General features: G+C 33.5%; 4 protein-coding genes and 1 pseudogene across 5 annotated transcripts; 3 read left to right on the top strand and 2 right to left on the bottom strand.

Moving 5' to 3' along the window:
- LOC125588596 overlaps window positions 1-1,926 on the bottom strand; it is a 3,064-nt pseudogene extending 1,138 nt beyond the window's left edge.
- A 45,585-nt stretch (window positions 1,927-47,511) lies between these two features.
- Window positions 47,512-49,999, top strand: LOC125575286 (sucrose transport protein SUC1-like). The gene is made up of 4 exons (XM_013873135.3): window positions 47,512-48,238; window positions 48,355-49,013; window positions 49,102-49,165; window positions 49,583-49,999. The coding sequence occupies exons 1-4, from the start codon at window positions 47,638-47,640 to the stop codon at window positions 49,801-49,803; spliced, it is 1,545 nt and encodes a 514-aa protein (XP_013728589.1). The 5' UTR covers window positions 47,512-47,637; the 3' UTR covers window positions 49,804-49,999.
- A 4,799-nt stretch (window positions 50,000-54,798) lies between these two features.
- LOC106432274 lies at window positions 54,799-58,266 on the top strand. 2 transcript variants are annotated; one of them, XM_048760093.1, is made up of 5 exons: window positions 54,799-55,254; window positions 55,342-55,469; window positions 55,548-55,631; window positions 55,727-55,771; window positions 56,175-58,266. In XM_048760093.1, the coding sequence occupies exon 5, from the start codon at window positions 57,588-57,590 to the stop codon at window positions 58,080-58,082; it is 495 nt and encodes a 164-aa protein (XP_048616050.1). In that variant the 5' UTR covers window positions 54,799-55,254; window positions 55,342-55,469; window positions 55,548-55,631; window positions 55,727-55,771; window positions 56,175-57,587; the 3' UTR covers window positions 58,083-58,266. The 2 variants fall into 2 exon arrangements, with proteins under 2 accessions (XP_048616050.1, XP_048616049.1); XM_048760092.1 differs by having other exon boundaries at window positions 54,799-55,469.
- Window positions 58,267-58,706: 440 nt separating this feature from the next.
- LOC106432268 (uncharacterized membrane protein At4g09580) lies at window positions 58,707-60,456 on the top strand. The gene is made up of 4 exons (XM_013873112.3): window positions 58,707-59,249; window positions 59,507-59,777; window positions 59,855-60,025; window positions 60,106-60,456. Exons 1-4 carry the CDS (start codon window positions 58,906-58,908, stop codon window positions 60,235-60,237), a joined length of 918 nt encoding a protein of 305 aa, XP_013728566.1. The 5' UTR covers window positions 58,707-58,905; the 3' UTR covers window positions 60,238-60,456.
- A 237-nt stretch (window positions 60,457-60,693) lies between these two features.
- Window positions 60,694-71,796, bottom strand: LOC106432284 (ABC transporter G family member 25-like). The gene is made up of 4 exons (XM_048760091.1): window positions 69,859-71,796; window positions 68,956-69,784; window positions 61,957-62,291; window positions 60,694-61,860 (listed from the first exon to the last, which is right to left on the bottom strand). The coding sequence occupies exons 1-4, from the start codon at window positions 69,952-69,954 to the stop codon at window positions 61,180-61,182; spliced, it is 1,941 nt and encodes a 646-aa protein (XP_048616048.1). The 5' UTR covers window positions 69,955-71,796; the 3' UTR covers window positions 60,694-61,179.
- Window positions 71,797-72,089: the final 293 nt, after the last annotated feature.

Genomic DNA, 72,089 nt, shown 5'->3' with positions numbered 1-72,089 from the left:
CTCTAATAGCAACACAGAGACTTAAGTAGACGAGTTTAAACATTGAGCTAAACTAGTTGCATTTAAGGCCAATAAAAACGAGCAGTTAGTAAGGTAGAAAGCTAACTAAAGGCGTAAAACATTTAAAACAATCAATTCAAAGTAACACCCATTTGCAAAGTACTAAAACATTTAAAACAATCATATCAGAGGCGGTAGGAAGGTAGAAACGAAAAAAATTGCATTTATGCGCAAGCACAATCAATACTAACAGTAATATTATAAAGCAATGAACTTGCATTCATTACTAAAGCAAATCAATACTAAAGCATTTCAATACAAAGCATTTCATACAAAAGAGAGTAGGAATCGTACCTTAATTATACAGACACTCTTGAGCTTTACTAGTTGATCTAGTTTACTTCTTCGAAGCTCTTCCTGCATAAACATTAAATCAAACAGTCAAAAGTTATAAAAAAATGTCATGAAGAAACAAGCAAATAGCACAAGAGAGATACTTACCACTCAGGTACATAGCAGCCAAACCTATGAATACTATTGCAGACACCATTACACAAACTGCCAATGCAAACACATTTGTATTCTCTGATTTCTTCTTCACCTCACACACCGTCTTCTATAGCTTAAGCAGCTTCTGGTCACACTCAAAAGCTTGATCCTTGAGCTGTCTGACATCTCTCTAAACCTCACCGAGCTCCTCCGTTAAAGCCACATCCCACCATTTCCATATGTGGCAGCCCCCATCATCGACATTGGGGCACGAGAAGTATCTTCGGTATGGATCCTTAGGTGTGTAAGAGCATTTGACAACAGGCTGAGCACCACAGTAGCAAGCCGTAGGGATTCCATCATCAGCCTCGGGTTGAGGTGGGAACTGATCCGGCTCTGCATTGCAGTAGGGACTCTCAGCTTCATCCGCGTACATCTTAGCTTCAGCTTCAAGAAGGGAGCTCATGTCTATAGAGTTTGATGATGAAGAAGGCTGAGAATAGCTGTAATCTTGTCCCATTTGGTTAACCTGAGACAAATGATTAACGAACAGAGTTAAATACAACAATAACTTTTGGAATTTAAAACAACATAGTTAGAGCAACGAAATCAAAAAAAGCTCAAGGATCTTGTGGAATTTAAAATATTACGAACCCAATGAAAGCGAACACATATCAAACCTAAAAGGTTGAGAAACCCTTGAGAAAAAAGAGAAAATCCTCTTCCGTTGAAAACATATTTCATTTCGAAACCGTTTAAGAAATAAGATACAAATCCGCTTCAGATTGAAACCGAAATCTTGTCAAAACCCTTTATACAAACCCCCATACTGGATCTAAATCCCAAATCGATTTAACCCCAAATTTTTTTTAAACCCCAATTTGAATCGAAACCCAAATCGATTCAAACCCATCCCCGAAACACTAAAATGAGACGAATCTACATGAAAACTAAGCTAAAATGAACAAAAATACAGGTTTACGCTTCGATTTACCTTCGTGAAGACGATCGATTTCAAACGCAAAATATCGTCTTTCCTCGAGCCCTCCTTTTTTTTGTTTGCGGTCTCCGTCGAGAATGACCATTTTTTTTAACCAAACCCAAAATCAAACCGACCCCGTCCCACTCAGGAGTTGACACGTTGCTAAGGATCAATCTCTTAAAAGCCTTGGCTACGGACCAATCCTTACGTCGATTAACCTAAGTAATATTATTATATTCGGTTTTACCTAAGTTTTCGTGCTAAGGATTCGTCGTGTACTCCCGTTGTGCATGGTCTAAAAACTGCCGACTCTTGGATTCCTTGAAACATATATTTTATTTTATTTCAAATGAGAGATAAAAAAGAATAGATTTTTAGTTCTTCTTTTCTTTTCTACTTACGTTTCAAAATAATACACGTTTTATAATTTTTACACTTTTTAATAAAACATATTAAAATATAGTTATAAATACATAGTTTTTGTAATTTTTTATTTCTTATAATTTTAAACTAATAAAAATTTAAAATACAATTAATATTTTTGAGCCTCACAAATTTTTATTATTAATTGATAAAAGTTGCATTGAAAATATAAAAAAAAATATTTTTTTAAAACAAAATATATCTCCAGAACATACATATTTTTTAACGGACGGAATATATGAACTCATTCCAATGATGTTTAGTTTTTATGGAATCGGATGTCTGAAACTAAGAATTTAATGATGTCACTGTAATATGCTAAAAGTTTTTTTATTGCCTTCTCTCATAAAAAATGTTGTTAGTTTATACATACCCTGACTGGTTGCTCAAAAGAAAACAGACTCCAACTCGATAGCTAATGTATGTGATTTAGGCTTTGAATGTTACGATCCGCACCATAGTTAATAGTAACAAAAATCTTTATATATACCATATATCTATACGTTTTTATAACTGGTAGAACCGCACCGCAGTTGTACCGCTTGTCACGCACCGCTCAATCCGATGTTACCATTCAGAACCTTAATATGACGTTGGAGAAACTATTCTCCAAGCTAATCGTGACCGTCAGTTTTCCTCGTTTTCTTCTAAAAGTTACACCATTCGTCTCTTCTAAAAATTACATCACTTTAAATTTTAATATAACATTCTGATTTATAGCATATATTGAAAGGTTTAAAAATTGATGTAGTTATTTATATCCATAAATTACACTTATTTGTTGGATACACATACAAAAAATTAGAGTTAAATGTGATTGATATTGAGTAGTTAAAGGATGGCTGATCTCAAAGTGGTTCACGATACCGTGTGAATGAAACTAAATCATGGAGAAAAATCATATAATGATCAGAAGGTCACTAAACAAATCTTTCAGACCTTCAAAAATTATTGCACCTACCGATATATATGATGGGGATCACATGCCAAGTGAGCGTGCTTGGGGTTCATACTAACATGGGTACGGTTTTTATACACAATGAGAACGTTGTGTTTGCGAGAGAGCATGATCACAATATCACAATTTGTTGTATATGGTAGTGTATGTTGAAAGATTTTAAAAATGATTTGGCTACTTATATACATAAGTGCACTTATTTTTTTGATACTTTTAGAAAAAACTCTAAAATCAAATGTGTTAGGTAGGCGACATATCACGGCCTAAACACAAAAGGTCATATAGTAATTTGAAAAGTTAATAAACAAATTTTTAAAACTTCTAGAAAATGACTGCACCGACCGTCATATAGGGTAAGCAGCCCACATGTCTAATAAACGGACGTGGAAGACTTATTAGCCATAAACAGCAGGGTTGTTACATTTACAGTTAAGCATTGTTTTCTGTTTCAATATACATTTGGTTTTAAAAATATTTTTCTGTTATAAAATAAGTGTTATTTCATTTTTGGTGTAAACTTTTTATATGAACAGATAGTTAGTCTCAAATTTAAATCAATGAAAACTATATAAGAGACCATCAGATGTTCCACTATTTTTTTGTATGCTCTTATTTAGTAAGTTTAGTAAAATTAATTAATTATGCACTAGATAAGTTTTGTATGCTCTTATTTTGTAAAAAAAACTGCAATTGTTGTTATTTACGAGGACGGGCAACGAAGGGTAATACCAGCTACTTCAAGTCCAACACAAACGAGGGAAAATGGTCCACGAATGATCTTCCTCTCAGTTCGTAGTTTCGTACTGAACTTTTGTTGTTTCACATCATAAAAGCAAATGTTCTCTTCCAATCGCTCTTATAATCTGCAACTTCAATACCACTTGAGTCTTGAAATAAGTGCCTTTCTCACTTTTATTTCTCCTCTTTTTTGGAGTATCGTTTTTGGATTAGATTCCTCGTGGAAAGGTCAACGAATTTTGTCCATTAAGTAAAGAGAGTAAATTAATAACTGTACTTAATATTGAAAAAGTTTGGATAAGTTTATGCCAAAAAGTTTGGATAAGTTTTTAAACTATTCTTGACTATTTGTACACCCATATTAACACATAACTTTAGTGATTCTATCCCATTTGTCTAATTTCCTGTCTGAATTTTGTTGTTTCTCAAAAGAGACTAAATGGTCTATTGTTTTATTATTAAATACTCAAGTAAAGCTTTGATTGGTGACATGAGTCAGATTTGATTAAGTTTGAGTTATGAGCATAACTCATAAATGTTACCAATCATGAATTACTTTTAATTTTTTGAATTAATGTTTGAATTAGAATGTGTAATGTTTGGATTACAATTTTGAGTTAGCCCTTTTTTGAATTAATGTTTGAATTAGAATGTGTTATGTTTGGATTACAATTTTGAGTTAGCCCTTTATTAAATTGTATAAATCAAATCATAGCTCAACATCAAACAAAATCTCATGTATTAGAAGTTGAGTTAGTATCTTTTTTGGGGAAATCGGTCAATTCATACATTAACAGAAGGTCACGGTCCCGATCAGTACATAAACACGTATCAAGTGCTAAAACATACATCAACACATAATATATTCAAATTTCATACGTGAACAAATATATTTAGGTATTTTCATACATTGACCGTCTCTCTATTAGTTAAATGATAATGGATGCTGATGTGATTTTAACGGATGTTGAAATGATTTTTACATTTTAATTAATTAATAAAAAATAATACAAATCATATGTCGTTAGGTGGAGTCAAACCTGGGTTCGAATGATATTGAATAAAACGCTGAACTAGTGTGCCAAACCAGATTATTGGTTATGTAATCTATTGTGTCTTCTTTATTTCTAATATGTTCTGTATATATTTCTAATTATCTAAAATTAGTTCTACAAATAAATATAAATTCTAAGTAATTGTGTTTAATTACCTTAATTATTGTTATTGTGTTCTATAAAATCAAAATTTCAAAATAAAAATTTTAAAAATCAAAAAGCCTTTTCGAAATTTAAAAAGAAAATATGAAAAAAACATTTTTTGAAAAATTGAAAGAACATTTTTTGAAAAATTGAAAAACAAAATTCAAAAAAAATTATTATAAAAGGTTTGAATTTGAAAAAATATATTCAAAAATACTTTTTAGTTTTAATTTATATTTTTACTTATTTAAATAATTTTCAACAATTATTTAAATATAAATAAATATTTAAATAAATATAGTTCTATAAATATAAATAATTATTTAAATAGTTAAAATAAAATAATTTTTTTTTTAAAGTTTTTTTGAATTATATGTTTTCAAATTCAAAATTTTTATAATAATTTTTTTAGAAATTGTTTTTCAATTTTTTTTTCATATTTTCTTTAAAATTTTTTAAATGATTTTTTTTTATTTTCAAAATTTATTTTTATTTTAAAATTTTAATTTTTTTTAGAACACGATAAAAATAATTTAGGTAAATAAACACAATTTTTTAGAATTTATATATGTTTTGTGGAACTAATTCTAGATAATTAGAAATATATAAACACAATATATTAGATATAAGTAAGACACAATAGATAACCCAACTAATAACCTGGTGTGGTATAATGGTTGAGTGTATGGTTAAGTATTGGCTGAACTCAGGTTCGATCCCGCAGCGACAGTTTAAAATTATTTGTATTATTTTTTTAATTATTAAATAAAATGTAAAAACCACATCAACATCCGTTAAAGCCACGTCAGCATCCGTCACCATTTATTTAACAGAGACACGATCAATGAATGGGTAAACCTAAATATCTTTGTCCATGTATGAAATTTGAATATATTTTGTGTTGATATATTTTTTAGCACATGGTCCATGTTTATGTACTGATTGGGACCGCGGTCCTCTGTTAATGTATGAATTGGCCGATTTCCCATCTTTTTTGCATCATGTTAGTTAAATTACTGTTTGTTTTGATTTCTAATAAATTTAAATTTGTTAATACACTACACCATTTTTTCACGTCACTTTCCATTAGTTAATAAACCATTTTCAAAAAAAATTGTATAGTTACTAACTACTTAGTCAAATATTTTATAAGCTTTCTTATTTTTATTTAAATTATTTCTATAAATTTTAATTGTTAATTCTGTTTAGTAGCTAAAAATTGACATACATAAAATTCTGTGTAAACACATATATACATATTGATGTCAAAAATATATACATATTGTTATAGTATATAAAAACTTAATATATTTTCTTAACTTTAAATTTATATATTTAAATGATTTATCAAATATATAATAAATTTTATTATTATTTTTTAAAATTATACATACTGCAACATATACATCAAAAATATTACCAATCAACTATATCCAAAAAGTATTAACTTATATTTATAAAGCAAATTCACTACATAAATCTACAGTTTCTACCACATAATTTTTACTGTGAATTACATCGAATTATAACTTTTATTGTAACTCAAAGATAATACTACATGTCACCAGTCGAAGCCTAAACAAACTTACAAAAGATATATATCTTGAAATAGAAGTAATATTAGTTGATATATTCAAAATGTAAATACCGTATAGCCAAATTGAAAGGTATACCAGATGAATATAAAGGTACGACTATAAACAAAAGAATCCGGATTCCAGCCGGAGCTTCCTCATTGGATTCGATTTCCTTTGGCCACCTATAAATGTTTTAAGTGGCAAAAAAACCTAGATTTCTATGGACTTCTTGGTGATTAGTCTTTGGGCCTACAAAGTTTTTGGCATCATGCCAAGATTATAAAAAAAAAAAAAAAAACAGAAGAATGGCATAGTGAGCATTGAGCACTGAGCAGAATTATGTTTTGGCGTTATTTACCTCACGCATTAATTTAAAATACATCACTAGTGAGCTGAGATGGTGTGAACGAGAAAATATGGTGTGTGCATATAGTCTTTTTTAGCAATCGCCATTTTTCTTCTTCGTTCTTTTTATGAGGACAATAATTGAGAACAAAAGGTGGAACTAAAATTCCACAACAGATATTATTACATAACTTTGTTTTATTACAGAAAGTGGAACTAAAATTCAAACATGGCATCCCTCAGGATCTCCACACGGCCAACTTTGTATAGGCCCTGTATACGTCTGATGTTGGTTCCATGCTCTTTGAGACTATGATCATGCCATTGGGCCTTCCCTAATTGCCTAATTTCACCACCTACTCTAGTATGCAAGTAATATGCTTGCGGAAAATTATATCTACACATACACTCATAGTCATCGTAAGTGGAAATTTACTGTAGTATACATGATAGTAAAGTTATTCAATCGCTATCATGCATTATCTGAGATTGGATCAAAATAATGACGCAACGATAACATTTTTTTCCCCACAACGATAACATGCTCTGTTCGTTTGTCTGTTGTTGGAATATGAGATCTGCTACTGCGATCAAATACTTGTTGTTTTAATGTTTTTTTCGTTTTTATGTCAAGTATTAAGTATTTTGCAATCAGTTACAGACTTACAGTGATCATTCGTAGATTGGAGCAGCTGAAAATTTAATTGTTGTTTTTTAGTGACATGATCTAAATATTTAATTTCTTGTTGTGTGCGTGATACCAAAACGAATAACTAGACTGCAATTTGTGGTTACAGTTTCAGATCTCAAATCACATCAACAGATAAATTAAACAAACAGCGTTACAAACGTTTATATTATTTACAAGTTTGCATATGTACATGCATGTGATGATACCATGTTGGTCATTCTCTCAAACGTCATTTGCAAAATTCTTCACGGCATCAATCTTGTTGTGACGTAGGCTACGCACATCCTTTTTACGCACACAAGCACCCGTATAAGTACGAAGAGTAAAATCTGCTAGACAATAATTTTGATTAACATATTGGAAGTTTTGAATAGCTTACATATTTATTGAAAAATCTAAATCTAATGTATATTTTGTAACAAATGTCAATTACCTATAAACACGTCACTCTAAAGTAGCAGCTGTAAAATCCAGAGTCTTAAGGACAAGTTAACTTCCACAATGACAAAACAAAATTTGGTGTTTTAGTGTTTTATTTTAATTTATATCTTTAACCACAAAATCAAATGTACACCAAAATAATATTATATTTTTAAATCATTTAAATAATTTATTTTATTTTATCAATTTTATATTTATTTATTAAAATAATTTGGTTATGATAAATATTTTTTTGTTTTAGTCATTTATATATTTAATTTAGTTCTAAATTTAAATTTATTAATTATATTAACTTAAATATAATATATATTTTTGTAACAACATAATAAAATATATTATTAATCGTTTGGTGTGTTAATTGATGAATATGGTGTAACACTATTTATAATATACAAATTTTGATAAAACAGTTTGAATTCCATTGCAGATGAAATTATATCAAACTTGATGTTTTTGAGTTTCATTAGAGGTGGCCTAAATATCTGATTCGACTAATTCCTGTGAGTGGCAAAACAAATGTTTAAAAAGATATTAAATTTATGTATGTATCAGGTAGAAAAATTTATCTGTTTGTAATGGATAACTTAATTATAACTTTGATTCAAATATACCCCCCCCCCCCCCCCCCCCCCCCACCCCAAAAAAAAAAGTTGCAATTATATCTAGTTTAAATTCGTTTCAGGCATAATGATTTAAACTGGAAAACAATTCCAAGCTTAGAAGCTTGAAATTGAATACGCGACACGACTGGTTTAAACAAACTAGTGTTGCATTTTCTAATCTATAGTATTCCTATATCTTATCTTTTTTTTTTGTTGAAATCTTATCTTATTTTGTGTTAGAGTTAACTAAAATTTTAATTATTCATGGTTTAATTTTCTTTGATTTTGAAAAATTGTGTTTTTATTCTCTCTGATTATAAATAATTGGTATATACCAAAAAAAGTTTGGAATGTTTGGGCATTATTCGTATGATATTCCCAAACAGCACAAAAATAAAGAAGCATATTGAAAGAGACGAGACCTCTCTTTTTTTAATGCTGAAACATTCTTTATATTCATTGTGATATAAGTTCATGACCAAATTGGTCTTACACAAATGCAGGAAAACAAGTACTCCAGATAAACACCAATACAAAAGAGAAAGCAACCACTATTAGAAACTATGTTGCTGCCAGTAGGCAACATTCAAAAGTAAAATGTAACGAACTTCAATCATTCCTGATCTGGAAGATATTTGTAAAGATAAAATGCAGCTGAACTGAAAACTACCATGGTGCAAAACCTTGTAGCTTTTCCAATTCAAAGCTGAATTTGATTAGGATTTGAAAGACAGGACCTCAGAAGAAGTTGATGTCGATATTATCTACACTAAAATGTCAGAGCGCGTTATGTAAAGTTTTGTTCAATAAATATTTCATAGATTTACTAGCATTCAAGCGATCAAATTTTAACACAGAGTATTAATTCTGATATTCTTTTGTTTAAAGATTTAAAGATTCTGAAGTAAACAAGGATAACGATATTTGTATCGGGAAATTGTATACATGAACTTTACGAATTTAAGGATTCCCCGGAGAAGTATAGTGCATTTGAAGTCAATCAAACACGCTTTTCTTTTTTCTTTTATTTTAAACATGCTTTTCTCTACGCATTATTTTTTATTTACCTATCATATCCTTTAACCTTTTATTTGATTTTTTTGGTAGATAAAGGATTCATGATTGTGTTTGACAAAAAAAAAAAAAAAAAAGGATTCATGATTGTACATGGAAATACGTCATTTGAGCAAATGTTAATAAGCTATCAACCTGAAAGCACTACATTTCAGCGTTTTACAAAAAAAAAAACTTAATTCTAAATTAATGATCTTAGCTCAGACTTCTTAGCTTTTATAATGGAACACTATTAAATATTTGATACAATGCAGTATCAAATCTTATAGTTCCTAAATATTAGGAGTGTCAAAATGATCAATAGCTCATGATCTGGCTCAGTTCATATCGTTTTTTCATGAGCACGATCTCTATATTTTAAGCTCATTTAATAAATGAGTTTAATGATCGACTTTAAATTAGATCACGAGTTATATGAATGATCTTTAATGAACATGAGCTGACTCATGAGCTTGTTCATTTTTTTACTTACAATAATATATAATATATTTTATATATTATATTTGGATAATTTCTATTTTTAATGTAAAAAAGTGATAATTTCTATATTTATCATATTTATCTTCTAAAATTAAAATGTCAAACCAAATCTTCTTAAAATATAATATCTATATTAATCATATTTATCTTCTAAAATTAAAATGTAAAACATACATATAAGACATTGAAGCTGAATTGGCACAAGACTCTCACGAAGAATAGAGATTTGGATCATTAGTTTTACTTTAATTTAATTTATATTAGGTGTTTTTTTTTGTCATGTGTTGGTTTTTATTTAGTATTTAATATTTATGCTTTGGATTTTTTAATATTTAAATTTTGAACAATATTATAGAAGTTATTCTATCACTATTTTATTTTATAATTATTATTTTTATTTAGATCACGAGTTAGTTCATTTAACTCATGATCTAGATAATCTGAGTTCGAGTTTACATATTGAAGCTCATATAGTAAATGAGCTGAGCTCACTATGAGCTGAGATGAGCGAGCTAGCTCATTTTGACACCCCTATTAAATATAAGATGTTTAGGAAAAAACACACATATTAAGAAAATTGTTTTTTTTTGTCTAAAAAGTATCATTAAAACTATAAAATAATTGTATTCAACCAATTACAAAATAGATTATTAAATATGATTGGTTACACAGTTTTTAATAAAGTAAAAGTTATCTAAAAAGTTAAAAACATCTTATATATTGGAACATCAATTTTTTTTTGAAACATCTTACATTTATAAACAGAGGGAGTACTACTCTTTACTAGTATATTCAATTAATATCTTTACTAGTATTCAATTAATATTTTATGACCACGATGAAACCGTGTTTACAAGTTTCTGACGTGTAAGTGAGTCATGTTAAACAATTAAATAGGTGAGTGGATTTCTTTTCAAGAAAAATATATGAAAAAGTGTTGGTATGTGATTTACAACATCCTCAAATCAAAAATTTTACTTTTTGAGGTAAAGGCAAAATAAAATATTGAGGAATAAAATACTTTTGATTTTGACAAATGAGACCAGCCCCAACTGATGACCCCCTGACGCTACGAAAAGGTTGGCCCGTATGCGTCGACGTCATATAAACGAATTCTTCCAGTCACAAAAGACACCAGCTGGCTTGGTTTTTTTTTGTTCTTTTTCATATGAAATATTCCTTCACTTACACATTATACAAAGTACTATATTTTTGCCTTTAGAAAAACATAAATATTAAAATAAAAACGTAAATATTTACTTAAAATCATGGAAATTTGTTTTTTTTTTCGTCGAAAAATTCGAGATAATTGTACAACCGAAATGTTCATATACACTTAAATAGTAGTAAATTCTAAAGAATGAACTTAATATTAGATTGTTATCATGATTCAAATAAAAGAAGGAACCTTCTGGATTTTTTGTGTTGGTTTAATTTTATAGATAAATATGAAATGCTATTGGTGTAAAATAATTAAAAACTTAATAAAAACAGTTAAAGATCCATGGGTTTAATACTTCATAGAATGAAATCATTTTTAAATCTTGTGATTTCTATTGTTCTCCTTTTTGTAAGAGGAGTTGGCTTTGATAACACATGAATAATCTCTAAAGATAAACTTAAGTTTTATATATGCATCCACACTACAAGAAAACAGCGACATACCGAGGGAAAAAATCGTCGGTATGTCGTCGGAATAACGTTATTCCGACGACATACCGACGAAACAAGTCCTCGGAAATAACTCTTCGAAAATTCATTTTTCTTTGAAAATTCCTCGGAAATTTCCGACGGAATTCCGAGGAAACGAATTTCCGAGGAAAATCCGAGGACCACCAGTTCGTCGGAAAGCTCCTCGGAATATACCGAGGGAGAACTTCCTCGGGATATTTCGATGGACTTTCCGATGGTCCAATCCTCGGAAGTTCCGACGGAAAATTCCAAGGAATGAGTCCCTCGGTATATTCCGAGGAAGAAGTCCCTCGGAAAATTCCGAGGAATGAGTCCCTCGGAAAATTACGAGGAATGAGTCCCTCGGAAAATTACGAGGAATGAGTCCCTCGGTATATTCCGAGGAAGAAGTCCCTCGGTATATTCAGAGAAAATGTTCCTCGGAAATTTCCGAGAGTTCATTTCCTCGGAATTTCAAAAAAAAAATTAATTTTTTTAAAAAAAATAAAATTTTTGAAATTTAAATTCGAAAATATAAAATTAAAATTAAAATTGAAAACATATTAGATAATATTCAAAGTTGTACAAATAAAAATAAAACATTCCGAGTTTTTGAAAAAAAAAAAACTACGGGTCTTGCACGTTCTGGAACACCTCGTTCGGGTACATCCTCTGCATCATCTCCATCATTTGCTGGTTCAGCCTCCTCTGTGCCTCATAGCCCGCCTGTTGAGCCGCCATCTGGGTCTCCAACAAAGATATGCGATCATCCTTGTCCTTCAACTGAGCCGTAAGTACTTCTGGATCAACAAAGGGCGGTGGTGCAGAAGAAGGAGGAACCGACCGGGTGCGACGACCCAAACCGACCAAACGTCCCTTCTTCTTTGGAACCGACTGAAATAGAAAATAGCCAAATTTAAATCAAGAAATAAATGAATTGAACTTTAAAAAAAAGAACTTACGGATTCAACGATTTCGTTGATTCGAAACCGGGACAAGTTGGTCGTAGCCGTCGAAGCGTCATCCTCGGTTTGAAGCTGAGACACTTCGTCTTGCACCTGAGTTTGGACCAGGGTGACCACTTACCTCACAAGACCGTCATCAATCTGGCCGGTCTTCTTGTTGGTATACGCCCTCTTCATTAGGGCGAGATCATCAACCGGCTCGCCATCATTTTCTTCCACCTTGAAAAAAACATAAATTAGAGAAACATTAGAAATTAGAAGAAATGGACAAAAAAAAAATTTCAAAACTTAAATAATTGAAGAAAAAACGGCTGAACTTACCATGCGATCCCCCAGAGAGGCAATAGATTGAGCACCCAAGTTATGCTTGAAGACGCCCTTCCCTTTACGGTCGCTCCTGCGGTTGGTGGAGTTGGTGGAAGAAGTTTCTTTCGTCTCTTCCTTATCCCAATGCGCATACAACTCCGTCCAGACCGTGTTGTTTATCGACTTTGGAACCTTTTAATAAAAAAAAAGAAAGAAAATAGTTTAATAAATAAAAAAATTGTTTAATAAATTAAAAACAACCTTGTTGATTTCTCACTTCTTCTTCCACTCGTGGATCTGCTTCCCATAGTTGTCCATAACTTTATGGACGAAGTGGTGATAGATAAAGAGTGTCTCATTGGAATTCCAGTTGAATTCTTGCTGAAAAAAAAACACAATTAGTAGAAAATATATTTTAAAGATTAAAAATATAAGTAAAAAATTAGAATACTTACCGCAAACTGACGAAACCACAGATGCTGCTTGTCAGTAGAGAAGTGAGTGAAAGTCGGATGTCCCTTGTCGAGGGCCGAGTACATCATACGGTTGATCCATGCGCTGATCCCGTTCCCGGATCGGTTGAACCTAATAAAAAGAACAAACGCTTAATAATGAATCAAATTTTAATGAAAAAAAAATATGTTTAATTACCATGTTTGACCCCGTCCATGTGGATACGGAGTGAGATAGGGAAGATGGTCACGACCGGGCTGTCGAACCAACTCCGCAACACTCATCACTCCCGGAAGACCCGGAGGAGCAGGAGCGGGTGCAGCAGCGGGAGCGAGAGGAGCAGGAGCGGGTGCAGCAGAGGGAGATGTATGGTACGAGCTGTGGGGCGAAGGTGAATCCTGAAAATGGCTGGAATCCTGAAAACCACGACGCTGTCGAGGCCGGGTCTGATCATCATTAGACCTGTAAATTAAAAAAAAAATATTTAATAAATATAGAAATAAATAAAATTTTTTTTTTTAAATCCCAAATAATAGTTTTTAATCACAAAAAAAAGTTTTATAGATATTAAAAAATGTTTAATAAATATATAAAAATAGTTCTAATAAACAAAAAATAGTTTTAATAAATAAACAATAGTTTAATAATTACAAAAAATGGTTTTAATAATATTAAAAAAGTTTAATAAATATAGAAATTTATATTATATATATATATTTTCTTTTTTTTTAAATCCCAAATAATAGTTTTTAATCACAAAAAAAGTTTTATATATATTAAAAATGTTTTGTAAAATCCAAAAAAATCGAATTTATATACAAAAAACGTTTTGTAAAATCCAAAATTCGAATTTATATACAAAAATCGTTTTGTAAAATACAAAAATCGAATTTATACACAAAAATCGATTTTATAAATACAAAAATAATAAAAAATTTATAAAAAATTCTAAATCAATTCAACAAAACAAATTATTCAACCAAATCACAATTCTAAACTTATTATACAACCAAATCACAATCCTAACCAATCACCCTAACAAAAATATATCAAATCTACACAAAAACCTAACAAATAGAACCTAAGAGAGTGGGATAGGGTCCTTACATGATTTGTGTAGGTTTAGAGAGGATTCGCCGGAAAGGAAGAAGAGAGAGAAGGGGGAGATCGCCGGAGAGGAGGGAGAGGAGCTGGAGAGGAAGAAGAGAGAAATGGGGAAGAAGAAGTGTCTCGGCGTTATAAAACCTAGGGTCCGACGGATAGTTTCCGTCGGAATTTCCTTGGTTTTTCAATTTCAATTTTCGCGAAATATTTCGCCGCTGGTTTGCCCGGTTAAATGAAATAATTCCGAGGAAATTCCGACGGACACTTAAATATCTGTCGGAATTTTCTCGGATATTTCATTAATTCGAGGAAAAAGAATATCCTATGCATGTATTTCTGTTGGTTTATATTGTTCCTCGGAATTTCCTCGGAATATTCCGAGGAAATTCTGAAGAACACATATTTGGGGTTTCAAAACATCAATTTTTTTTGGCCTATATCATTTCTTATACAAATGCAATGCATACCATTGAGGAATCTTTGTATAGATGATCATAAACTATGAAATAACAAAATTTCAAAACGAATTGTAAGTATTCCCTTTACCGTTCATTAAAGTGTATAAGTGTTTCTCTTATGTTGTGGGGATTTCGTTCATACAATCGGAAAAGTGTTTATTATAGGGTAAGGAACAAATTTTTGACTTCATAATCAGTCTAAGACACTTAATAAGGGTTATATAAGTGTTATTCAAACCGCAAAACGTTGTTTTCGGTTTAAAAACCCTACTTCCTCGGAATTTCCTCGGAATATTCCAAGGAAATTCCGAGGAAACCCTTATCTTCCTCGTAATTCCGTCGGAATATTCCAAAGAAATTCTGAGGAAAAGACTCTATACTCAAATCCCTAAATCGACAAGGTCTATTCTGAGGAAATGCTGAGGAAAACCTATCTTCCCTCGGAATTTCCTCGGTATTTCTATTAAAAAAAAAAAATCGATGCTAGTCTGTTTCTGAGTCATCATCACCAGATGAATCTGAATCTGGATCTTGGTGAAACTCTCCAATCACTGGTTCATCCTCTACATGAACGACGGCTTCCTCTCCGAAGTCGGTTAAATCGACTACAAGGCCAACTCCAACTAAATTTTCTGTTGCACTTAAGTTGCCAGATGTGCTTGGTTGTAATGGGTCTTCCAGCTCAGAACTTCCCTGAACTCGTCCTCTCGGGTTGACTCTTCTAACAATAACCCATGGATCATCTCTGTTCCTTACCCGGGGGTACTTGATATAACAAACCTGTAACATTTAAAAAATTATTAGTAAAATTATAAATTAATACACATGATGATGAATCATTCTGAATAATTAACATTTAACTACCTGATCGGCCTGAGAAGCAAGAATGAAAGGATCATAATATTGCAGCTTTCGCCTCGAATTTACTAATGTAACACCAAATGCATCTGTTCTCACACCTCGATCTAGAGTGTTGTCGTGCCAATCACAATAGAAAACAGTACAGCGCAATCCAACCATGCCCAAATACTTGATTTCCAAAATCTCATATATGTGTCCGTAGTATACATCATCTCCTGATGCAGAACAAACGCCAGCATCATAAGTCGTACTCGAACGTCTCCTCTTCTGAGTTGTGAATGCATATCCTCGAGTACAAAATCTCGGATATGACTTCACAACAAAGTTTGGTCCAACGACCATCTCGCGTATCCAATCGTCAAATGTTTCACCTCTGGCCAAACCAGCAGACACCTATTAATAGCACATATATATGTTATATCAATAAATGTGAATTAGTATAAATATGTGATATTTTAATTTGTTTAAAGCACTCACATAAGTAAACATCCATCCAGAAAATATTCTCTGCTTCATTTCTTCTAGTTCGTTCTCTGTGGCGTATCTATATTCGAACCGCTTTTCTGCCATGAAAATCCTGTACATATGATGACAATAATGTAATTAATTAAGATTTAAATTTCAACTTGTTAAAATAAAAATTTGTAAGCTAATTTATTTACCTCTCATATTGAAGAACTTCTTCGCAGTTGGTGAGCAAATATGTTTGCAAATTACTGCGCTCATGCTCAGTAAGTCGACGGTCCTTTGGTTTTCCGCTAAGTCGTCCAACGTCTGTGAAAATGTCTGGAACCGTAACATGATATGTTGACCGTTCGCCTCTATCATCATGCCGAGCAGGTCTTCTGTTTTTGGTCTGAACTTCTGCTGGAAAGTAGTACTCGGCAAAGTTTGAAGTTTCTTCATTGATCATCTGTGCGACTATAGAACCTTCCACCCTACTTAAATTTTTCGCCATCTTCTTCAAATGGAACATATACCGCTCATACAGATACATCCATCTATATTGCACAGGACCACCAAGTTCCAATTCTCTTGCCAGGTGAATAACAAGATGCTCCATAACATCAAAAAATGAGGGAGGAAATATCTTCTCAAGGTTGCACTGAATCACGGCTATGTTAGTCTTCAAATTTTCAATACCTTCAAGAGTCACTGATCTCGTGCATAAATCGCGGAAGAAACCACTTATCCCGGCAATTGCTTCATGAACATTTCGTGGTAATAGTTCCTTGAAGGCAAACGGAAGGAGGCGCTGCATCATTGCATGGCAATCGTGGCTTTTCAAGCCAGTAAACTTTCATTCCTTTCTTTCGATACAGTTACGCAAATTAGATGCGTAACCGTCTGGAAATTCTACATCGTTTGAAATCCAATCAAAGAACGCATCTTTTCCCTCTGCATCAAGTTGTTATATGGGAAAAGGAGCCCTACCATTCTCATCAACATGAAGTTCTGAACGAGCACATATATCGACTAAATCCAGTCTTGACTTCAAATTATCCTTTGTTTTACCTTGAACATTAAGGATCGTGTTCATGAGATTGTCAAAAAAGTTCTTCTCAATATGCATGACATCTAAATTATGCCTTAGCAGATGATCTTCCCAGTATGGCAGATCCCAGAAAATACATTTTTTTGTGCCAGTTATGTAGGTCTCCAACAGCATCTACCGGAAAACACTCATGTCCACCGACGTCTGGCGTCATTTCTGCACCAAAATCTCTTAGTTGTGTCTTCAAATCTTTCCCACAAATTTCCGGAGGTGGACTGTCAAACACCCTCTTGTTCTTCGTAAACAAATTCCTACTCCTACGATATGGATGATCAGGTGGTAGGAATCTCCTGTGACAGTCAAACCAACACGTTTTCCTTCCGTGTTTTAGTTGGAAAGCATCAGTGTTATCTTGACAATATGGACATGATAGCCTTCCATGCGTTGTCCATCCAGATAACATACTATATGCTAGAAAATCACTTATTATCCACATTAGTACTGCCCGCATTTGAAAGTTTTCTTTACACGAAACATCGTATGTTTCAGCACCTTGAGCCCATAGTTGTTGCAACTCATATATTAGTGGCTGAAGAAACACATCAAGTGATCTCTTAGGATGCTCTGGTCCGGGAACGAGAATCGAGAGAAAAAAAAACTCTCGTCGCAAGCACAAGTTTGGGGGTAGGTTGTATGGTGTAAGAATGACTGGCCATAGAGAATACTGTCTTCCACTCTTGCCAAACGGGCTAAAACCATCAGTACATGCACCAAGGTAGACATTTCTTCTCTCATACGCAAAGTCGGGATACTTTGATTGGAAATGCTTCCACGCTTTTGCATCTGAAGGATGTCTGATCTCACCAACTGTTGAGTGCTATGCATGCCATCTCATTGGTTGCGCTGTGCGTTAAGACAGATACAATCTCTGCAACCTTTCCGTCAAAGGCAAATACCACATCCTTTTATATGACACTGGAACTCTTCCACTCGTATCTTTATAACGAGGCTTTCCACAAAATTTGCATGTAACCTGCTGTTCATCCGCCCTCCAATAAATCATGCAGTTGTCGCTGCATACATTTATTACCTGATACGATAAACCAAGACCAGCTACGAGTTTCTGAACCTCGTAGTATGAACCAGGAGCTACATTATCCTCGGGTAGAATACCTTTTACAAAATCAGCAATCGCATCCACACAGTCTTCAGCCAAATTATAATATGTTTTAATGTCCATCAATCTTGTAGCAGATGATAAAGCTGAATGACCATCTTTGCAACCTTCGTACAATGGTTGCTTTCCAGCATCCAACATATCATAAAATCTCCTAGCTTGTGCATTGGGTAAATCTTCCCCTCTAAAATGATCATTTACCATTTGCTCAGTACCTACACCATAATCTACATCCGTTCTAATTGGTTCTTCTAATCTAACCGCTGGCTGAGGTTCGCTAGTACTACCATGTTCATAATCAGTTTCCCCATGATGATACCAAATTTCGTAACTTCGTGTAAACCCACTCAAATATAGATGAGTCCAAACATCCCACTCTTTAATAACCTTTCTATTTTTACAATTAGAGCAAGGACATCTTAACATACCTGTTTTTGCTTCCGGTTGTTGGTGAACTAACCCCATGAATTCGGTTATACCTCGTTGGTATTCTTCCGTAAGCAATCTCGTGTTCGGATCCAAATGAGGTCGATCGATCCAAGAACGAAAATAATTTGAAGAAGACATGTTTTTTATGAATCAAATTTGTGTGTAAAGAGAGTAAGAGAGAGGATGAAGATATGAAGTGAATGAAGAGGAAGAGGGGTGCTTGTATTTATAGTTGAAATCATGCCGACAGACCGAGGAAATTCTGACGGAATACCGACGGCAACGGCTCTTTCCTCAGAATTTCCTCGGAATTTTTAAAACCCCCCAATGGCTCTCTAACGGCTATAATATATCCTCGGAATTCATCGGTTTTTTCCGAGGAATACATTTTTCCTCGGTATTCCATAAGAATATTCCGACGGATTGATATTTCCTCGGAATTCCGTCGGTATATTCCGAGGAAATTCCGAGGAAACCAAATTTTGTGTTTCCTCGGAAATTTTTCGGGATATTCCAAAGATTTCATTTTCCGTCGAAATATCCGTCAGAATACCGCTGTTTTCTTGTAGTGCCATATGTGTGTTTTTATATTTATGAGTCAAATAAGGTTAGTTGTCTTTTTAAGTGTTTAATGTTTTCACGTTGGTTGATTATATTGGTATTAAATATCCAGAATTTTAAAATAATATTTTATATAACATGTTTGTCCTTGTATTTTTATATATATATAATTTAGTTTACTGCCAAAATTTAAATAACTTATTTACATTTTGAAGTTATATAGTATAACTCTATTAAATCATTTTCCTTGTATCTTATTCGATATTATTAATATAAAACAGTTTATGATTTTATACGTAATTTATTTTATTATCAATCGTTAATATATTCTTACAATATTTTACTAAACTAAAATCATCATTTCATATATTAAATTGTTTTTATTGATAATTATAATAGACTTATATATTATATTATGTCTATCTTTCCTTCTCAACCAATATATTATTGTTAAGTTCGGTTAGTCGTAATTTATTTGGAAATTATATTAAGTTTTATATTAAATCTATCTTTCCTTCCCAACCAAAAATATATTGCTAAGTTTTGTTAGTCGTAATATATTAAGAAATTATGGCTAAACTTTTGTAATATTAAGTATATTAATCAAGTAATAATATAGATTTTATGTAGTGTACAGTAAATCTGCTATATTTATGAGATTTTGTTAATATATTTCTGAAAGTTAATATGACAATTTAAAATTGGAAATTGTTGGGGAAATTCTAATAAGCTTATTTGTATTTTAATATATATTTTTAACAATTTAAATATATTTTATCACCAGTTTTGGAAATTAATATTACTTTTATTATAAATTATTTGATTTAGGAAATTGTGTAAATTCAGTTTTAAACAATTGTTAACACCTCACTTGATTTTGGCCTTGATTTTAACACCCGACTAATCTCTTAAGAATCTATATATGATCGCTGAGTTTAAAATTCGGTTAATTCTGAAGAATTCGATTAATTTGTTGTAACATTTTTATATATTTCATTTCAAAACTCATTAATATTTTATGGGGGAAGAATCTTTACGACTCCAATAAACTCTAGCCTATCTGTAACTTTTTCCTGGGAGTACAAAACTCCAAATTTGTTTTCTCATGTACTAAACTAAAAATACATTACGATCCTTTTTGTAGAATCACGTCATCCAACCAATTTATTTATGTACGTCTATGAATATTCGCAATATGTTGAATGTTTTGCTTTCTAGTATCATAATGTTTTGTTGTTATTATAAATGGTTTCTGTGTATAACCCTTAAAATCATTTTTGACTTAGAAGACAATTGCTAATTAATAGCTTAACATTTTAATCTCTTAACTTAAAAATCGTTAACATATGTCACTCTTCGTCTATTTTGGATGAAAATATTTTAGAAGTTATATAGTTAAGAGATTTTACCAAAAAAAACTTGTAAAATAATTTATAAGAGCTAGTAATATTAAATACGAGTTTATACATTCACTAAAAATGGATAAAGGTTTATAAATCATTTATAATCACTTATACAATGTTTTAAAAGTCTTATAAACTATTACAAATGACTAATAAGGCTTTAACAATGATTTTATAAGGCTTCACAATTCCTACTAAAAAGGTATATTTTTCTAAATATTTTATAATATTGTATAAATAATTAAAAGGTTTTATAAATAACATTATAAAATTTTGGAAAATATTTATTCTTTATTTTTAACTTTTACACTGATTTTACTATATTTTATAAGTGATTAATAAGGCTTTATCAATGATCTTACATACATTTATAATCTCCTATATACTGTTTATGAAATTTTATAAGAAATGTTATAATATTTTATAAACTTTTATCTACTTTAGTGATTTATAAACTATTATCAAACTTTTATAATTTATAAATTATTTTACAAGTCCTTAGTGATAAAACCTCTCAACTACAAATTTTAAATTATTTCTATCCAAAATAGTTGGAATTATGGATGAGGAATTTTCATGTTTACTTGGTACCATTATTTATGTTTACCATCACTAAATAAATATTTTCAAAAATACATTTTTTATTAAGAGCCAAAATACTCTTATACCGTTAATATATATAATAAATAATTATTTAAATAAATAAAAGATTAAAAAATAAAATAAATTTAAAAAATATTATTTTTTATGCTTTCGAATTATACTTTTTCAAATTCTAACTTTTTATAAAAAAAAATAAAAAAATTTGAAGCTATTTTAAAAAATTTTGTAAGTATTTATCTGTATATTATTTGAACTCTAAACTCCGCATTCCAAAAACCATATTCTATCCATCAACTTTAAACTCTAAGTATAGATAAATTAATCTTAGGGTTATAAATGTCTTTTCATTTTTAAAAGTGAGGGTAAATGTGGTTAACGTAAACATGAAAATTAGTGTTATGAATGTGGTATTTTTTGGAATTTCTCATTATAGATGGAGTATTTTAACTGTTTTTTTAGTTGAGAGTTTAAAACATTGAAAAATTAGTTGAATAGTTTTTTCGGATTCAAAAATAATTGAAGGATTTTATCACTAAAAACTTTTACTATAATTACAAGTTAGTTTAAAATTATGGACAATATTCTCTCCTAAGTCATAGCCTCTGTTTTTTTTATAAATGTTTTGGTTTTTAGTTTCGAATATTTTTTGTTATTATATACTGTATAGAGTTTTAGTTTTAACGTATTATACTACAAATACACAGTAACCAAAGAAGAACACGGTACAGTTAAAACCTAAGAAATAATTATACAACATGGTCTTAGTTTTTATAAACCTACGAAAGGATGTTGTTTAACTTGAATTACTCTTTCGTGACCAGTTAACTAGTTTTGAATTCTGTAGTTATTGAAAGAGTCGAATTATCTAAAAGAGTTAAGGCTAGCTTTTGTCGCACGTCACCTACTAATGGCTACACCGACCAATGTAACCTCCGAGATAGTTCCATTGTATTTACCAGATATCTTCTTTGACTTTGATAACTAGAAAACAATAGAATTTGGAATAAGTTAATGAATCAGCTAGAGAAGTTGGATATATGAAACTTAGATATATATATATGAACATTAGGCTATGTCACGCACTCACATTTGTCTTTAAAGACGGTATGAATTTGTTATTAACACCTCTTGCGCTCGTTTCCACAGATCTCTCAAACAATCAAACGTTCCTTAGTATAAATCACCCGACAGACGATCTTGCTTGACTCAGACATGATCGACCCAGCCAAATGTTTGATTTTCTTTGTTGATCAGATAGTTTCTCTCTGCTTTCTACCTTAGGATTTTCGTTAAAAGAAAATGAAGAAAGAAGCCAAGAAGACGATTAAATGAGTAGTTGGGCAGTTTAAGCCCGCAAAACTGTTCCAAAAACCACTCCCGCATTTTTCCTTCGGCCAAAAAATGAAAACTGTAACAAGTGCTATTTTCCCTTTTTCCAGTTTATTTTGTAATTGTTCCCGCCAATTTACTTATGCAGAAATTCGAACTCAAGTTTAATGTCCCAGCCGGCATGTCTAACTACTATGTTTAAAATGGACTGCTCTTGTCTGAATCGGACAACAACTGTCTGATACAGACCGTCACAGTCTGAATCGACTCATCCTAGTTTGACCAATATTAAATGTTTTGACTGATTTTTAGTCGTTGTCCAACCAACCGGCTTAACCGTCATGTCTGAATTCCAACTAATGTTGTCCAATAATTCTGCATTTTTTGAATCCTCATCCGAACACTTCTGAAATTCACAAACTGACTATTTCAGCATAATTCGAGCGTAAACTAACCGAGCTTTCACGGGATAAAAACAGTTCAATTCTAACTTTGTTCATATCACCGGTTTATCCAATCACACATCGATCCGGTTTTTCTTCTGTTTACAGTCAATCCATTAAACTTTGGCCAGCTCTTTGTAGTATCATCCAACTTGATAAGGATTAATCTCTAATCCTAAGTCAAATCAATGTAGTATTTAAGAGTCAGTCCAATTCTATGTGGTTTCAATGCAAAGATAATACATGTTCATACTTAATCTAAGTGCACTCAGTGCAATGAAGTGATATGGTTTAACTAACAAGACTCTAAGACAATAAATTAATAAACTTTCAAGCAATAGGATAAAAGAGAAATCATGGGGTATAGGAATTTGACTTCAAATGACTAAGATCCAATCTAGAATGACAAGGTATCAATCAACATATTTCTTTAAGTCTAGACTACAATCCTAAACAAGTTCTTTATCAAAATAAATGCTCATTTACTCTCATTGATCAAACATCAAATGTCTTTGGTTTGTGTCAATCAAACAATCATTAAGAACATGTCCATTAACTATCTAAGTTTTCCTAACATCAAATGTCTTTGGTTAAACAAACAAAGAGTATGGTTGAGTTGGCTCAGACATTTCATCAAACACCTTCCAGGTGTGAAATGTCTAGAGGCCAACTCTAGATTAGCATTAAGAACACTCAACATGCAAGGAAATAGATTAATCTAACTCTAAACACTCTAGATCATCACTTAATCATCCTAACCCATGAATCCAAAGATAACTACTCACTAATAGACATGATAAACCCAATAATCAATGATGATTGAAGGTTAATCATGATTAGTGATCAAGATAATCAAGCAAACACAAGATATCAAGATGAAAAGAAGCTAAAGATTGAATCTTTCACCAAAATAGGTTTTGTGTTTGGATAGAAAACAAGATAAATCCTAAGATTAGGTCTAAGAAACATTTATAGTAGCTTAAAATAAAACAAGGTCAACCCAACAAACCTGGGTTGACCCAAACACAAATGGGTAAATATCTGGTCAAACTCCGAAATGTTGACTTTTTGGACTCGCAGCGGCTGCACGAAACCGCTCCGCTAGGCCGTTGAACCTCTGCAGCGGCTTCTTGCAGTGTTCGTCATGCCGCTGTGGTATTCAACAAACCGCTGGGAGCTCAACAGCGGCTTCCTCACTTCGTCTTCAGGCCGCTGCAACAAGTATATATGCGGCAAGGAGTGAGGTATTTTCCCAGCGGCTTCAACACACTGCTGTGCAAGGCCGCTCCCACACTTAGTCTCTGTTCTTGAGCGCTTGCAGCGGCTTCTCGACGGGGTCACAAGCCGCTGCGATGTCACAAGGCCACTGGGATATTTTATCATCTCGTCTCATGCTCGAAAATCACCAATCTTAACTTCAAACCATCTCTAAATGCTCCAAAGTCACCATTTGACATTTTTATCGTAAGATAAGGATATATGTAGTACAATGCAACCTACACATGTCTAAATGTTATCATAAATGATCAAAATATGCAAAAATGAATGGTTAAAGATATGCATTAAGATATCACAACCTGGAGGTTTGACCGCACTGTCTAAACCAAACCATCTTCAAACTGTCTTTCACCAAAGAGAATACATGGAAAATAAAAAAAATAAAAAAAATAAAAAAATATTGTAATTTAGTAGATACTCACCGATAGTTGAAGTGCGATTTGATATGTGTCATAGATGCTAAATTTTTTTATTTTATAAATGAAATCAAATATGTCTAATTTTAATTTCTTGATTTATATAGACGTTGTTTTTAGTAAGATAATACGATTGTGGAACCCATTTGTACTTCTGCAATTTATTACTATGTACGTCATACTGAGATGAAATGAATCTAAAATAATTGCCCTGACATGTACGTTGTTTGTTATATAGACGCGACTTTGAATTTTAAAACGTGGTTATATTTGATGAGACCGTATATAATTTACGGAGAACTGAATATTGTAAAGAATAAAATTGATAAAAGTATACCAAAGATTAAAAAAAAAGATGATTCAACTGCAGAAGCGAGATAATATCTCTTTTCTTAACTCAAAATACGTCCCGTAGTGCGACGGTTTGATAACGTAATGAGTCCCAAGATACAACTGCAAAAAAATTTCTGATTTGCGTCACTCTATCAGAAACCTGGCGAAACAAGTTTTGTGTATACTCTCGGACTCAAAAAAAACTAAAGAGAAAGATAAAAGAAATATGGAGGATTGTATGTTTTTTCTATCTCCGAATAAGTTAACACAAGAGCTCCTTTTATAACTTCAAAAAAGATGAATACGTTATGTCATTTATGGAGTCGCTAACGTCATAATCCTAGCAATAAAGAAAATTTGATTTCCATGAGTAAAGATTCTAGACGTTAGCAAATTTAAGTCATAATGTTGTATTGACCAAATCAAAACCAACAATATACTTAATTGAGTTTATATTTTATATTTAACCAAATATCAAAATATTTTATGAATAAGATTTAAAATAGATTATTTGACATTAAGTCTAATTAACTTATTTAATCTAAATTCAAACCCCACATATCCAAAGCGAAATATTTGTTATATTTTATATTTAACCAAATATATAGCTTTATAAGCTTTTCATGTCATTCACTTTGGACCTCCATTTCTCATTCAAAACAACTCCGATTTTGACTAACAAATACACTAACTCATAGTGTTCACGGTGACGATTACATCGTGTCCAAATTCCGGTTCTTCCGACAGACGTCTCCGTCGAAAAACACATCAGAAAAATGGTATACACCACTTTGTCAAAAACGAGTTCCAACAATATTAAGAAATCCTATTTCTTGTAGAGCATGATTAGTGAGAGTTATTAGGGTGGAGTTCTTAGCGGAATATAAGAACTCGTCTCTTAACTTTTAACTAAAAAAGTTAAGAACCAGTTCATAAACTCTTATTTAAGAGCCGGTTCTTAGAGCATGTTTATCCGGAGTCTTTAATGAGGTTCTTAGTGCATGGACCCCCACAAAAACCTTAAGGATCGGTTACAAAAACTACTAATTAAGAACCGATTTTAGTGAGTTTCTTACACTGTTCGCGGACCCCACTGACTCGTAACGGCCCGCGATTGGTTTGCTTTTTGATTTTTTTTTAAACAAAAAAGCCTAAGAAACATGCTCTTAATTTGTTTAGTTAAAAGCTAAGAGACATATTCTTATATTCCGCTAAAAATTTCACCTCAAGAACCCCCAATAATCATGCTCTTAAGACATATTACATACAGCTAGCTAGTTTTTTTCCTTCTTAAAACATATAGCTAGGATGTATTTAGGTCACTCTTAATTTTTATAGTAATCGATATACCAAGATTTGTTTTTTGTCAGAAATAGGTTTCTAAAATATTGATTTTCTTATTCAAGAAAAGATATCTATATATTATATTTTTTATCATGTTTTTGTTTGTGATTTACTTATTAGTGAGCTGGGAATTCCATCATCTGAAAGACCAGACGCCCAACATGGTCCTTGAATAAGTTTCAAAAAAAAAAAACATGGTCCTTGAATAAATCGTTTGGAAACCTGTCTTTACTACTCTTTGTTTTGTTGTTATATACTTTGTATTTCTTATTATCTCGCCGTCGTATTCTCGTTTCGATCAGTCAATTTGTCACTCACGTCATACTTTGAAACCCTAAATATATTAGTTATTATCCTTGAATAATATATAAGAATTCAACTAAACTGAAAAGATGTTACGCCGGTAACCTAAGTGCATCATTATCCGGAGTTTCGTAGGATGAAGTTCTTAGGGAAATATAAGAAACTGTTTTTTAATTTTTAACTAAAAAATTTAGAAACGGTTTCTTAAAGTACTTTTTAACTATTTTAAGAAACAGTTTCTTAACTTTTTAGTTAAAAATTAAGAAACAGTTTCTTATATTTCTTTAAGAACTCCGTCCTAAAAAACTCTAAATAATGATCTCTAAGTGATTTTCTTTATCTCTCTCATCTACTAGCATGCCTTTTAAAATTCATGAAACCGTATATAAATAATAAGGCGACAACATATCTTTAACCCAAATTTTAAGGAAAAAAAAAACACACGTCTTAAACATTTGATGTTTTGTAATTTGATAATCTTGATTAGTAAAGAATTATCCAGATTTGGTAGACAGTGCGACAAAATAAGACATTTTAAATAATTCTCTTGGCACCAGTTTAATTAATATTTGTAGTTTACAGCATATGTATTTTGTCTTTCGGCAGCTATATAATATTTCTACAGTTCATGTATGTGTTCTATTGTTACACACTGGAAACTACACAATTTTTTATATAAATTTGCCTCTAGGTGTAGAGTTGATATATTCTAGTTTTCCATTTATTTTGTTTTTGCCATCATTCATTGAAAGTTTTTATCAGAGACAAATGACAAGTTAAAAATTGCTCAATGTGGAAATCGAACTAAGATTTAATCGAGATGCATTATCCTTTGATGAACACATAAAAACGTACCGACTACAATCAAAGATGTAAGTGGTAATAAACGAAGCCCCACATTGGTACGTACTTAAGAAATAATTAACTAACTAGATAGGAACCCTTGCAAAATCACGGGATAAAATGTCTATATTAATGTTGAAATTATATATTATGATTATGTATAACATAAGATATACTTTAACCGATAGTTAGATAGAACTAAAGGTATGATTGTTATCAGAGGCGAAGCCAGAAACTTTTTTATAATGGGTTCACTAATATTAAAATTTAAAATATGGTGTTTGCAAATTTGAGAAGAAGTTTTGGAAAATATTTTTTTTTATATTTTGCCTATCATGTTGTAGTACTTATGGACTTAAGGGATTAACACATAAAATCGAAAAAAAAATCAATAACATATTATAAGCAAAACAATAACTGTGTGAAATAAAAAAAAAGGACAACTTCTTTAAATTCAGTAAACATAGTTGCATAATAAAATAAATTGAAGGTTATTTGACCCTCTAAATTGTAAAAGTTGTTCCAGATGCGACCAGCACGTGAGACTTGTTGGTGGTTCGTTCCTGGAAGTTTCTTCTCATCTTCAAGGTCATCTAATGTATAGTTCTCATGGCGGCAAAGGTGGTGACACTCACACGCTTATATTGCTTGCTCGAGAAGACTAACACAATACGCCGAGACAGTTTACAGTGATTCAGTTTCCTCGAAACAGAGATCACCTCATCGAGCAGTAACAAAACTGAATATGACACATTTATCTAGAAATAGTTTTCAACGTCCTCTTTCAGCAATGAGAGGCTGTTCTCAAGAACGTGAGTGCTCTGCTAAATGCATGAAAGCAGGTACGGAGAAAAGGGTTCTTTCATTAACACTTGGCATCATACTAAAGTTTCATCGTTTTGTCGTCTCTACGGATCTGTCGATTTAATGGCGATAGATCAGATGGGTTACCGTTTTTAACAGAAATGTATAGAGGAATATTGAATCTTTATTGATGCTATGATTATATTGAGATGATTGATAAATCAACTAATCGAACTTGAAGCCGAAGGTTTATCACGTAAAAGTGTTCGTCAAAACAGTATAGATGGTATAAAATTCTTTTAAAGGAATGTTAGTGTGAACGCATTAAATTCACAGTTTTGGTGAGAAACGTTCTCTGCGTGACAGGTAAGCGTTTTACAAAACAAAAGCTTCTCGTGAAGCCACGTCACCACATCACATTCTTTGCCAATAAACTTTTAAGGTAAGTTTTAAAAGTGATTCTCCTTTAATATATAAGAGATAAATACAAAAATATGGTTAATTCATTTATCGCCAATTGATTTTTAATTAGAAGTTGAAAATAAGTTTGGACTTAATATGGTGTCAAAACCTTGTTTGTTAATTCAAATAAAGTGCCTAAAAAGGTTTAATTCTCTGGTCATTCGTTTCGAAATAAGCCGATAAGAATCATTATCTCAAAGGATGTGTGGAGATTTCACATTGGAAGCTTAAAAAGACCATCATTAATATATAGAGGATTATAACCAATATATTAATCGCCAACTGATTTTAAGTTGGAAGCTTATGATAAGCCTAAAATTAATATGATATTACACTACAAGAAAACACGCCACATTCCGACGGCCATTCCGACGGACGTCATTTTCGTCGGTTTCTTCTGACTAAATTCCGACGAGAAACTGACGAACAATATATTTTGTGTTCGTCGGTATTTTGTCGGAAATTTCCGACGAAATTAACCGACAAAATTCCGACGGACATTTTGACCGTTAAGAACTCCGACGACTTACCGACGGAAATATTCCGATGCCCATATTGACTGTTCGGATTCCGACAAAATTCCGACGGAGGAATTTGACCGTTTTAGAAATCCGATGCATTTCCGACGAAATTCCGACGGACAATTTTTGACCGTTCGGATTCCGACGGAATTCCGACGAAATAATTGACCGTTTAACAATTTTGACAAATTTTGTTATGTTTGTCGGAATTCGGTCGGAAATCTGTCGGAGTGTCGCATGAACTTTTCCTATAAATGCGACCTCCCCACACCACATTTCCCTCGTTCATTCTTTTTTCTCTTTTTGCTTTCTACAAATCCGAAAAAAATAATCATGTCTTATGGAAATTATCATCGATCGTGGATGGATAAACCACATTTGGATCCAAACACCAATTTGCTTACGGAGGAATACATGGCAGGTATTGGCGAATTCATGGCGCTTGTTCAACGACAACCGGAAGCAAATACCGGTATGTTACGATGTCCATGCTCCTCCTGCAATAATAATAAGGTTATAAGGGAATGAGATGTTTGGACTCATTTATATATGAGAGGGTTTACACAGAGTTATAAGGTTTGGTATCTACATGGAGAAACTGGTTATGAATATGGTAGTACTAGCGAACCTCAGCCTGTGGTTAGATTAGAAGAACCAAGGATGGAAGTAGATTACGGTGTAGGTACTGAGCAAATGGTAAATGATCATTATAGAGGGGAAGAACCCAATGCAGAATCTATGAGATTATTTGACATGTTGGATGCAGGAAAACAACCTTTGTACAAAGGTTGTCGAGATGTTCATTCACCCTTATCATCTGCAAATGGATTGATGGGTATTAAGACGGATTATAATTTGGCTGAAGAGTGCGTGGATGCGATTGCTGATTTCGTTAAAGGTGTTCTACCAGAGGATAATCTAGCACCGAGTTCATACTACGAGGTTCAGAAACTGGTAGCGGGTATTGATTTACCGTATCAGGTGATAGATGTATGCATCGACAACTGCATGATCTATTGGAGAGCGGATGAGAACCGGGATATATGCAAATTTTGTGGGAAACCTTGTTATCAGCAAACAAAGGGAAGAGTTCCGGTGCCATTCAAAAGGATGTGGTATTTGCCTTTGACGGAAAGACTGAAGAGGTTATATCAGTCTGAACGCACAACCCAACCAATGAGATGGCATGCAGAGCACTCCACAGATGGTCAGATTAGACATCCTTCAGACGCAAAAGCTTGGAAACATTTCCAATCAACATATCCAGAATTTGCCCATGAGAGAAGAAATGTCTATCTTGGATTATGTACTGATGGTTTCAGCCCGTTTGGAAAGCATGGAAGACAATATTCTGTATGGCCAGTGATTGTGACACCGTACAACTTACCACACAATTTGTGCATGCGACGAGAGTTTTTGTTTCTCTCCATTCTCGTCCCCAGGCCAGCGCATCCGAAGAGATCACTTGATGTGTTTCTTCAGCCACTGATATATGAGTTGCAACAACTATGGACGGATGGTGCTGAGACATACGATGTTTCATGCAAAGAAAACTTTCAGATGCGGACAGTACTTATGTGGACAATAAGTGATTTTCCAGCATATGGGATGTTATCTGGATGGACAACACATGAGAGACTATCATGTCCACATTGTCAAGATAACACATATGCTTTCCAGCTAAAACACGGAAGGAAAACATGTTGGTTTGACTGTCACAGAAGATTTCTACCACCCGATCATCCATACCGTAGGAGCAGGACTTTGTTTACGAAGAACAAAAAGGTGTTTGATAGTCCACCAGAAGAAATTAGTGGGAAACAATTGTCGGAGCAGTTAAGGGATTTTGGTGCAGATAGGACGCCAGACGTTGGTGGACATGAAAATATTCGAATCGACGTTGTTGGAGAACTACACAATTGGCACAAAAAGAGCATTTTTTGGGATCTGCTATATGGGGAGGATCATCTGTTGCGGCATAATTTAGATGTCATGCACATTGAGAAAAACTTTTTCGGCAATCTGATGAACACAATTCTTAACATCCAAGGTAAAACGAAGGATAATTTGAAGTCAAGACTGAATTTAGTAGATATTTGTGATTGTTCTGAACTTCACGTTGATGAGAACGGTGTGGCTCCCTTTCCCATATACCGGTTGGCTGCAGCTACAAAGGAGGAGTTCTTTGATTGAATTACAGATAAAGTGATATTTCCAGATGGTTATGCGTCAAATTTGCGTAACAGCATTGACAAAAGTGAAGGAAAATTTACTGGCTTGAAGAGTCATGATTGTCATGTAATGATGCAGTGCCTCCTTCCGTTTTGTTTTTCCGCACTATTGCCACAAAATGTTCATGAAGCAATTGCAGGTATTTTATATTTTAATATTTTAATTGGTTATCAATTCAATTAATTTATTATGTTTTATAGGTACTTATGAATGTTTTTTTCTTTATATATGTATCCAGGGATAAGCGTTTTCTTCCGTGATTTATGCACTAAATCCGTCACCACGGATGGTATTAGTAATTTAAAGGATAACATACCCGTGAGCATGTGTAACCTCGAGAAGATATTTCCTCCTTCGTTTTTTGATGTAATGGAACATCTTGCTATTCATCTCGCAAGAGAATTGGAACTTGGTGGTCCTGTACAATATCGATGGATGTATCTTTTTGAGCGTTTTATGCATCATCTGAAGAAAAAGATCAAAAATTTAAGCAAGGTGGAAGGCTCAATAGTCGCACAGGTGATCAATGAGGAAACAACAAACTTTGCTGAAAACGACTTTCTATCAGAAGTGCAGACAAAAAAACGGAGACCTTCTCGGCATGATGATGGAGGGCAAAGGGCAACATATTATGTTACCGTTCCAAACATGTTCAGGGAAATTGGACGACTTAGTGGAAAACCAAAGAGGCGAAAACTTACTGAGAGGGAACACGCTCATTTGCATACATATTTGCTCACCAACTGTGAAAATCTTCTACAATATGAGAGGTGAAAATTTTTATTCCATTTAAAAGGTCATATTGTTTATTAAATTTTATTTTTAGATTAATTAATGACATCACTTTTGTATAGTATTTATATGGCAGAGCTGCGGTTGACTTACATACACGCTACAGAAAAAGAGCTTCAACAACTCAGACATGAAGGATTCGCCGTTTGGCTTCTTAATTATGTGAGTGTACATGTGCAAAAAATTAGTTATATATTTAATGAAATAATTTATCACTGGTATGACCACTGACATGTTTTATTTATAGGTGACTGAAGGTTTGGCTAGAGGGGAAGTGTTCGATGATTGGATACTCAAATTTGTGCGGGGACCAAACTATATGGTCAAATCATATCCAAAATACACAACTCGAGGATATGCATTCTCAAGGGAAGGTCATTCAAATAAAACTTATGATGCTGGTGTTTCGTCTTCATCCGGGGACGATGTGTACTACGGCAACAAACAAGATTTTTAGGAAATTCAGTATCCCGGTATGGTTGGGTTGCGGTGTACTGTATTCTGTTGTGATTGGTATGACAACACTCCAGATCGAGGGGTGAAAAATGATGCATTTGGTGTTACATCGGTTCATTCGCGAAGGAAACTTTAATATTATGATCCTTTCATTCTCGCTTCTCAAGCAGATCAGGTATTCCAATATATTTATTTAAATAATAATGGTTTAATAATATGTATATTTCTCATTTAACATATTACTAATACATTTAATTTTATTTATAGGTTTGCTACATCAGTTACTTGCGGATTACGTACAAAGACGATCCTTGGATCGTTGTAATGTCAATCAACCCAAGAGGACGAGTTGATGGAAACTCTGATAGTGATCCATTACAACCAAACTCCACCAGCAACGTGAACCCAGTTGAAGATTTAGAAGATGTTGAACTCGTTGTCGATTTTACGCAGTGTGGAGATGATGCTGTTGTGCACTCGGAGTCAGAGGCTGAAGTTAGAGAGTTTGACGAAGATTCTGAAGATTCTACAGATTCTGAGTGATTTATAGGAATTATTTTTATAAGATATTGGAGTTTTTAAAAAGGTTTTGGAGTTATATATATATATAAGTTTTTGAAATTTTATAAAAGTCATTGGAGTTTTTTTAGTAAGTTGTTGGAGTATTTTAATAAGTTGGTGGAGTTATTTTTATAAGTTATTGGAGTTTTTTAATAAGTTACAAGAGTTTTTAAATAAGTTGTTGGAATCCCATTTTAAAAACAAAAAATTAGAATAAAAATGAAGTTCGTCGGAATTTTGTCGCAATATTCCCACGAAATTCTGACGGAGTATCATAATTTTGGTGTTTCGATAGGGTTTAAAGGTCGTCGGAATTCCGTCGGTAAATTCCGACCGAATTCCGTCGGTAAATTCTGACCGAATTCCAACGGAAGTGTAGATTTTGTCGGAATATCGTCGGAAATTACCGACGGAATTCCGACGAATTTTATTTTAGATTTGCAAAGTTATTATAAATGCATAATTACATAATTAAAATATCCAAATATGACATATGTAAGTTTATGATATGAAATTAGTTCACATATAAAGGCTTTATAAAGTTTTTCGTATAGCAAAATAATTCATATACGTATCAACGTATTCGTAACATCCTCCAACTCTTCCAAATCTTTTCCCCAATCATGTAAGTCTTTGAATCCCTCTTTAGATTATATGTTTTTAGGTTTGGAATGTTAGATTTGTGGATTATAGGTTTTGAATCTAAAGATTTAGGATAGAATTGATAGTTTTAGGAGTTATATATTGTTAGATTTGGTTTTAGCTTGTTGTTTATATGTAGATTGAAAATTTTAGATTTGTAGATTTTAAGGTTTATATGTGAAATATATTTATAAAACGTTTTTATAATTTTTAATATATATAAAATGTTTTAATTTTTGGTAAAATTTATTAGATTTTTAGAATTATAATTATTTATATAATTTTTTTATTAACATAAAAACGTTTTGTATATGTGAAATATATTTATAAAACGTTTTTATAATTTTTAATATATATAAAACGTTTTAATTATATATATTTTTTTTTTAATATACATAAACGTTTTTACAAAGTTATAAACATTTTTATAAAACTTATTATTTTTTTGGGATTATAAACATTTAAATGATATAAAAGCATTTTACTACTATTAATATATATGTTTATATGAACTTTTTACAAAATTAGAAACATTTTTTAAGTTATATTTAGATTTTAAGAATTATAAACATTTATAATATTTTTCATTTTATATATATGACTATTTTGACGGATTTTATTTTGTAGGTCTGGCGGTCCTGATAGACCACCAGCAGCACAGCGTCGTCCCGTACCTCGGAAGCGAGTTCATTCAGGGAGTAGTTCCCGTGTATCGGAATCATCGCAGGAGCAAAATTCGATTCCTCCTCCTGCAGCTCCACCTCAGGATCCATCTACTCGATATGAGCCCGGTGTCATGCCAGTTGCGACATTGGTTCGACAACCTGGTCGAGATCATATCAAGATGCTTCATCTCCAACCACGAGGATATACTACGTGGTAACTTTTCTCTTCTTTTTTTAATATAATCTTTGTTTTTTTTTCATTTTTTAACTTAATATTTGATTTTTTTTTAATGTTCAACAAGTCACACAACGGCATTACCGCCTGCATTAATGCAATGATGTATTCCATGCTCCGCAGAGGATACAAGACCTACAGTGTGATGCCTTCCGAAGAAAAGGAGATATGGTTCCGTAATTTTGCGGTAATCTTTTAATTTTCAAATTTTTTTTTTACTTTTAACTTTTTTTATTTATTTACTAATTTCGGTTTTTTTTTGTAGCAACAATTCAATTGGGAGTCTGGGCAAACCGAAACTGTTCGTCTGGCCTTCCACGAGAAGGTCGTGGAGTCCTATACGAACCAGATCTATGAGTGGAAGCAACTATGGCTCAAGGGCAAGATACCGAAGAATATCAACACCCAAGTTTGGGAGGACTTGCAGGTGCATTGGAGGAAGCAGGAGACTTAGGAAAAGTCCGCCAAAAACGCAGCCAACTGCAACAGTGATCGTGGCGGGAAAGGTGTTTTTGTCCACAACCTCGGGGCTTGCAGTATGTCTTTTAAGGAGGATCAGCTTGTAAGTTCTATTTATTTAAAATATATATATTTTTAATATTTTTACATATTTATTGATTAACTTTGTGTTTAGGTTGAAGCAAATGGCGGTAATCCCGTTGATCATGTTGATGTCATGAAGGAAGCATATACTAACAAGAAGACAGGCGAAATTCAGGATTCCCTCATCAGAGATGTCATAGATTTGGTGCAAACCAAAAAAGCAGAACTCCTAGCTTCTCAGCCGGTGAACTCTGATGACGATTCTACGGCAGCTTCCACCAACCTTTACCAACTTCAAATCAACAAAATGGTGGAACAGATAACTTTTTAATTTTCCTTTCATTATTATTTTAATTTGATTACTAATATTTAATTTTTTTCTATATAGACGGTTCCAAAGAAGAAAGGAAGTTTGGTCGGTTTGGCTCGCCGTGCGTCTTCGTGTCCTTCTTCTTCACAAACTCCATACACAGATCCCATGATCATGGAGCAGCTGCAGAACAAGGATGAGCGGATTGAAGTGTTAGAGACGCAGAACGCTACAATTCTTGCGGAATTGGTGGATCAGAAGAAGACCAACAACGAGATCATTGACAAGATGAAGCGTTTGTTCCCAGATGAATTCCAATGAATTTTAGTTTTTTTTGTTTAAAAACTTGAAAATGTTTTTTTAATTTATGTATGTTTAATAACTTGAATTTTTAATTTATGTAAAACGTTTTTGAATAATATTATTTTTAATTTCTGTTTTTATTGATTTATAAAAAAAAATTAATTAAGTTATTTGAAATAATAAAAAAAAAATATTCCGACGAAACTTTCTCCATCGGAAATTTCCGACGGCAGGTAACGTCAGAAAATTCCGACGATCATCTTTCCTCGGAATATTCCGACGAACATGATGCGTCGGATATTTCCGACGAAATAGTCCATCGGATATTTCCGACGAAATTGTCCGTCAGATATATCCGACTGACTCCGACGGATACGGGCTCTCGGAAATTCCGAAGGATTCAGCTGTCGTCGGAATATCGGAGTAACATCATCGTCGGAATTTTGTCGGACATTTTTCCGACGACGATTTGTCGGAAATATATTCTGACCAATTACCGACGAAATTCTTCCGATGAAAAATGTGTCGGAATATCTGTCGGAATATTGTCTGTCGGTACTTGTCGGAATTTCGTCGGAATTTGTGACGAATTTCCGACAAATTTTCTTTTCCGACCAGATATTTCCGACGACGGTTTTCGTCGGAATGTCGTCGGAATATGGCCATTCCGACGAATATGGCCGTCGGATTTCGCGTGTTTTCTTGTAGTGCTAGAGCTACCTGATAAATGGGCACTCCGTAAATATTGTTCCCACAATTGTCCATGTTTGAGCTTGAAAAAGTGTTAATAAAAAAAGTCTCATATCAATAGTTGGAAAAATAGTTAATGGATTAATATATAAAATGATAGGAGTATCAACTTATCGTCAACTAATTCTAAGTTAGAAAATTACGATAAACCTGGATTTATGAACTCTATCATTGCCTTCTTGTGATCGTTACGTCTTTTTAGTTTAAAATAATGATTTATAACATAAAAAGTTAAAATAATATTCTTAAACATTTTCATATATCACCATATTACAAAAATCGGAATATTACAAAAAAATCTATAATTACATAATATAAATTGGATTTGAGAAATTAGTATGTCATGCATCCGTCATAAGACAACCAAGGGGGCAATGACAATAAATAGAATTTAACAAAGGTCTTGACAGTTCCATATACAAATGGGGTATGTTAGAATTCCATATATGACATTGGGTGAATTTGTAAAAAGAAAAATGAGACGGGAAGAAGAAAAGTCAGAGATGAGGAAGGGAAGATGGGTAAAGTGTCAGAATAACTAAGACGAATCCACACAACAAGTTGGCTATTTCAGATTCAGACACAAAACTTCTCATAGACATTGATGGAGTGATGGAGAGTTGCTTTGTCTCCTTTTTTGTCCTTCCTATTTAAAGTCAACCAAGTCTCCCCTTGGTCCCATATTTTCATTTTGGCAAATAAAATAATAATTTCAGAAAAATACAACCTAGTTATAGGCCTGAAACTTTTATCCGAGATCCGAATTCGATCCGTGATCCGAAAATCCGGATATCCGGAGAAACCGAATCCGGATCCGGATAGTAAAATGTTGGATCCGTCAAAGCCGAATCCGGATCCGGATATCTTGATTTTTTAGTCCGAATATCCGGATCCGTTAATTTTATTAATAACTATTTCAAAATAGTAATATCAATATATAAAAACTAATTTTATTTAATATATTTTCATTTTTATAATAGTATATATAAATTTTATGTAAATTTTGTAATATTATACATAGAAATAATTAAAAACATTATATATATTTTTATTTTTAAATTATTGTTAATATTTTATTTATATTAATATTATTTTTTATTTATTTTAAGGATCTAAATCCGGATCCGGATATCCGCCGGATATTATAATTTTTAAAAGGATATCCAACACCCGGATCCGGATAAGGATAGTAAAATTATGGATCCGCCGGATAAGGATCCGAATCCGGATATCTTAAAATTGCCCAGATATCCGATCCGTCCCGGGACTACTAGTTATAGTTATGACAATAAAAGCAAAAACCTATAACATACATGAATTCAATGGAAAAAGGAAATATTTAAAAAACAATCTTAGAAAATTAAGACAATATCAACTGAACTAGACCAACGTAGGTCCTTCAGCCGGCTATTACCTACCGTTTTCCATTGTTTCTACTCATGCCTGATCTCCAATTGCAAGTTGCCTCCAAGATAATCATGTGTGACAGTGTTTCCTTCTGTTTTCTTCTCATAAAACTTTTTTTTTGCTTACTGACCATTCCATTTTTTATGTAATTGATTCACCGAACTTTTGTATTTGATCTCCAATCTGTCATGAGTACCAAATATCTTGTTTAGTTTCCCCATTCTAAAATAACCGTCCAATTTAAATTTGTTTGCATGTAACAATAGTGAATCACAATCACAAGATGGTGTGTTTAGTGGCAGACAGATTTTGGGGAACTAACGTATCCGGATTCGAAGGCACTTCACTATATTTTAGTCGGTGGCCATGGATCTCATTCAAATATTTGGAGAAATTTCATCCATAGATTACACCATTTATTTGGAGATTAGTTTGGGTCATTGCACAAGTTTAGAATATCCCTAAATTATTACTTTTTTTTAAATTGCGAATCACTATTTTGATGGAAGAAGAAATTCATATATTAAAATTCAAAAAGAGCTGAGACGGAAAAATAAACAGAAAAAAAAAAGAATAAGTGCGGTTAATTCGGCCGGAAAAATATCTGTAACAGCTAGTTTAATTTGCCGTACGTTCTGATTGATCCGATCTAAGAATCTGGATACAAACAATATCTTAATTAAATCATGAAGCAACCCGTATATCAAAATACAAACTACAAATAGTAAGAAAAATATATTAAACGTGAATAATCACTTTGCTTTGAATATATATTGGATAATACATACACATGATGGAATTTATCATATGCATAAATTTAAGAGTTTTATATAACATATTCATAATAAATTAGTAAATATTTAAAGTTTAAGTAACTAAAGTCTTAGATGAATATAATAATTTATATTTTATGAATTGGCGTTTTTACGTTAAGCCAAAGAAATACAGTTCAACTGGTCATTTCTTCAGCGTAAGCAAACCAATAATATGAGCCAACTAATAGATGTTAGATTTTAGCCACTTCCTAATTTAATTTGCTCTAGTTGCATGTATAAAACAATACTATATTCGCAGTTTATTCTTTTGTGCCGTCTATAAACCCTAAGCAAGAAAGGTCTCACGTTCTTTGTCAATAATAACTAACATTATCATTGATGTTTTATGCTTAAATTAAACAGATAATAATGTTAGAAAATCAGTGGAATATTATTTTGGTGATATTAGTAAAAGACTAAAAGATATGGGAATCTTAGACTAAGAGTTGAAGTAGAAGTAAAGAACAAGAGGAAAACAACAGAAAATACAACTCAAGTCCAAGAGATATGTCAAACTGTCAACATAAAAGTGAAGACATCAAATATTAGACGCGTATGAATACGAATTCAACACCAATTATTTTGGCGATATTTAAATGACTCTATATTAAAAATCAAATAGGTATTTTGGAACTAATTGTACGCTACAAGCCTACAAGTCTTGTTTCCTAAATTTATCTTTACTATTTGTACCTTGTTAAAGTTTTGAATGGTAAATATTCACTATAGTTGTGCGCAAACTTTTTTCTTTACCTTTTTACCAAAATAAATTTCAATAATTTTTTTTTTTTGAATAAATGTTAAATTTTATTCACTCCAAAAAAACACTTGTTACATTTTACAATGCTTCTATCTCTTAAATATTTTTCACTCTATTTTTTAAATTAAAATTTTCTATACTCAACTAACTAGCTTTGTAGAAGGGGCTTGGTGTGTATCCACATTAGTTCTAGGTTCGATACCTCCAAATGACAAAAACCTTCTAGTCCAAGAACTTCTTGATCTTATCTTCTCAATCAGGGGAAGGAAATCACTTACAGTCTTTTTTTTTGTAAGTAGTGGCAAACCCAAATAGCGAACCGGGAGTTGTCCCTTATCAAAAGGGAAAGCCAAGATGTCTTCTCTATTCTGCATTGTAATCCCAACCATGAAGAGTTTAGATTTCTCCAGATTTATCTTTAATCCCGAGATTTTCTCAAACTCATTGAAAACCTCCAATATGCCTTCAAAAGATCTCTTTGTATCATTAGCAAGCACCATTAGATCGTCAGCGAAACACAGATGTGTTAAGTTGTTGTATTCGTAAGATAGATTCAATATAATTGTTTATCATAAAATTTGTTATTACAAACAATGGTTTTTGTAGAAGTATTACAAACAATGTTTATGTTTTTTTCTCAACAACAAACAATGTCTTTGTTGCTTCCTTTTCTATTTAGTTAGTAAGGTTCAAGATTGTGAATGGTTAACATAAACCAATTTTAGCTGCATACTGGTTATTTAGTTTTAGGGGTGAGGCGAATCCGGATATCCAAAAAATTTAAGATATACGGATTCGAATCCATCAGTATCCATATCTGAATCTATATTTTTTAAATTTCTTATATCAAGAGGCACTTTATCACTTTTCAATTACTCCTAAAGTCACAATGTACTTGCAAAACACTTTCTCATGGAACATACAGAGAGAATAGACAGATTACACTTCATGAAAAGAGAATCACGAAAAGAAGAAAGAGAGTGTGTTTCCAAAAATTAAATTGTGTTACTATTATTATTATTTACTCTACTTCTTAATATTTTGTTTTTGTTTATTTTTAAATTAAAAATACTTATAACAAATTTTGTTCATATAATAAATTATGTTAGTTTATCTTCTACAATTTGATATCCACTTTGATACTTTTTTGTTATATTTTAAAATATATATATGTACACGTATCCAATGATTGTGTTATGGATGAGTGATATGTGGATGTTTGAAAAACGTGGATGACTACTTGTAGAATATAAGCATAGAGGGGCACATGTGAATGGGTGTGGAAAGATAAACGTGGATGGGTAAGCATGGGTGGGTAAACATGGACGGCTATTTGTGGACGAGTAAAATTATGATTAAAAATTTAAAATTTAGCATACTACATATCTTATGGTAGAGGACTATGACGAGCTCGAACCATCGCAGCTTCACCGAGCTCATCCATGACGATGTTGAGCTCGGAATCCATGGCATGGCTCACTGGGGGTCTAGGAGGAGGAGCTGGCTCATTTTGACTGGGGGTTTAGGAGGAGGAGCTGACTCGTTTTAACTCTTTGGTTTGTTTAGTTTTGTTTTTATCACTCAAGCTTGCTTTTTTTTCCTGGACATGTACTGTTATTGGTTTAAAATTATTAATTTGTTCATCCTTGAGATTGTGGACACATTGGCGTCCGTATCATAGCCTTTCAATATGTAACTTTTTTATCTATGTTTAGTGTTTGAGTTATTGTTCTATTCACCACTTCAAGCTTCAATTTTCTGTCCACAAATTTAAGAGGTCTTTTTTGTTCTTTATTCATGGTTATGTTAGTGTCTATATCCACAACATAATCAAAATCTTTTGGTCTCCGTCCACAGACAAACATTGATGTTGGGGTTGTGTCCTTAAGCTTAGCTGTTGTGGAGCTTGCTCTGATGAAGCTTCTAGAATCTTTACACTCATCCCCGTCAACGCATCACCCATCCACGCATCATCCGTCCACGCATCAAATGTCTATTAAGGGTAAAATTATCCACAATTTATTGCTGATCCACAACAAAGTGTCTCACATATAGAATGTGGTTCTGAGTGTAAAGAAAAATCAAAAGTGGTCCTGAGAGTAATCAACTCATATTTTTCGGATATTTGGGTTTCGGATATTAGTTTAGATATTGTAATAGCCGCGAGTATTTCTAGATCCAGATCAGGAAAAAATAAAATAAAAATATTTATAAAATATTAAAACTTTAAAATAATTAATAAATTTATATTATACAAATTTATATATATATATATATATATATAATTTAATATATTTAAAATTTTGGATTAGAATTCGGATATCCTGATTTAAAAATTAAGATATCTGGATACGGATCCGGTTATAACGGATCCCAAATTTTATTATATGTATATGTACGTTCTAGATATCCTATTTTAGGAGTAAATTTTGGATCGGATCCGGATCCCAGATAATAATTCTTAGCTCTACTTAGTTCTATGTATTATAACCATTTTAATATGAAATATTTCTACCATACATTTTAGGAAATCGTTTTCTTTTGGATACAACTTTTCTGTTTCTTCCTTTCTATTTATGTTATTGTGGTTCATAATTTTAAATAGTTTAACATAATTGTTTTTGACCGTTCGGGTTATTCAAGTTCCGTTTCCTACAACTATTTGACTCATATTTTAAGAATATATTTTGAAAAAAAAAAAGTGGTCACAGTTTCTACGTATTGTTACAACGTTTTGATTTGTTGTTTATTAAAATAGTATATAATATAATCTTAACCACGGGGTGGTGGGCTAGTGGTCTTGAGGTAGTTACCACAACCGATACGGACCCGAGTTCGAATATCCTTTGTGGCCACGGAATGCTTTACGTCCACCTCAAGTTTAAAGTTAACGCGGCGTTGGTGCCGGGTTCTTGGGTAATGGGTATTAGTGCCGGCTGATTCCGGGCCAGGGGGATTAGATGGTTGGCAATCGGAAACCACGTGCGGATTACGGGCCTATGGGCAAACGGAAACCCCGTGCAGATTACGGGTCGCCTTTGAACCTCCTGTTAAAAAAAAAAAAAAAAAAAGTATATAATATAATCTTGTAGCATCTATATGTCTATCTGAGAGGCGCTTTTATGTTTCTTGAAAATTATATTATTCTTATTTTAATGTGAAAAAGAATTGACCGATAAAAGTGAAAAATCATATTTTAAAAATATATTTTGAAAATACTTTCTCTTAGCATAACCCTTATTAATCCAAAAACACTTTTTCTAATTCATATGGTATATAATTAAATTTAAATAATATTAACATAGATATATGGTATATTTTAATATTAATATCTATTAAATAATGTTTTCTTATCATATTGTTTTTTATCATTTGTATCTTTTTATAATAAAACTTTAAATCACTTATAACAAAATTTTCATTGTGGGATGTTTATAATTTTAGTAATTTTTAATTTAAAAAAAATCAATGCAAAGTTTAAAATTTAAATATTAAGTTGTCAATATTTTCTCAAAGCTTTTATAAAAAAAAAAATTGTTCGATGCAAATTTCAAAATTAAAATATTTATGTATTTTTATATGGTATATAGTTTAATATAAATGATATAAATATATATATATATATATATGTATTTTTAAATGAGACTTCATACCTATATGATTTTTGTAATCATTTGTATCATGATATTTTTTTAAACCATAGATCACAAAAAAAAATCAATCTAAGACTTTTGACAGTTTTAGTAATTTATAGTCGTTTTTTAATTCAAAATACAACATATATGGAAAGACCTAAATTTTTATTATATAGCTAATGTGGTTGTTTAATTTATTTTAAAGTTAAAATTAAAAAAACTGATAGAGGACATACTAATTTTTATCATTCAAAATCATTAATTGTCATATATACTTTATCCACATTAGACAATTCACTAACTTTTATCTATGCAAAGAATGAAGAATGTTAATAATTAATTTATGGTTAGTTTAATAAAAAAATTATTATATATTTAGATAGACCAATTTATTTTTTTAAGAATTCTAAGAGTTATTGTGGTGATGACACATACATATCTCAAATGTTGTAATGCTTCTCTTTTATTCTATTTGTATCATTTTAAGTGGTGCTTAAAATTTTGCACAAAGATTAAGAAAATATAATTTTTTATATAATTTATTTTGGTTACATAAAAATATCATTAGATAAAAATAGTTCAACCAATAAAGAAATACAGTATTTTATAATTGGTCATAAATATTAAATTACATTGAATTTTATCTAAAATATTGAGGACATCACTTATTAGTTATTATGAAACAAAATAAAAAAAAATTTAAATATCAAGGGAGTAATATATAAGGGACAAGAGATCAGTACATACATTAATATTAGTTATTGATTGAACATTATAGTTGGATCTCCCTTTGCTCTCTAAACTAACAGTGATGTCCAATCCCGAGATTCTGATTACGTAACGCCATATTCAACTTTCTATTATTTTGTGACTATTTTGGTAGGCTTTTGTAGTGTTCATTGAAAATATGGAACTTTACAAAATTACTCTCAGATGAAGGTGCTGGTTTTGGTATGTGTGGACAAATCTTCTTACAATAATTTTGTTAAAGCCTTTTCTACTATGATTTAGACTGGTTCATTCATTGATTCCAGGTGAAGTGGACTAAATGAAAGATTTTTATTTTTTCTCTTCAAAATGTTAAAATTGTTTGAACACTAAACATTTTATGTGAAGCTAGGCAAAACATATATATATATTGATTAGACTTATTCAACGAGCTCTTACGGCATTGCAGACTGTATCCAATAGTTGTGCAACGATGACAGTTTTGAAATATTGTGATCTATTTCTTGAGTTGTGTAGTCTAAAGCTTATAAAAGGTATTACACAACTCAAGAAATAGAACATGTACAATATTTTAAAATAGATGCAATTTTTTATGTTTTAGCATAAATACTCTTATTAGAGTGAGATTTGGAACTTTTAATTCAACTATAGTTGATAAATACTGCAGCGGAGGAAAATAGATGTAACCTAGTATTTTTAAGGAACCTATATGTATATGCGTGTATACTCCAATGTTTTTAAACTTCAAATCTGACTTTGAAAAACAATTAGACCAGCGCTTTTGTCTGACGACTATTATTTCCCCTCTCTGAGAATATTTTCGTTAGTTATGGCCCCTCTTTTACAATTTATAATGATCTCCCCGTGATTAATATGTTGACTCTTCGCATTGAATAATGTAATAAACAGTTGAGTTTGAAAGGAAATTAAGCAAAAGACACTCATTGCCTAGTCATGTTCAACTACGAGTGCATAATGATGGAGCGAACCACAAATTATAAGCTTCTTTTGGGGTCCCGATCCCCGACCCTATAATTTAGAGGGGAAACAAATTATTTGCATTTACAAAAAAAAAACTTTTGAGCTAAGTGGTTAATCAACATTTCCTTTTAGTTTTTTCATGCCCATAAAACTCAAATGAATGGCATTGATCTAGTGTCCACCTTGTTTTTGCGGGAGACATTTACTAGATTTGATTTTATTTAGTGGATATGTAATTTTAATTACTCATGAGTCATGAGTCATGAATAATTACAAACACTATTTTACCATTATAAGCCTATACGTGTTTTGAACGTTGATTTTAAGATCATATAACATAAAAACTGATGATGTTTTCTAAATAATGTCGCAAGATTGACGACATTATGCACTCAAAAATTGATGATATAACAATTAAGATTTAGCAACAAATCCAACTTATGTAACAGTGGAGACTGGAACGTTGAACCTGTAAAGGTAGAAAAGACACCGTAAGGAGTTTGACAAACATGTGATCCAAGTCTACAAACATAAGTGCCAAGTGCGTCTATTTGAGACTAGTTCGCAGACAACTAGAATCCAAGAGTTCAACAAATATATGCTTTGAGTATTTTGATCTGCTTTCTTCAAATTGCATGTCCGGTTGATAAGTAAGGAAAATTATATGGACTTTCGTTCTAAGGAAAAGTCAAATTTGGAAAAGTAAAACCAAAGCTTTGAGTGCTGAGATCTTAGGATCAGAATTGTGACTGCAATACAAACTTTTAGGGCGAGTAGCTCATATGTTCAAAAAAAATTCATTTAACATAACTTGAACTTCTGATGTGAAATATTTCCATGCTAAATTTTATAAATTGGGGTACAAACAAGTTGAAGGTGAAAACTAATGTGACAGGATATTAAGGCATGTTTACAAAGCGGAAACTAAGCGTTTGGTCTAATGTCTTGGGGGCTATTTGAATGTATCAGTTTTGGAAAGTGTTTGGCTAGTAAGATTTGATCCTAAGTATGAAAATGTCTGGAATAAGAATGGATACATCTGAGATATATTCGGCAATGCTTCATCTATGACCTTTATTGGAGCCAAATGTTAAGGCTTGATCCACGACATTTTGTACATTACATAAGACAAGCCTTGATGGTGGACGATGAGAATTCGAATATGTCTTGGCGATCCAAAAAGGGCCATAAGTGAAATTCTTCTTGAACCATGTCGCATCATGTGCCTCAAACTCCCGACTTTCGAGGTCTAAAGTTGGTATATATGACGTTTAGCTCGTTAAAGTAAATACTCCGTCTGTTTCATCGTAAGTGTCACTTTAACATTTTTTTCTTGTTACAAAAAATATTACTTTATAATTTCAATGCAAATTATACTTATTTTCAGCTAAAAATTAATTGAAAACTGCATTGATTTTATAAATAAATTCTCAAATATTATTGGTCAGAAATGTATAACAACTTAAATATATTTTCACCAATTTCTTAATAAAGTAATATTTATTTAGAAACGGAAAGAGTATATTTTTACTCGTATTTCAGTATTTGAATATATAATAATAATATTAATATGTTTGTTTTTTGGTCAAAGCAGTCATTTATTTGTTTCCAAACAAAATATAACGTTCTTTTAGTATCTTGTTTTGGTCAATGTTTATATTTATAAATAAACCATATATTATATTTTAAGATTTTTGGCTAAATGTTAAAATGATTTGTAAGTCAAAATTAATGAAATTTCTGCTTTGACTAAAAAACTTCATTAACTAAATCTAGTCAAACAATTAACTACATTGTTAAGAAAAAACTTAACTACATTGTTTTATTTTAAGATAATTTTACACTACACTGTTCAAAATACTGCATATACATCGTAAACGCAATTTTAGTCAAATGAAATTATTTACTGGATCACGTCCAAGTCACTTGTTGGTAAAATTGTAAAAACAACGAACTCCCGTCAAACAGAAAAATTATCTAATAAGTGACCCCGTGGCCCCACCTTACCATTCACTCACCATAGTTTACTCTTGTCTTATCCAAAAAATTATCATCTCCAAATTTGAAATAATTAAAATTAAAATATAAAAAGTCACTCCCCCTTCTTGTTTCACTATAAATACAGCACCATTCTCTCATCATTTACATCACAAGAAAATACAATATTCAGTATAAAAAAAGACAGAGTGAGAAAGAGAGAAAAGAAATAGAAACACAAACGAATTTTCTGTTCTTTTTTTTATTCGTGTTTATTTAGAGAATGGGAGCTTTTGAAACAGAAAAAACCGCAAAAGATGCGGCGGTTGTAGAGACGCAGTCACCAGAGGAAGATTTCGACCAGCCATCTCCCCTCCGTAAAATCATCTCCGTCGCTTCCATCGCAGCCGGTTTACAGTTCGGGTGGGCCCTACAGCTCTCTCTCCTAACTCCTTACGTTCAGCTTCTTGGTATCCGTCACAAATGGTCCTCTCTCATCTGGCTATGTGGTCCCGTGTCCGGCATGATTGTTCAACCAATCGTCGGTTACCACAGTGACAGATGCACCTCAAGATTCGGTCGCCGCCGTCCCTTTATCGCCGCCGGAGCCGCCCTGGTCGCCGTCGCCGTGTTCTTGATCGGATACGCCGCGGATATCGGCCATAAAATGGGAGACAAACTCGAGCAGAAAACCCCGAGGGTTCGAGCCATAGGGATCTTCGCTTTCGGGTTCTGGATCCTCGACGTCGCTAACAACACCCTCCAAGGACCTTGCCGTGCTTTCCTCGCCGACCTATCCGCCGGAGACGCTAAAAGAACGCGAGTCGCAAACGGGTTTTTCTCCTTCTTTATGGCGGTTGGAAACGTTTTGGGATACGCCGCAGGTTTATTTTTTTTTAATGAATATTAATTTTATTCAATTCAAAAAAAAATTACAATGAATGAATGCATCTCGTATGAAAGTATAATTTGGAAATATAATAAAATTCTTACGTGGCAGGTTCTTACACTAACCTCCACAAGATGTTCCCGTTCGCAATGACCAAAGCTTGTGATATCTACTGCGCGAATCTCAAGTCTTGTTTCTTCTTGTCCATCACACTCCTCATCATCGTCACCGTCTCGTCTCTCTGGTACGTTAAAGACAAACAATGGTCTCCGGCGGTAAACTCCGGAGACGAGAAGACATCGAGTGTTCCGTTTCTTGGAGAAATCCTTGGAGCTTTTAAAGTCATGCAACGTCCCATGTGGATGCTACTTATCGTCACGGCTCTAAACTGGATTGCATGGTTCCCGTTTCTTTTGTTTGATACTGATTGGATGGGTCGTGAAGTGTACGGTGGAGATTCAGGAGGAGACGATAGAATGGTGAAACTATACAACAAAGGAGTACACGCTGGTGCATTGGGATTGATGCTTCAATCGATAGTTCTTTTGTTTATGTCACTTGGTGTTGAGTGGACTGGTCGGAAAGTGGGAGGAGCTAAACGGCTTTGGGGGATTGTCAACTTTATCCTTGCCATAGGCTTGGCCATGACGGTTCTAATTTCGAAACAGGCGGAGGAACACCGGAAAACTGCCGGTGAGTTTGCCAGACCGTCGTCTGGAGTGAGAGCTGGAGCGTTGAGTCTCTTTGCTGTCCTTGGTATTCCATTAGCTGTAAGTATTTCAGCTTTTGTCTTCATTTGAGTTTTATTACATTTTTTATATTTTTAGTTAAATATACTAATAAACCTTTTTTTTACAGATTACTTTCAGTATTCCATTTGCACTAGCCTCCATATTTTCAAATAGCTCCGGCGCCGGCCAAGGTAACTTTTGTTGTAATTTAATTTACTTATAAAATCTATTATCTCCTCCTGTTAATTAAGAAATCTTATCGTCTGACAATTTGGGACCAATTAAATTACCATGTAATAAGTTCAAACGTTTGATTTGAATACATTAATGAGCGAGAGAGATTTGTTTCCAATTAAATTATCATTTAGAGTTAACTTTTTCCATTTTGTCAAGAAAGAAAGGATTAAATCTTTCCTTTGTTATTTTTCTCAAAATCTTATGTGGACAATATCGATAAGTTTATCCATAGCATTAGTTGGGTGAGATTTTTTTACTAATTCGTATGTTTCATTTCATCCAGTACTACCATAAATAAAAATAGTTTCCCTTTATAACATAATATTTAAATTTGACTTTTAAAGTGTTTCTTTCTTTTTGTTTGTTTACAGGACTTTCGATAGGAGTTTTAAATTTGGCAATTGTGATACCACAAATGATAGTATCACTTGGAGGAGGATCTTTTGACGCCCTCTTCGGTGGTGGAAACCTACCGGTATTTGTGGTCGGAGCAATCGCAGCGGCCATTAGTGGAGTATTAGCGTTAACCGTTTTACCTTCACCGCCACCAGATGCACCTGCCTTGAAGTCGGGAGCAATGGGCTTCCATTAGTGTACTCTATGTTTAATTTTCATGTGAAACTCATCAAATACAGTACTGTTGTGCAAATATGCAAACCTTTATAACCAAAAAGAAGAATGGTTAAAGTGATAAATCTAATAACCTTGGGTTATCTATCTCACCCTTTCTTTTAGTTTGTTGTTTTTGTTACCGATTATCTATTTGAAATATATTTTTTTGCCGTCAATAACTATTGTGCCTGTGATTTTGATAAAAGAAAGATTCAACTTCTGAATAATTTCCAAATTAAAAGTGAATCCTTCTGACAATTTATGACAATCGTATAATACATGAAAAAGAGTTGACTACTTGGACTATTTTGCATGATGTAGGTAATTGGTTATCAAAAATATTATTAGTACTCTTCTCATTGAAAAGACGTCAAATACACTGAAATATGCAATAGTATTAAATAATAAACCTTAAATATTCTTATGAACAAACTAGGCTAACATGACATGTTTTGTCTATTTCATGTTCACCTAACATTGACAATACCACAACAGATACAAAAGAAAAATATTGCTGGCACTCAAGCGTATGCGTGTACATCATATTCTACACAAGTTAGTAGTTGTATATTTTCTTCAAGTATAAATTCAGTGCATTATAGCTTATAGATACAACCACATCTATACAGTATACATACCAAAAGAAAAAAGTAAAGCCAACTGTTGAAAATTAAATTTACATATTCTTATCATTTTCCCCTCGGACTATTATGTCTGGACCCAAACAAATTTATGGATATGTAACTGAATAGCAAGAGCCGGAGCCCAGGAAATGCATGTAATTCTGTTAACCTGAAATACCAAATACCGAGCCAGGCCTTTAAGGCCCTGCTCAATATGTGCTAACTTTAGCTTTAAGTTTGGAAAATGATGTGCTGCTTAAAATTTTTCGAAATTAGAGTACTAACTTTTTGAAAAGTTATAAGCTTTGTATCCACGACACTTAATCGTTAACTCATCAAAAACAGCGAAATTCTTTCTGCTAAGAACGTTTATGTAGCATTTTTACATCAGAAAAATCACATAAACTTGACATCAAACCAAATTACATCAAATGAAAGTTAATACCAAACTATACTCGTTTTTTTTTAAGTTTTGCTATTTGTGTGCGTGTGTTGTGGACTGCAATTTCAGATCCGATGTAGACCGAACCTTTGTTACAAGCTACATATACATAATGCTATAAAAAGAAGAAAAAGCTTATATATTTAGGTATAGTATTAAAATACAATAAATCAAAATCTATATATATAAAATAGAGTTTCCTTTTCTCATGTGAGACCACGTCAGCGTCACGTCATTAATTCGAGTGTCATGGTCTCGACACGTGTCCCACCTATACGTCATTTCATTAACTCGGCAATCGGATCGGCTTGGCAATATAGGCTTTGAATAATTTTTTTTGGGCTGAAATCAAAACTAAAGCTTTGCCGTAATCCCCTTCGACTTCTTCAAGAATGATGACGGTTGGTATCTAGGATTCTTCGTTTTGATCGAGCACCAATTAGGTCAATCGACAATTGATGTTCTATAATATTGTGTGGGACGCATCTTTGGGTGGAGCTCCGTTTGCGTCGTTCCGTGTCATCTCCTTTGAACCGTCACATGAAGCATAGATTCAACGGCATTGACGACATTCTCAACTCTTTACACCCATTCCAATCACGATTACACATTCAATGCATCTCTTCAAGGCGGTGATCTCCAGCTATAAGATGGTAAGCTTTCACCTTTTAAAACTCATCTTCACTACTCCTGAAAAAACACTAGAAAATTCTTTTCAGTAGAATGGCAAATTCACAGAGTGCGTTTATATACAGAATCCCGTAAACCTTTATATGTATAGATTTTCAGAAAGTGCATTTTTTGTATTGTCAAAATCTGGGAATCATCTAATACTAATTGATATAAATGCTTTTCTATAGGGAAGCAAGATATGACGAAATCCATTTTCGACCTCGCTGATTTCTTGATCCAACTATTGCTCCTGCAACTACATAGTTGTTAGTTGTCTTCGATTCTCTCGACGGTTCCTCATCGATGCTGCAGTTTCCGCCGGTTCCATCTTCGGTATCTAAAGCCCCAATGGCCACTCTTAATAAGGTGAATCTTCCTCCTCATGTTGTCTATTAATAAGCCCAAACTCACATCTCCTTTTGAGCTTATTTGATCATCATGTCTTTGACTCTATCAGATTGTTCAATTGTTCTTTGAAGTTGTGACGGGGACAAGTGCATTGGTTGTATTGGAAGTGAGCTTGGTGCCTTTTTTTTTCTGAAATCAGTTGGTGTTTCGATGGGAATGCTTCAACACGAAGAATCTGATTTCATTAAATGGGGAGAGATATTGTTTCTTGACTCTTTGAGTACAAATGATATGGTTGAAAACTACATTGGATCTTTGTCTGAGTCATTTCCGATTCCACTTTCGTGCCATCTCCTTAACCTGATACTGAATGCTGCTTTCAAAGTCCCCGGGCAGCTCCAAAGGTGGAGAATATTGCAGCTGGTTTTCTTTGGGATTTGTGTAATACTACTGAGAGGCTTTTGTCACAAAGTGTGAAGCATCGTTCATGTGCTATTAGTTTTCTCCTCCATGTTATTTTCAAGAAATTCTCTTCTCAGTCTTCTCTGAAGATCTCACTTCAAGGGAATGTGTACATACTTTCAAGGTAAGGTCAAGGAAACAAAGAGTTATACGCTTTTAGGTGTTTTTTTTAATCGTGTTCTGATCTTTAAAGCTGTAAAAAATCCAGGAATGGCATCAAGAAAAGGGTTTGGGAATGCTGTAAGAAGCTGTTCTCGGTTCTCTGTTTGTGCCTTTCTTCTGGCTCTTGGACGGACGGAACAAAAAGTTATGTCTCAGAAAAGGACCCTGTCTAAGAACCATGAATACAATATATATTTAGATCTCTCTATATATAGATTCAGCGCTCAAATATATTGTGGGGTTCTTAGATCCTAACCTCTCCGGGAGATCACGTAATGCAAGATCTAGAGCTCAGAGATTTTGTGGGGTTCTTTGAATCTATTAAAAACAAAGAAGAAATCAGGTGTGCGTAAAGGAGTTGTAACTGATTCCAGTGAAGGGTGCAAGATTGGTAGAATAGAACGTCTCATGCTTCGTCTCCGCAATCCTCATCTCAGATACAAGGTTTGCGCTAAACTGAACTCATATTTGTTGTTCTATACGTCAAGCTTATTATCTTCAGTGCCTAGCTTTCTTTTTCTTTATTCAACATTTCAAATATATGTTTAGAGTTTTTTGTTGATATGAGTTTTGTCATTTAAGGGCATTGTTATGTGGCAAAAAAGCCATGCCCCTATCAGTCAAACACAGTAAAATATGAGCTTCTTTCTTTTGCTTTCTATATAAGAGCTTAAACAATCTGAAATCTTACCGACCTGATGGATTTTTAACACTTCATGTTTCTTGCAGCCAAATATAGAGGGAATATGCCATAATAAAAAAATGCTAGGGAGAAGTTTATACAATGAAAAGGCGCTCATGTATGTGGTGTTATCTATGTGGCTGCGTCCCTTGATAAGCAATGCTTCTTTTGATTACGTGTAATGCATCTATGAATGTCTTCAGAGTTGGCTTATTAATTTCATACCCTCAAGAAACATTAGATCGTTGGTGTGTTTCCTCCAATGGACCATAGTGAAGGTGAAAAATATCTGAAGCTATTTGTGATCCTAGAACCAGAAGTAACATTTTTGCCGAGGTCAAGAAAAGAAGGTTGTCTAATAGCTGCCAGTGATGGTCTTTTGGATGTAACGACCAACCAATAAGTCTAAAATAGCGAGGAAAGAGGATATGAATTTTGATGAGGGAAAATAAGCACGGTGCACCACCTATAGCAGTGATAGAGAGAGGGAAAGGAATGGACCATGCTTGCCAAACAGCAGCTGAGTACATCTTCGCCAGCTCTTCAGAAAGGAAACAAAGACTTCTTTTTTGGGTGTTAAAGTAGATGAATATGTTGATCCAAAAAAAAAAGTAGATGAATATGTTGCCATGTTTTCAGATATAACCATGTCACATTAACCTTTTCCCTTTTGTTTTTTTTTTTTAAATCCCTAGAGTTTTTGTGATTTCATTATATTTACATAATTGTCTTTAGATCTTCAGATTTTGGTAGTTTTTCCATAGATCTGTATTTCCATCTTTATGTGTGCATGTTTCAATCTCCATGCGAAGAAGCTTAAGACAAAATAAAACTCTAGATGTGTATTTTAACTGAGATTCAAACTTTTTGAGAAATAAGGAAAAAGAATTCAGTTCATTTTTATCAAAGAATAAATTATTTAATAATCGTCAAAAAGTTTATTTCATATTAATGTGACGTTGTATTAAGAAAAAAACAAATAGTGTTATCCTTTTATTACCTAACTAATAATTTTTATTAAGAATACAATGCAAGTATTAAAAGCAATATTTAAATTATTAATTACTCCCTCTGTTTTTAAAAGATGCATATTCTAGACTTTTCACATATATTAAGAAAACTCATTAAACATGCATTGTTTTTTGTGAATAACAATTTTTCATAACTTTTACCCAGTAGAAATTCAATAAACACCATTAATTTTTTGAAACTTACAATTTTTTCATAAAATCATACATTGAAAAAGTAAAAAATGTATCTTTTTGAAACAATTTTTTTTTCCAGAACATACATCTTTTAGGAACAGAGGGAGTAGTTTATATGGAATATATTTTACTGTAAACTATTTTCGTACGTTTTTGTGATTATTTGTATTTTGTTAAAAATATTTAATCAAAAGTCGCAAAATTTCAATGGAAATTTAACCGCTTTTGGAGTAGTAATATATATATATATATATATTATAGTTTTAACCCAACAAAGCATTTGACTGATTGTGACTGATATATCAAATTTAATAATATAAATTTATTCTAACTATTTAAATTATTTTCAATTTATAATCGGGCTGCTCTAGTTGTAAATATTTTGTTTCTAACTAAAGAGAAAAAAGAATGGTGGCGCCGGAAATATACTCTTATCTTGACGAGCCTCGTTGGTGGATCGGCATGACAACAAGCGAGCCCTTTACCCTTTTGTTTTCTGCTACTTCCAGTGTTACTTGGTGAGATTGCCAATTTCGCTTCTTAAGCATTTGCATCGGCTATACTTGTCACTCCTCTAGGCGCACTCAGTATCATTATCAGGCAAGATAATCTACTCATGTCTCGCTCTTCACCTGTTTTGCTTTTTCTTATACACTTTTTTCTTGCTTTGAATCACAGTGCTGTCTTGGCTCATATCATATTACGGGAGAAACTACACATCTTTTGAGTTCTTGGCTGTGCTTTATGTGTTGTGGGTTCCACTACAATTGTCATGTCTCTCAAGAACAAGAAATGGATTCTGTGCTTGAAGTTTGGAATCTTGCAACAGAACCAGGTGCGTTGTATGAATGGGACTGTGATGCTCTATTGTATGAGAGATAGAACTTAAACCATCTCATGATTTTCATCAAGTTTGTTGCAGCATTCATGTGCTATGGGAGCCTGATCATTGGGGCTGCTGTATTTCTTATTATACGTTTCTGCCCCCAATATGGTCAGGCAAACGTCATGGTCTATAGTGGTATTTGTTCCCTTGTGGGATCATTATCGGTATGTAGTTCTTAATATTTAAAGTCTACAGATCCTCTTTTGGCTTTGGTATTTCAACATTTTCAAACATGTGAACAGGTAATGAATGTAAAAGCACTTGGAACAACTCTATAGGCTATATCTGTGTGACAAGTGACAACCCAGTTGAACTACTTAAACAAAGTAAGTGTACTTAAATGTTCTTTATGATAATAGTTTTGTAGTAAGATGTCTTCTTGGTAACTAAACTAGTTGCTTTGACTGCTTTCCATTTGCAGGCTCTTGATACATTCAATACAGCTATAGTATCTCTCCTGTACTACGTAATGCTCACATCGCTAACTATATTGGCCAGTGTTATCATGTTTATCAGTTTTACATATCTCGTTGTATGTAGATTGTTGCTTTGGTACATGAATCAAATGACTGCTTTTTGTGGGTTTTAAATAGGACTTGGATTGGCAAAATGGTACTCAAATTGTCACAGGAACGTGTGGTTTTTGTTACAATACTTTCTGAATCAACATATGGCTACTTTATTTCATTTACGGCTATGAGGAACGATGATATGCATAATGAATATATATGTAACACTACTAGCTAGAGTTTCAGGAACATAGCTATGCATGATTGCCATATGTTGTGTACATATAATCTTAATACCAAGTGTCTGTATCCATCTGCTCTGAGAGTTCGCAACTGATTGTTATGGCTATGTTATTACAGGTTCGCCGGTAATATTACCATTGCGTAGAAGCAAGCATACTGATAAGGATGGGTTTGAATCAGAAGACATTCCACTTAGACGCCAAGAGTCCCTGGGGTCACCATAAAAGCGTTATTAATTGTTTCCTAGCCTAACAACGGCAAGCCACAAAGCCTCAACTTTTTTCCCCTTGTCTCGATTACCAAGAACATGGACCTTGGTTCAAGAAGATCGACAAAAGTAAAAAGGGGCAAAGAGGACGAGATCTCAGTCCAGCTCATGTTCTTTTTGGTAAATATGCTGTGAGCTCATCAAACGTAGGGCGTTAGTACACACCACCCACGCATAAACCCTTTTCTGACCTCTTAAGATTGTATAAACAGAGCTCGGTTTTGCCTAAACTGGTCTTCTTACAAGCATATAACTGAATGTTTTGAATTCAAGATTTGCATCTCTGATGTTTTATTAATTTAGTCTTCTACAGTATTTTTTCCTTGGTTGGTTAGTACCATTTGAAAAAAAAAAAAGATAGTTATAAAGCACATGTTTAGTCAATTGTTGAGGAAAGACTATCTTGATGAGCTGGAGTTATAACGTTGTTGATAATAGATAGAGCCAACGTTTTATAGTCATCTATTCCTCAATCAATCACTCCGCTGGTTGATGAGATGTCAAATTGAAACTGCGTTAAGTCACTCTCATAACTCTTTTTATACGTTTCATAACTTAAGAGAGTTAATCATCAATTTAGGCTGTAACTGGTAAATCAAAAAAGGAATAAATGGAACAGAGAGAAATTGAATAAGGTGACTGGAATGTAGATTGTTATGAAATTTGAAAATGTGAACATAATGCATTTAATTAGATCAGATATACTGGATTTAGAGCCCTATAAAAATGGTGTCGAATTAATAAAGAAAAAAATTACATGAAATTTTTAGTATAGCGTAGGTAGAATCTTGAGACGTGGATTTCCATTAAATGGTTCAAAATGGTGAAAGTAAAACCTTTAGATGTGATCTTCGTAAGACATATAATTATCAGTTGTAAAATGGTTTGTAATATTTCTCATATTTTTTTTTTTTGTAAACTAATATTTCTCATATTTTGAAATTAGATAATAAATCAAGTGTAAAAAAAAGAACTTTCAACTTGCACATTTATGTATATGTAATCCGATTTGCAATTAGTAATGGAGGACTATAAATATAAACTACCTAAACTGGAAAATACAGTTGCCTGATTGAGAGTTAAAAATTGTTTAGACTGAAAACTTACCGTTGACTTTTGTAACTTGTTGTAGCAGTTGAACTACAAAAAGAAAAGAGAAAAAAAAAACAGAGCAACGAATCCAACATCACCAACAAACACACAAACTGTCTGTCCTCTTGTCTTATTCGTCATCTCTTCTGCTCTTCTCTTGATCCTTGAGAATGGCTCTGAACAGTGAGTCTTTGGAAGAATTTAGTTTTCCATTGCTTGCTTCCCAAACTTCCGGCACCGATTCACCTCCACTGTGGAAACACTCGCCGGAGAAAACCCGCCGGGGATATGAAGACGGGAGATTAATCATCGGAAGATACGATGATGACAGTCAGAGGAAGAGCTTCTCTTATGTGGAAACGAGAAGTCTTTGGAACGTTAATGCAGAGGAGAAAATGGATATGTTGTGGGAAGAATTCAACGAAGAACCGCCGCCGCCGCCGAGAAGCCAGAGTCTCAGGATCTATCTCGGCGGAGATAAGAAATCGTCTTTGTTTCCCGACGAGAGCTCCGCCGTGGGGTGCGGTATGAAGTTAACAAAGAAGAGACCGTCAACGAAGATGAAGATGAGTACGAACGTGTTGGTGTTAATGAGGGTATTGAAGAAAATTCTTGTTATTCGGAGTTCGTTTCAGAGATCACTAGCGAAGACTCATCCACGGTGATCTCACCGTGATAATTTTTGATTGAGGGGTTTTTATGTAGAATTCATAAATTACGGGGCTTTTGTTGAGAACAAAAAAATAAAATAATAGCCTGAAAAAATAACATTTGTAGTTTGATTGGTTCACAACAGTTAATTTTCGAGACCTGAATTTTAAGAACATATATGGATTTGGGAGTTTTTTATTTGTTTCTTCTGCTACTTGGGAGGGGGTTGATCTGAGTATGTATGAATTTGTTTGGTGAAAAATGGAAGAGGGTTAGAATAGGAGAGTGAAATGGTTATTTATTTATTCATCTGGAATGTCAGCTTTAATGGGTGTAAAATGAGAGGCGAGGATGGGTAATGAATAGCATGCTACATCATTCAAAGTGTCAGAGATTTGAGACGGAATACAAGGATCTGATTGTAATAATAACGAATCTTTGACCAAATTTTTTAACTGAGCTGAAGATCATTCAAATTTTCAAGATGTATTTTTCAAATTTCAATATTAGCTATTTTTCCGAGGGCGCAAATTGAAATTGCTGATTCGCTAATTAGGAATGTCCGTTCTTTTCGTAGATCTTTTTATTTTATTGGTTGTTTAGAATAGTTTGCAAAAAAAAAAAAAAAAAAAAAAAAAAAAAAAGTGTGAAATGAGTGCGATGGTGCGCCATTACAAGTTACAACAACCAAGAAGGTGATCAACCGTTGCCCTTACCCTCTAACAGATCCAGAGGTTTAGATCTTGGAATAGTCAGAACATTCTGATTCATAGAGAAGGTCTCAAGATCTTTCGTCTAGTCTCTCCGTCTACGTTAACCTGAAGAACCAAAAAATATATGATTGATTTCTTTCTAAATCTGAATCCTCAAAATCGAATCTTCAGATCGTTGCAATGGATTAATCCCGCCGCGAAACTTCCGATGTTGCATTCGGTGATGGCTCCGACGCGGAACCTAATCAGAGACGAAGAGCTCGGAGCGATCTCAGACGACGACGATTCGCCATCTGGAAAACGATCAAAGCTCGATCGGTTCCCTCTCAGCCGGTGGGAACTCGCGGTGTCTCTCGGCGTCTTCCTCGTCTTCTCATCTGGTCTCTTCTGCATCTACATCACCATGCCCGCTGCAGAATTCGGCAAGCTCAAGCTCCCAAGAAGCATCTCTGATCTCCGCTTGCTCAAGTAACTGATCAAGACTCAACCTTTTTTATAGGTTAATCGATATTTTGATCAATGTTGAGGTTCTTGATTGTCTCAATGTCAAAACTTGATAAGGGTATCTTGAAAGTTGTAATCTTGTTTTGGTTTCACAAGTGATAAAGATTCAGACTTTGTTATAGGATAATCGATGTTTTGATGAATGTTGAGCTACTTGATTGTGTCAATGTCAAAACTTGATTAAGGGTATCTTGAAAGTTGTAATCTTGTTTTGGTTTCAGAGACAATCTAGCAAACTACGCCAATAAGTACCCGGCGCAGTTCGTTTTAGGGTACTGTGCCACCTACATTTTCATGCAGACCTTCATGATTCCAGGGACTATCTTCATGTCGCTTTTAGCTGGAGCTCTCTTCGGGGTTGTCAAAGGTGTTATCTTGGTTGTTTTCAACGCAACAGCTGGAGCTACTTGTTGTTTCTTTCTCTCTAAGTTGATCGGCAGGCCGTTGATTACTTGGCTATGGCCTGACAAATTAAGATTCTTTCAGGCTGAGGTAGAAGTAGAACTCAATAACCTTTATGAGAAACTCTTCATTTGGGGGGTTGTGATGATTGCTTGTGTGTTGTACAGATTGGCAAGCGTAGAGATAAGCTTCTGAACTATATGTTGTTTCTGAGGATAACACCAACACTGCCAAATCTATTCATCAATTTGGCTTCTCCGATAGTTGATGTACCTTTTCATGTCTTCTTTTTGGCGACATTGGTCGGTCTCATTCCCGCAGCTTATATAACCGTCAGGGTAAAGCTCTTTTGCTCTTTCTCCATCTCTCCTTTTGGTATACCTAACTAGAGCTTGAATTTTTGGTGTTTGTATTGCAGGCTGGCCTTGCTATTGGAGATCTCAAATCGGTGAAGGATCTGTATGATTTCAAGACGTTGTCAGTGCTTTTCCTCATCGGTTTTATCTCCATACTTCCAACAATACTGAAAAGAAAGAAAATATATGAGTAAACCAAGGAGTAGTATATTTACAATACACAGGGTGGCTTAACTTTTGGATGCCATAAAAGCCTCACAGAGTCAAGAGTACATTTCTTAACTGAATACAGGACACAACAATGTTGATTCGCTTATAGTTCTTTTTTGGTGAGTATAATTAAGAGAGTACAGAATCAATACATTTTTGTTGCCCACAAGATATCTTACTGAAACATTTTTGATTCTTGATTATTATCAGTTCTTGCTATATCTGTTATGAAACATGAACTAGAAAATAAAACTTCTCTTAGAACAATATATTGAATTAACTGGATGCTCAACAACTCACGACATTATTTTAGTTAGATACTAGTTCCCAAAGCCAGAGCAGTACAACAAGAAGCTACTACTCTCTGTAAAACACCGGATTAAGTTCTGCAGAAGTTGGATACACAAAGTCAAACTTAGGTCAACTTGAAACCACCACCAACAGGTTTGTGCAACTGGTAGGTCTTGCTAGGCACAACTCCAATCACACCTGGTTGTTCTCTGCAACACCCCAAAAAAAATATCATATGAGATAAAATATAACAAGAAAAATAAAACATCGGTAAGTATCTTGTGAGAGGCTAAAATTCTTCTTGTGCATTTATCAATTAAAAGCTTTCTAAGTTACAAGTATTGGACAAGTATGAAAAGAAAAGAAGACGTACTGGATATCATGGCTATTTGGTCATGTGTGAGCTTTCTTAGCAGCTTCTTCGCTGTACTTAGCCATAAGAAGCATTTATCCTTTGATATACACACAACCAGTGAAATGTAATAGATGGAAATATACATTTCATTATAATCAACTAAAAGCCTTTTTGTCATTTTAGTTTCACATTTAAAACAAAAAAAAAAAAACACCGGAGAATCGAACAAACTAAACCCCCTAGTCATTTGTTTATTTAACATTTTCCCTCTCAGCTTATTTTAAAGTTTAATACGCCTTAAAGCCAAGTACGCTAACATTCTATAACCAACAAACATGAAAAACAAAACGGTAACGCTGGTCCACAGTTCAATATCTCCGACCACTTCCTCCTCCATAAATCGGCACCCATCAGTCCTAGCCGCTCCTTCCGTTCTCTTTAACTCGCATCCAAACATCCCCAATATCTCTTCACCATTTCCATACTGGATTGCGATCATTAGACGGTAACAATAAAACGTCGTGGAAACATATTTCATCCACACCATTCCAGATGGCACTTTGTTCACGTAGAAACCGCCGGTTAGAACAAACGCTAGCATGGTCACCGTCACGATCGTGGACGCTTTTTTAGCATCCATGAGCGCTGCACCTAGTGCAAGTCCGAGTCCCTGGGAAGCTAAAACGTATAGCAATAATACAGAAAGTGTGAGGAGGAAAGGGACTAGCCCGGGGCGTAGACCGACCATCCAGTAAGTTAGTGTCAAGAACGCTGCCGGAAGAACCAGTTCCATGGAGAGTGATCCGATGACGTGAGCCATGAAGTAAGATGAGAGTGTGTACATACCAGACGCACGTTCTCGAGTGAAAATTGCTCGCTCTTGTGGAAACGTGAAAACCGCGTTAAATGACGGAAGTACCCCCCAGAAAATGGATATGAAGAAGAGTAGTCCTAATCGGTCCTGTAATAACAACATTACCGTTAAGAAAAACGCCAAACTAAACAACAATGTTTGTTTTCGTTGTTATGTCGGGTTAATAATGTTTTATATACTTACATGTACGTCTCGAAAATCGGAATGCCACCACATGAGACCCGCCAGTAGGGAAGCCGCGACGACTTGGAAAACGCGAAGTGCGTCGAAGGATTCATGGCGTCGTTCTTTTATGAGCCTGTGGAGGAGAATGCAAAGCTGGCTGAACCATGTTGTGAAGCCAGACACTATTCCACGAGCGTTTGTCTCCGTTTTCACAAAACGCACGTTCTCTCGAGAGGGTGTCGCGTCCATGTAGGTTTTAACGTTTGGGGCTAGCAATGTGTCGTAGGCACCTGCCAACGTTTGTCTCACGTTTGGTTTTTCCCGTTCCGTTGCACCGTCAATCTGACAAACACCTGCACATGCAAGTGTTATTAAATCCCAGTCAGCTTTTAGATAAATTGCGTATAATAATCAATATTTTTTGGATAGTTTCCTGTCTACCCACTAATGCATAGGAAATATCTGATTCGCTAGTTGGATATTTAATAAATTAGTAAATCAAAAGATTCAGGGTGGTTAATTAATTATCAACCAATCAATGTCTAACTTTTATCTCTTAAACTATAAATTAATGAAATTGGACTGCTCAAGTTATCATTCAAATAGGGGAAAGTTAATTGGCCGATGGAATAATTAGTTTAATATCCTAAACATGAAAAACAGAAGACAATTCAGTGTGGCATTGAACCGAATAGAGGTGATTCAACAAATCGTCTTCTTTGTACCGACCATACAAATATATTTAAACAGGTTTTGAAAGTATGTTTTTTTTTTAGGAATATGGGAGAATGAATCCCAATTTATTTAAAAAAGAAATTCAAACTTCAGCTTACAATACGAATTTGTCGTGGCCGCAACGGTCCATCAACATCCTCATGAACTAAAACAGCGACCTCAATCGGTGCCACAACAAAACTATGAAAACCAAACGGAAGAGAAAATGTAAGGTTAGCCAAACCTAAGCGGTTTGCTTTCCTATGTACACATGAACGAATCGGACCAGCCAGTCCCTTGTCAAGAAGCCATGGCACAAACGTACCAGGAAAGACAGCGGATGAGTATCCCCAATCCCTATCGTAAGAAACTCCATCATCATAGAATCGACCTCTACCTCCAGCCTTCTCACCCCTTTCTCTCAAGCAACCACTAAACCATAGTACACACCCTATAACTCCGCTAATGGTGCCGTACAACTACCTATATTAATCGCAAAACCACCACACCACTCGCCTTCTCCGTTTCGCAGTGCTCCCTCTGCAGCCGCCGGCCCCGGGTTCCCATGTGATGCCCCGTCCGTGTTCAGTTTCATCCACCCCACACAAGGTGGCTTCCATCCACCCTACACAAGGTGGCTTCCATCCCACCATTATCTCAACCATATGTCTCTCCTTTATGTGAACATTCTCTGCTCTATTCGCTGCTATAACTCCCATTTGTTTATTAATCTAACTAAAGTAAATATCTTTAAATTAATAAATTGACTTATTTACAGGTAATGGAGGTCGGATTTGCAGAAAAGCTGACCCAGCCAAGGTGGAGAGGCGAAAGACTCCACCCAAGAAAAGCATAAGGTGGCCACTATGGTGATCTTATTTCTTAATGTTACCTACTTCATTGATTCCATTTTTTTAAAAAAAATGGAAAAAATTGAAAATCAAGTAAATATAGTGTTTGAATTTAACTTTTAATACGATAAGCTTTTTTGGACAAAAAAAAACGATCGAAGACTATATTTGCGAAGTGATTTTGCCAAATGTCTTCTCTATAATCAATTTCACAAAACAAATATGACATGGCTATTGAAATTGATTACATGACTTCTGGAAAAAATATGACATGGATAATTTCATTTAATATTGATTTATACTTTTGGCAAATTTATTAGAATATGATAATAATTCATATATTACATTTAATATTGATACTTATTTTTGGCAAAAAAATTTAAATATCGTAATAGTTCATACATCATCTATAAAATAAATATATTCGTATAACATTTCAAATTTCGAAATATTATTATTTTTTATAATTATACAATTTGTATTACGAAAGCTTTCAAAAATTTCTACAATTTTTTAAAAATTTAAATATCTAATCATAAGATCATTAGTTTTTAATATACCTAGAAAATTTATAAATATTGTTTAGACTAAATTTTTGATAATTATACAATTGTATATCATTTTTATTAGTTTTATACAAATTGATTTAATATATATCAAATCTATATTAAATATTAGTAAGAAAATAGTAAAATCTATAATATTTAATAAATTTTATTTTTAAATATAAGTTAAATTAAAAAATTCCTTACTGCATACATGGTGCAAGAAAACACCTAGTAAGCTTATACAAAATAAGCCGAATAGGTTTTAGTTCCTAACACGTGTTAAGCTTACTTTTTTTTACTTATCAACAGGATTATCAAAAAGATTTTTTTTTTTTGCCATCTGAAGTATTTCATTAATTAAACCTTACTGATAAAAAAAGTTTCATGAACCAAAAACAAAACGGTACACAAGCTGAACCTAGACTATTTCTTCGATCATTATCAAAAACAAGAGAGCACCAACTAGGTTGACCTCTAGCAACATATGAATGGTATCTATTACCAGTCACAACACTCACAGCTATCATACGGGCTCCTACATTATGAATGGCGGGTGTTGACTGAATCTTCTATCAAAAAGATAAAATTGAATTTTGGGGAAGAAAAGTCAGAGAAAGTCAATAATAAATTAACAATGCATATTCAAGCTAAGTACTCAACAAGTGTAATCCATCAAATATCACAGCCAGCTTATGGAAAAGAAATGATTTTGGAGCAGAAAAATTAATTTATGTTGTTCTTTTCTTTCAATTAATTAAGTTGATCAATAAGTTCGGGCAAGTGGAGTTTCTTGTTGTATTTTGACGTAGAAAGTAATTAATATCTAACATTTTCTGATGAAAATATAACAAATGCTTTTAGTAGCGAATAACTAGTCAAACGATATTCTTGCTTAGTAGATCATGTGACTATCAACTTCCCAACCATAAGTTCAAAAAAAAAACTTTCCAGCTATGCAAAATCACATACATGCAAAACACACACGCACAGACACATATATATGCATATATAGATGTAATAGATCGAATGATCACGTGGATGATTGGCAGGTCAAATAAATGGGACTTTTCTCGAAGATAAAATACAAAGAACGTTTGAATGTCGAGCATATGTTAGTGGAGACAAAAGAAATTACTGCCCACCAAAATTAACTTAGATCTAATACTAAATGATATGCCATCGTGCGCCACAAACTATTTCTATGTGCCATTTTTATCCCTTATTATTATTGTGTTCTTACCCTACCTATGGCGTCACCAGAGTATACATTAGACATACCATGTGCGTGCATATATATATATAGACATACATATGTTTGTCATCATTAATAATTAAAAAAAAAACACCAAACAGAAATGGAAAGTCATTGCCGAAGACCAATACAGCCTTATGAGTTTTTGTTTGGTCTTGGGTTACACAGTTAGTGAGTTTGGTCTTGGGTTACAAGTTAGTCATTAACTGCAATGTAGCAATCCCTAGAAAAACCATTCGTACAATTTGTTGGTACTTCTTAACTTGTTTTGGATAAAGCAAAAGACAAATTGGAATATACTCCTTTCGTTTCAATTTAATTATCCTTTTAGACTTCTATATACATATTAAAAAATTATTTAATTATATATATGTAGGGCATGACTGGTTAAGACGCAGCGGTTACAGCTGCGGGTGCGGAAGTTTGCGGAAGCGGATAGTTGCGATTTCAAGCTTTATTAAGTGTTTCGTATAACTGGCATAACGTTTGAAAATTGTTGCGTTTGCATGTCATTTTTTACTGCTTTAACCATAGATGCAAAAAATCAATTAACAAAAAAATGATTTAATAGACAAAAAGTTTAATTACAAAAATGATAATTTTAAACCCCAATATAAAATAATAAGTATTAAATTATATTTAAAAATAGTATTATTATAATAAATATAAAAATTATATTTATAAATTGTACTATTGTAATAAATATAAAAATTATATTTATAAATTGTACTGCTGTAATAAATATAAAAATTTTATTTATAAAATCATAGTTTTAAAATTTTATATATATATATATATATATATATATTAGTATTTATAAAAACTTATTTATAATTATTTAGTTTTATATTTACATAATTTTTACAACAAAAACAATTACCCTCCTGCAACCGCAAACTCTAGCTGGAACCAACTTTTGATTTTGATAGGTTTGGAGCGGTGTAAAGCGGTTTGTAACGTTTTGTGTGATTATTGTAAAACGCCGACAACCGCTACCAACTGCAAAAATTGTGTTTACGAGTGGTACCGGAGAAACCAGTCAGACCCTTACTAAATCAAAACATCCAGGACCGGCTTATTAGGGGGGACAAGTGGTGCGACCGCCCCGGGTCCAAGCCCGTGTCCCCCCGTATAATACTAATTAAGGGGCCCAATTATTTTATAATCTATATTTTTATATATAGAAAATTATAAATATAATAAATAAAATTGAAAAAGACCCAAATTATTTGATATGTATATAGTTTTATATTCATTACAAAATATTACTGATTAAATTTTAAAAACATTTTAAACATTATCTACATATAAATTTTAGAGGATAAAAAAAAATATTTTTCGTCCTATGAGCCGTAACAGTGTTGAGCCGGCCCTCAAAACATCACTACCAATACAGTTAACCACATTGCAGCTAATAAAAAAATAGATTAAAATATAAAATTAATAGTTTTTACATTAACACTACTTATTTTGAAACACAAATTTTACTTTACAACGATAATTAAACTGAAACGAACGGAGTATTAACGTGACCCATGTGCATTAAAGACTTGTGATTTCTTCCTTTTTTTGATAAAAAAAGACTTGTGATTTTTTTTGGATCAAAAAAGACTTGTGATTTCATTTTCATTTTTCTATTCGAAAGAAAATGTAAACTTACATAGTCATGACGAATTCTTGTAATCACGATAAGACTCGGAAAAACATTGTGAAGGAGTTAATACCATGATTAATAGTAGTTTTTTAGTTGTGATTCTTAATTTCGGCTAAGAGACGATTCTTAGTTTTTTTAGATTTTAATTAAGAAAAGTTAAGAACCGTCTCTTAAATAAAAAATATACGAGCCGTAACTTATCCAAAAAGTGTTAAAAAAAAACATATCAAATCATAAATTAAGAATTCCGGCTAAAAATGGCTAAAAGATCGGGATTAATCATGCCCTAAAAATAAGAATATCCAATTCCCAAGGAACTGGTATTTAATGCTTCGATGAGTTTCGAGAGAGGGAAACTGAAAACCAGGGATAGTTGCGAGAGCGTGATTGGGTCCTTTCAGGCGGTTAACCATTAAAGTAAAAGTTTCCTAAATCAAGGATGTATTGGAAACACGGAACTGCGGACAATTCAAAACCACGCACTTCGAAAGCCACAGAAAATTAAAGAGAGAGTGAGAAGTCTACTTCGCGATTGAAACACTGAACAATAAGGAAACTTTATAACTAGTTGTCTTAAAAAAAAAAAGAGAAAATAAATTATTGGGAAAACAGAACACACGTATAAAGATACTTTATCAGCTTCAAATTAAGTGTTGATGTAAAATAAAAATTTGTTATAAAATAATATTATTTTATGATTTTATGCAATTTTACATTAATTTAAACTTTTGCATCTGATTATATGCAATTTTACATTAATTTAAACTTTTGCATCTGATTAAGTTAAAAAAAAATGTTATATAATTTTGAGAATAAATTAATTAAAACATTTAACTAATTTTTAATCAGTGTAAAGAAACTTTACCTGATATTTAATTTGAAATTAAAGAGTTTGAAAACCCTTTAAATGAAATTTACTGTATGAATAGATGGTAAACCATAAATTTTTAATAATTTTTAATATGCGTGAAAAAACACAATAGCAAGGGTTTGAAACGATTACGTCATCTTATAAAACTCATAAGACACGTGGTGGTTCGTTACTTAAATAAAGCATGTTCCCGAAAACAAAAATTAAGAAAAAGCACCGTTTTAGTAGTGTAAATGTATAAGGTTTTTATATAAAAGCAAGGAATAACATTTATTCAGATGATATAATATGCCAAAGTTGAAACCCAAAAATATGTGGCATACACGAAAAGAGAAAAAGAAAGAAAACACGTATCCCAATTGCCCATAACATCAAAAAGCCACCCTTCGATTATCAACTCTACTTCGATTATCTAACAAAATCTTCAACAATACGTGCTAAAAGTACAATTATATAATTTAACCAATGTCATATGAGACCCTATTACTCCACGTAGGTCCGCCTCTGGTACGGCGGCGATAACGACTATAAGTATGCCATTTATTAGAGCATTTTTATCCCTAAAAAACCCAAGGTTTAAAAAAAAAAAAAAATTAAAAAGCAAACCAATCGTGGATCGCCACGAGTCAGTGGGGTCCGCGAACAGTGTAAGAAACTCACCAAAATTAGTTCTTAATTAGTAGTTTTTGTAACCGATCCTTAAGGGTTTTGTGGAGGTCCACACACTAAGAACCTCGGTAAGGATCTCAGATAAACATGCTCTTACTCTCTTGGGGTCGAGCTGCTATTTTCACAGTAGTATTTTTCAATACAAGTATGAAATATCTAACCCTCCTCACATGAGTATTTATGCATGGTTACGGAATCAAGGAACCATATACGTACTACATACACGTATAGGAGGACCACCCAAAACTCCAAAGGACGATTTCATATTCAAAAATTCTTTTTGTCCTATCATCAGTCAATTGATGTAATCATAATACTATTCAAGCAAAGAATTAATCATGATGTATGTTAATAAGTAATAATGCGTGTTAGTGTTACACTATATACATGAAAGTCATGATGTTAACTAATTAAAAGCTGATTTTTTTAAAAAAACGGGATTTTAAATGGGAACGTACCGTTAGCAAGGTCGAGAAGGAAGTCAGCCGGATTCATCGGAAACGCTGGCGAGAATCCGACGGAGTCGAAGTACGCCATGGTGTCACGTCCTTTACCGTAGAACAAACACCTCCCTTCACTCAAAAGCAGCACAGTATCAAACATCTGAAACGCACGGCTCGACGGCTGGTGAATAGACGTCACCACCGTCTTTCCTTTCCCACGAGCCATCCCGGCTAGCGTCTGTACCAGCCGAAGAGCTGCCGTCGCGTCAAGCCCGGACGTGGGCTCGTCAAGAACCAGAAGGCTCGGGTTGATGAGTAGCTCGTGAGCTATGCTCACACGTTTCCTCTCACCACCCGAGATCCCTCTAATGAAAGTGTTCCCCACGACTGTGTTTTCGCATTTCTCGAGCCCTAGCTCCGATATCACCGTCTCGGCCGCTTTTATTTTATCGTCTCTGGTTAGACACCGAGGGAGACGGAGCAAGGCCACGAAAATTAGGGTTTCCCGTACGGTTAAGTGAGGGTAGAGTAGATCGTCCTGGGCCACGAACCCGGTACGTTTTAACGTTTGCTTCGTTGGTTTAGCGTCGTTGGCTAGTATATTTCCGGTTAGGCCTGGTCCATGGAGTCTCCCTGCGACGGCGTTAAGCAACGTTGATTTACCGCTTCCCGATGGTCCAAGAACGGCCATAAACTCGCCCGGTGACACCATTCCGGTGACTCCACTAAGTATCGTCCTCTCCGTCGTTCTAGTCTCATCGGACGGTTTGTGATCTAGTCCCAATAACTTCTTGATCTTACTTGAGTCACCATGGAGTTTCACTCGGTAACCTACATCGACAAACTAAAACAAAGGTACGAGTTAAGACCAGAGTCAAAGCGAGTCAACGACATGAACTCAGTGAGTGTTTGTGTTACCTTGAGGGTGATTGGGGGCTCACGAGGATCTTGAGGGAGACCAGCTGTTGAATCTGGACGGTTGATTTGATTTTCAACACCGTCAAAACCTGACATTATTTTTATTTAGTACTTTCTGATGGCAAACTTAAACGGAGTTAGAGAGAGAGGTGAGTTATGTAGAAGGCTGAATCTCGGGGTGAGATGCTGAGAGCTCTATTTATGGAGAGGAGAATGGCAAGTTGGTGACACGTCAGCAAACTGATGGTTATTGACAAAATGACACGTGGCATATAGTATAAAGCCAGCTGGCGACTGCTGAAAGGAATTGGGTCTTGGAAAAAAGTGGTTTTATTTTTCCTTAATTTGTCACTTTGAAATCTCTTTATTTTTTCTTTTTTTGTCATCTGGTAGATTAAGATTATATTAAACATTCGGTTACACGCATACAATAACGACATTGTCTGAAACCAAGAGTCGGCGAGGTAACAAGTATCACCCGAAGCCAAGAGCCGGCGAAGTAACAAGTACCACCCAGAACCAAAAGATAAACATAACACACACTCTTAAAGCTAATATATAACCACGAAAAAAGAGACAAAAGGCAGAAGAGTGATAATCAAGCTTCAGCAAGGAATGCTCAACCATGCACTCGAAGATGAACTCACCTAGCGAGACCTCATCAACCACTAACACCAGTAGAAAGGAGTAACAAGAAGGACTGGAAGCACACGAACATCACCAATACATATAACTGAAATAAAAGAGGTTAGAATCTTTAACCGTCGCTGTAAACACCCTTCAATCCCAACTAAGTCTCGCCATTGGACCTTGAAAGAGTTCTCCACGCGCCTCATACGCACCATCATACCATCACCCTAAGGCAAAGCCTAAGAAAGCTTCCCAACTACGTCTTATTCAACCGCCGGTAACTAGATAAAAACCACTCCAAATCCAACATTAACACGAGCAAATCAGCGGCAATCGACCATCACTGAAGCAAAACCTCCAGAAAAAACATCTATCTCCTTTCGATCCTCTCAAACACTAGAAATGGTCTCGCAAAGGTTCTTATCGTCAAAGATCAAAACCACTGAGGATGACTTCAATGAAAAGAAGCAGAACTCCCAAGCTCAAGCAATACGTCAAGTCACATACACATCTAAACCTCACTCACCTTTCCACAATGGCCATCAAGAAAGCATAGAAACGAGGAAGGGACCGCAAACAGGAGAAACTCATGGGCAGGGGCTAGCGTCGCACTTCACCGGTTCTGGATCCAACCAAATATCCCAAAACCACCGTAAGGCCACAACACAATGAGCATGAGCCCTTCACTTCTACCACCCAAATCGAATGGAGGAAAACCAGAAGCATGAATCTGGGAGATACCATCGCGATTCACCGACGATGGACACCAAACAGAAAGCCCATGACCACCTCAACAAATAAGAGCATCGATAAACACTTAGATCTAAAAACTCCAGTCTGCGAAATCCCCTTCAAAAGCTTAAAAACAACAGAAAATACACAATAGAAAGCTAATCAAAGCAAACTAGACCGGCGGTGGTGCTAGAGGAGCCACCACGCGCCAGTCACCGAAGAAACAAGTAGAGTTGAGGCAGGGGAAGAAAAAGCTCGGGGGAGAAGAAGGAAAGGAGAGAGGAAAAAACAAGTAGAGAGGAAATCTCTTTATTTTCATGCCTTTCTTTTTCGGGTTGTTGTTGTGTTTATTTCTTTCATTTCGAATATACCTATCACTTTACAGAATACAAAATACAAAATACAAAATACAAAATACAGAATACAGATTTTAATTAAGTGTTTTCCACTCTAAATTTCAAATTGAGAATCACCTGATGTTTCTTTTTGTTCTAAAAATTAAAGCAAAAGATACATTTGGACGACGATTGATTCATCATGTGTCAGGATGTTTTTTCAAGTAAATGCTTGTGTCGGCTGGCTTCTTAAATTTATCATTTGATTTTAATTATTAAGTGGTTACTGATAATAGGTTTTTCTGCCTATTGCAAATGTTGTAGTATAGTGGGGTGAATGTCGAACCAGTCCTAGTGATGTGAATCAGTGAGAATACAAGTCATTTCTTAAGCTAAGTAGATTCAATAGTGGTGAGTGTGTGACAACTAACAATAGTAAACAGAGCAATACAACAAGGTTTTAATCAATTTAAACAAGTGAATCCATGGGCTAAGGGAATTGACTTCAAGTAACTAAGATCCAATCTAGGTGAC

The sequence above is a fragment of the Brassica napus genome, chromosome C6, assembly GCF_020379485.1.
Source record: "Brassica napus cultivar Da-Ae chromosome C6, Da-Ae, whole genome shotgun sequence".
Lineage (NCBI taxonomy): Eukaryota > Viridiplantae > Streptophyta > Magnoliopsida > Brassicales > Brassicaceae > Brassica > Brassica napus.
The sequence above is the reverse complement of the archived record's forward strand: the minus strand, read 5'-3'. Positions and strand labels throughout refer to the sequence as shown.

Excerpts from the sequence above, each read along its gene's own strand:
- LOC106432268 (XM_013873112.3), top strand. The coding sequence starts at position 58,906 with ATGATTGATTTCTTTCTAAATCTGAATCCTCAAAATCGAATCTTCAGA. Across the intron at positions 59,778-59,854 it reads TAAGATTCTTTCAGGCTGAG|ATTGGCAAGCGTAGAGATAA; the intron begins GTAGAAGTAGAA and ends TGTGTTGTACAG. Across the intron at positions 60,026-60,105 it reads CAGCTTATATAACCGTCAGG|GCTGGCCTTGCTATTGGAGA; the intron begins GTAAAGCTCTTT and ends TTTGTATTGCAG.
- LOC106432284 (XM_048760091.1), bottom strand. The coding sequence starts at position 69,954 with ATGTCAGGTTTTGACGGTGTTGAAAATCAAATCAACCGTCCAGATTCA. Across the intron at positions 62,292-68,955 it reads CCTTCTCGACCTTGCTAACG|GTGTTTGTCAGATTGACGGT; the intron begins GTACGTTCCCAT and ends TTGCATGTGCAG. Across the intron at positions 61,861-61,956 it reads CCGATTTTCGAGACGTACAT|GACCGATTAGGACTACTCTT; the intron begins GTAAGTATATAA and ends TTGTTATTACAG.
- LOC106432274 (XM_048760093.1), top strand. The coding sequence starts at position 57,588 with ATGGCTCTGAACAGTGAGTCTTTGGAAGAATTTAGTTTTCCATTGCTT.
- LOC125575286 (XM_013873135.3), top strand. The coding sequence starts at position 47,638 with ATGGGAGCTTTTGAAACAGAAAAAACCGCAAAAGATGCGGCGGTTGTA. Across the intron at positions 49,014-49,101 it reads TCCTTGGTATTCCATTAGCT|ATTACTTTCAGTATTCCATT; the intron begins GTAAGTATTTCA and ends TTTTTTTTACAG. Across the intron at positions 49,166-49,582 it reads TAGCTCCGGCGCCGGCCAAG|GACTTTCGATAGGAGTTTTA; the intron begins GTAACTTTTGTT and ends GTTTGTTTACAG.